We start from the raw sequence: 72,089 nt of genomic DNA, 5'->3' as shown, positions 1-72,089 counted from the left end.
ATCATCATAGTCCACCAAGTCCTTTTCTCTGGTTGATAACAGTGTCCAGGAGCTTGGCTGTGTTAGACCTTCAGCTCTGCTATTACCCCACACCCAACATTGCCGTGAGGCTGATTGTATGGAATATTCTAGATAGCCCATCACTTTGCTGTTGGCTGACTACTGAACTTGGGATGATAGAAATTGCATAAGGAACAGTGGTGAGCCCTTGACTCAGAAAAGTGGTGGAACAAGCCCAGTGTCTGTGGTTAGACTGGGACAGAGCTCCCAGATTCTATCAGCACCTTGAAGGTCAATCATGCTGTCTGTGGCAGGAGGAGCCCATGAGATTGACAATATGTAAACACCAGAAAAGCGAGTGGATTAATTTACAATGAACAATCATTGGCTGCTTTAGGGTCCAGAAATGGTTCAGGTTCAACACAATTGTTTCCTCTTCTTTCACACAAAAATGTCATGGAATTCTTACTCAATGCCCCCATGCATTGCAGAGCAATACTGCATGACCTTCATCCATCAGCACGAGAGTCCACTAAATCACCTTCTTCATATGGGAATACTTGGCCTCCACAGTTACTTCAGGTATCCTCTTGCACATAGACAGAAATAATAGAGATCCAAGTGGGAATAAGCTTGATCTAACAAGATCAAGTTAGACTAAGCATCTTCTTGACAAAGAATGACAAGGAACCCTCAAATTCTCTAGAACACAGCATATGGTTAAACTCAGCCCTGCAGGTTAAGAGCATATAAAATGAGATAAATCAGGATTTCTGATCTCTGGGCTTTTTGTTGTTGTTGCTGCTGCTGTTGAGACAAGAACAAGAGAGAAAACTGTAAAATGCTTAAAAGCATGCAAATAAACCATTGATATAAATGGTACAGGAGTTTAAAATAGATTCAATTAAGAAGGCAAGACATGGAGGTCAGAGGGTATGACCTAAGATGAACTTTAAAAAAATGAATAGTATTAAGTGGGGAGAGAGGGAATGAGCCAAAAAATAGCTCTCTAAGCAGAACTGATTAAAACAGAACATATGGAAGAAAAACCCATTGGTGGGGTCAATGGTGACATATTTAAGGAAGCATTGTCTAGGGTGAACTTATATACAGAAGCTTAGGGAAGACCAACCAAGGGGGATTGGGAGAAAACCTGCAGATGAGATAAGAGAATGTGAACTGTTTCTCTGGAGGGGAAGTAGGATTACCCTTTGAAGGCAGAAAAGGACAAAATTTGGTGCAAGTAAGATAAAGCATTACTTTACAAAGTAGTTGAAAACATTATAGGACTTCTTAATCTTAAAAGATAGACTATATTTTTGTTGTTGTTTCAAAAGGCATGAATATAAACTTGTAGTTTATACACACTTGATGGGTTACTAAGAGAAGCCAGGGGTGTGTGGGTCCCCTGACTGGTATTAGCATCTCAAAGGACAGCAACATCTTTTCTTAAATCATTCCTGAACTTTACTATCCAGTGACAAGACCCAATAAAGCCATTTTTCCAATTGCATGTCTTAAACAGGATTCTACAGATTGCATTTTCTGAACAGAAACGTTTTCTAACAGCTTGGTTTCCCCAGAAGAACACCTGATCCTTTAAAAGTGTCCAGTTTTCTCTGAAGCAATTTGTGTTAGGAACCTTGCTTTCTCTATTGCCTTGTATTCCCACGACACTTTCTGTGCTGTACATTTCTAGATATTCCACAGGCACTTGAAAAATATTAAACAACAGATTTTGAGGTAAGCCTAAAGAAGAGCCTTCTGGTTTATGATATGTTGGTTAAAAATAAGTGCACTATTAATATGCCGTTTGGATAGATGATTTATTTTGGTATCACGCACCCCATCCTGGTATTTCAATGTTAGTTACTTGCTTTCTCTTCCAGCACCACAGAGAGCCTAAGAGCTGTGTGTCACTGATAACAAGTTTCCCTATCACTCCCATGTTTCTATTCCACAGAAAGAGAAGTTTCTACTTTTTAAATTATTTATTTTATAAAGTTAGAGGACTTTCATGGGAGAGAGAATATGTCTCTTACCACTTTTATGTTAAAAATATTTAAATTACATTAGAATTGCAAAGCACAATTTTTATTCCTTTCTTGTAGTAGAGAAACAATGAAAACCCCGGGGTCCTTAATATTATATTTAACTGGCTCTGCATTTAAATTTTTTCAAAAGGGCAAAGAGATAGTTTGGTGCATATGACTGAGGTTGGCGGGGAAGCACATTGGCACAGTGTCTTTGGTCGCTGTGGCTTAGGGATTAAGGAAATGCCAAAGAGGTTTTCAGGGAAAGCACATTTGTCTTTATACCTGGAGTAGCCACAAGAAGGTATAGCACAGATAAAATAGCCTTGAGACCCGAATTTCAACTGGGTGGTTTAACTTGCTGTGTGTCCTTAATACATAGAAAATTGTTTCTCTGAAAGGTGTTGTTCCCTGTTTTTTTACCCATAGGTTCAAAATTATATTAGGGAAGAGGTTGAAGGAATAGAGCTCAGCAAAAGCCTCCAGCTTAGCTGCTTTGGGAGCTACAAGGGTGTTGGAGCTCGTGATTCAGAATGGTTCTGAAGTTTTGAACCCTCAAAGGGCCAATGTCTCTGTGGGCTGCCCTGCGCTTGGCACAGATAATTAAGCACTGGCTGAAATAACCCTAAGGTAATATGGTAGAGAAGCCCCTGCATCTCTCCTAGTAAGTGTCCCTTAAAGAGCAATGGAGACAGAATACTCAGTTGATGATGGCTCTGACATGGATTTTAATGTTCTAGAAAAAATTAAATTGAGCATATTATAAAGTCAAAGCTTACAGATAGAAATTAAGATTTTTTTCCTTGTATCTTTTTCTTTCCTTTATCTCTTACTTCATCTTATTTTTCTTTCTTTTTTTCTTTTTCTAGCATTGAGGAAACATGATGGGGATCTCAAATAAATTGTACTTTAGACCTATAGGAACCTTAGTAGATATTTTTTTTTTTTTTTCAAACCCTCCCATCATAGACCAGCCATGTGGTATAGTCAAAAAACCTGGAACTAAATTCCACCACAGCTAGGTGCATGCCCTGGGTGAATGCGCGACCTTTTGGAACTCCAGTGTTCTCCTGACCAGGGAGAGAATTCAGCTCCCCGGGATCCTTGTGTTTGCTGGAGTATCCTCCAGGCACCCTCCTGTTTGCATCCATAATCCTCCCCAGGTGTTTCTCTGCAGATCACCTGACCTTTTCTCTGGCATTGTATGTGCCCCTGTGATGCCAAAGGATAGCAAATCAAATCCTGGCAAGCGCCCTGAAATTTAGTTCTTCCCACTGCACACCAATAAATATTCTGATCCTCCAAGAGGATGAAATTAAATGACAACAGACCAGGTACCCTTTCTTGTATCCCATCCTCCAAGTAGCCAAACTGCATTTTTGCAATCTCAATCCAATATCGAGGAAGGCCTCCTTGACTCCCTGGACTACAGAGTTCCCTATCTCTACGGCCTTATAGAGGATGGTCCCTTCAGAGCTCCTGTCACAATTTGCCATCAAGAACTCATGATCCAGGGCTGTGGTTATAACTTAGTGGTAGAGAGTTTGCTTAGGCTGTGTGAGGCCCTGGGTTCGATCCTCAGCACCACATAAAAACAAATAAATAAAATAAAGGTATGTGTTCATCTACAAATAAAAAATAAAATCGTGATCCACTTGGCTCTGTCCTTCCTCCCACTATATTGTCCTCCTCATCACTGCACCACTCAGACTCCCCTTGGGTCCTGGCTCAGGGTAAGTCCTCAATAAAAGGGTGCTTTTGGGTGAAGGGACGGATTCCACCTTCTGATGAATGCTCAAAAACATCCAACGTTTACCAAGAGCATAGTATATGTCAGGTTCTGAACTAGGCACAGCACCTAACTTAGCTTATTTATCTCTTAAAACAATTCCCTGAAGAAGGTATAAATCTGATTTTATAGGCAAGGAAATGGAAGCTAATGAAAGCTCCAAGAAGGGACATCCAAGACGTCTCCAGGAGGCAGGGAAGGCTTTTCAAAGGGGCTGAGTATGATGGCAAATGCGCGCGCACACACACACACACACACACACTATATATATATATATTATATATATGTTATATCTTTACTGAGATTGACAAGTTGCCAGATAAGGTCCACAATTAAATTTGGTTTAAGCAGGACTTGGAAGGAATTAAGCAAGGTACCATCCTACTCAGCCTCTTTTAAATATATAATATAATATAATATAATATAATATAATATATATATATTATCCCCATATATTTGTGTATGTATTATATCCCTACATATATACAAATGCTTACTAAGACTTTATTAACTGCAGGAAATATCAACAAATGAGGTAGCCATCTGGGGTTAAATCTGGCTAAGATGATTACCCAAGGAAGGTTTGGTTTTTTTTGTTTTTTGAGTGTGTGTGTTGCTCTCCCACCTTCACCCCACCCAAGCGTAGCTCCTTGGAAACCAAGAACTGAGCCCCCCTGGTTCTCGTGAGATACTGATGCCAGCCTGCCAAAACACAGGTTTAGCTGTATTTCACCCCCGAAGCTGGTGGGTCTCCGGATGACCTCCGGCAATACAATAGCATTGTAATGCCCGTCCTTTCATTGGATGACAAACAAAGCAGCACTATGCTCTGATATGAAAGTCACATTTATTTTCTTGCTGGACACCAGCTCTGTGGGATCTCGCAAGTGAACGCTGCTGTCATCCCGACTCGGACTTAGTCAGCTGAGTTGGAAGAGATTTTCTGTTTGTTTTATTTATTTAATTTATTATTACTATTTTTTTTTTTTAAAGAATACATGTCTGTTTGAAAGTGAATTCCTTTTTTGATCAAAACACCAGCTCCCAGGCCCGGCTCTGAATCCTCTCTCATGCATCTTGGGATGCTGACCTCGGGGGTGAGAATATAGATAATGGAAGATTTATTTAAAGGAGAGTCAGAGATAAAACTCCACCATTCCCTCATCTCGCAAATGCACATTTTCCTTGTGCTTTTATATTCTTTGGCTACATCTTTTTGGAAGCTGTTTTCTCATTCAAACAACCCCCACTGGGCAAGCCTGTCTGGCAGCGCTGCAGGTGTCCCTCAGTCCCCGCTCACAAAGCCTACTTGTTAATCAGCCCCATCACGTGTCTTTTGACCCCCTTCCTACCCGGCTTTCTCCGCGTCTCTCCCAGCCAACCACCACTACCACTTCTAAAAGGGAAAAAAAAATTGAACAGCCAGTCAAAAGAGCTATTATCTTAAAGACTCCTTAACAAGGCCTGGGCTTTCCAGTAAATTAGTCCAATCTCTTGCTTCCCTCCTCCTTTCTAGACATCCCCCCTTAACCCCCATTCTTAGGTCACTGCAAAGCTTGCTATGTTCTGTGGCCGCTGGACATTCTACCCAGTGTCCCTCTGGAAGCCTCTCAGCCACCATTACTGTATGTCTTCCCCTTCAGAACCATTAGGAATGTAAATCCACAGGCATACCATACCCTCCTCTCCCTAACCCAAGTGTGGCAACCGTGACATTAGACAGATGCTATTGGGGAATTTAAACCGAGAACCTGGAAGACAAACTAAGCATCTCCTGTGCTTAATTACTCAATGGTCTGGCTATGTAAGTCCTCTCCCTCACTTTCCTGGGATGGAAAATGAGAATATTAATTCCATGCATGATGACTTAGGGAGAGGTTATTTGCTAATAAGAGCCAGTGTTTGTAGAAGGCTCTGGAGTTGGCGTAGCTAGGTTAGAGATGACCTGTGTCTGTTACGCGTACCGTGGACCTGAAAATGAAGGAAAGTTGCAGGGATACGTAGGTCCTGGGGCGGGGGAGGTTTTGTTTTTTTTCCTCATGTGTCACCAAGTCCCACTCCCACCCTACCCATGTCGACATCAGGTGACATCTTTCTCCTGAATGAATTCATGCCCTCAGAAACACAAAAGAAGAGAGCACATTCAAGTCTTTTTTGTTTTGCTTTGTTTGGGTGTGTCGTGTGCCCTGGACAGAAATTGGAAATTGCTGTATAAAAATGCGACTTCCTCAGTGCTAGTTCTTAGTAAAATGCTCTAAGAGTCCAAAGAATTATCTTAAAATTCTTTATGGGCATATTTACTGTGAAAATCAAAAGGAAAAATGGGAGGGAAAGAGAAAAGGTCATCCCACATCAAGGATGAATAAGTAAAGAAAACATTTGATTTTTTTAAACAGATTTATAAAACTTGTAACATATGCAAATAACATTCTTTTTGGATAAATAGGAATCTTTTTTTTTTTCTGCCACGGATCAACACTCAGGAAAATTTGATTGAGGGCATCAGCTTCCCTTTTGCGAACCTAAGATATGGTCCGTGTCACAACATCTTCACAACTAGGTTTTGGCTAACAATAAGGAGGGGTCAAAGACAACGTTACAAAGGAGCCTTGGGTAGAAGCCAGCCCAAGAGCCCAGAGGCCAGGACTTGCTGGAGTCTGCTGACCTAGTAAAACCCAGACTACAGCTATCTAGGGTGACAATTTTCAGGGGTGGGACTGTGGAGCCACAGCAGAGCATGTGCCGCTTTCTCAACTAGGGTTTACCAAGCAGCTGTAGACCTGGAATTTTTGTAGTTTTATAGAAAGATATGTTGATCTATTTCCTTCAGTTTAAAAACTGATGGCTTTTTAAATTAAACTGATTGAGATTTCTCAGACTTGTTTCAACTAAAAACCAGTTCACACAGGTGTTCTCTCTCTCTTAAACTGCGATGGAATATATACAACATAAGCAGGCGCAGTGGCACATGCCTGTAATCCCAGTGACTTGGGAGGCTGAGGCAGGAGGGGGATTGCCATTTCAAAGCCAGCCTCAGCAACTTAGCGAGGCCCTAAGCAACTCAGTGAGACCCTGTGTCTAAAGAAAATATTGAAAAAGGGCTAGGGATATATGGCTTAGTGGTTAAGCGCCTCTGGGTTCAATCTCCAGTATACATACACACACACACACACACACACACACACACACACACATACACACACACACACAAAAACCTTCTTAACACAACCATCTTAACCAATGGCATTTGGTATGTTCACACTGCTGTAAAACTATCATCACCAAAACTTTTCATCTTGCCAAACAACAGCTCTGTATTCATTAAACATGAATTTTCTTCTTACCCCTACCTACTTCAGCCCCCAGCAACCAATATTTGACTTTTTGGGAGGAGAGGGTGTACTGGGGACTGAACCCAGGGGGGCTTTACGACTGAGGCATATCCCCAGCCCATTTCATTTTTGATTTTGAGGCAGGGTCTCACTAAGTTGCTTAGGGCCTCACTTAAGTTGCTGAGGCTGGCTTTGAACTTGTGATCCTTCTGCCTCAGCCTCCCAAGTCGCTGGGAACGCAGGAGTATGCCACCCTGCCTGGATTCATTCCCTCCCTTTTTATAAACAACTTGTTCGAGGTATAATTTACATAAAGTTCAACCATTTAAATGTTCAATTCAACAATTTTTTATAAAGTTGTCAAGTGGTTCCACAATGGTCTCAGGGGGGGTTTAGAACATTTCCATTATCTCAACAAGATCCCTCAGGCCTATTTACAGTTGATCCTGGTGCCCTTACCTCTTTACCTCCCCAGCCTTATGCAACCACTAATCTACTTTTCTGTCTGCATGGATTTGTGTTTCTGGACATTTCATATAAATGGAATAATATCATAAGAAGTCTTTTATTTATTTATTTATTTTTATGTGGTGCTGAGGATCGAACCCAATGCCTCATATATGCAAGGCAAGCGCTCTGCCACTGAGTCACAATCCCAGCCCTTGTAAGTAGTCTTTTGTGTCTGGCTCCTTTTGTGTTGTAACATTCTTCATTACGGAATAGTATTCAATCGCATTAGGTATTTCACATTGTTGTTCATTTCATGAATTGAGGGACATTTGAGCTGCTTTCACTCTGCTGTTGCTAATGACACTATATGAGCATTTGTGTGCCTAACTATGTGCGCATATTTTCATTTCTCTTGGGTGATACCTAGTAGTAGGATTACTGGGTCATATAACAAAACTTACATTTAACTTTAAAAGAAATTGTCAAATTATTTTCCAAAGAGGCTTTATTGTTTGAAGATTCTCTTTAGGGCAAATGAACTGAAACTTCAAGTGGGTTATGTTTTCCTTTGATTCTGCCTCTTCCTGACTTTGACCCCAGCTCAGACAGAAAACTAAACTCAGGGAGTCATGAATTAATTCCTCAAATATTTCCCGTTTTCATATCCTTAGCTCACGGCTAAGTTCACATTTAATCCAAACAACTTCGAAGCCTCAGAAGAAGTCCTATGAGAACTTGGATGAGTTTTGATCGTTTAGAGCCTCAGAGTCCATATTTGTAGGGGAAGGATTAGACCCAGGTGATCTCTAATGTCCTCTTTAGCCACTGGCGTCTTTAGAAGGGTCTGTGGACCCAGAGTGGTCCTGTATGCCTTCCATATGCCTCATTCACAGTGTCAGTATCGCGGCAGAGTTTTTCACCTGTGCAGATGCCAATCCAGTAAACAAACCAGCCCTTTCTCCTAACCATACACCCTGAAATGGGAGAAAGCAGCTATAGGGAAAAGAATGACCATTCTCTTCATAGAACAAGCCAAAGCTCCCAATGAGAGAAGGAAGTGACACCTGACCTTCCCATTACAAAACAGTTCAGCAATTCATCCAGAGTGGGTGGGCATCAATTGACCTGGCTCCCATACATCACATTCTTATGAGTTGATCTTCTGAAAAAAATAGGAGCAATCATATATATCGCTTTTTGAGATGCTTTTTGTATTGATAACTAGGATTGGTTTCCCGGGGCTACCGTACCAAAGTACCCAAAACTGGATGACTTAAAACAACAGAAATTTATCATCTCATAGTTCTGAAGATTAGAAATCTGAAACCAAGGTGTCAGCAAGGCCAGGCTCTGTCCGATGGCCATAGGGAAGTCTTTCCTTTTACCTCCTTGCTTTTGGTGATCCTTGGCATTCAGCGCGTGTCTTATACGGGCATCACACCAGTCATGTGACTGTCTACTCTGTCAGTGTCTCTATGCTGTCTTCTCTCTGCATGTGTCTGTTTCTGTTCAAGTTCCTCTTTTTAGAAGGACATTGTTTATAAAGTTTTAGGGTCTACCCTAATGAGCTCATTTTAACTTGATTCAGTCTGTAAAGACCCTACTCCCAAATAAGATCACAAAATACTGGCCATTAGGATTTCAACATGTCTTTTTAGGGGGAAGGGTATACAATCCATAACAGTAAGATTTTGAAAAATGAAGTTTCTAAAAATTTAATAAACACTGAATGCACCTGTAATCATAATTATATCCAAAAAGGGAAAATGTGATTTCTTTCTTCAGCAATGACATGAGCTTTATAGTGCTTGAGCACAGAGACAGATCATAAGGACCTTGAATCTTTGGCTCTCAATCCCATGTGGTCTGAGACATGGACGTCCATGGTTATTTTTAAATAATACCTTCCCATCTGGGCCGGAAAACATAAATAAATAAATAAATAAATAAACGATTCAGTGCTTGGAATATAATACCATAAATTATTTATAATGTTTTATCCTCTAAGGGCTTCCTATGACTAAAATCAGGAAGGAAGAATAAGAAATTGGATAAGGTTTTAAAAAATTGGGACACAAATTTGTGATGCCATGATCACAGAACAGGATCAACTGACAAGATCACTTGAGTTTCTACACCTCAGAGAGGGAAGAGAGTGCTTGGGTTTTGCCACCCAATGAGCTGGTTGTCTCTCTGGGAGGAAAGACTTTGAGTGGGACCCTGTATGCTTGCTAGACCAACCTTTAATAGGCTTGCAGAGATACAACCATCTAGCAGATCAGAAGGAACCCAGAAGAGCTCCTCACAAACAAGGTTTCAGAAAACCTTTTTCCTTATTTCCAACCTCTTCCATGGTGATTTTGGGACCCCATATAGCATCAGGACAGGCCTGGCTCTAAGCCCAGTGTTTAGTGAGCACGTGTTAATGGTTTGCAGATGCACTAAACTCTCTCCTCTGCAGTTGCTCTCTCTGTTTATAAAATACTCCTTATCTCTACTTGCACCCCAATCAAGCCCTCTTTAGCCATCCCATTTGTCCTCCTTTCTTCCATGGGGTCCTTCACAACCTCCTGCTGCTATAAACAAAGTAACTAAGAGCCTAATCTTGTGTCACGCACTCTCAACCTGATGCCATTAACTAAAGCCTGGAATTCCTTTGGTAACACCTCTTCCTTGGAGACCTTGTTGCAGACTGCTCTGGAGTTTCAAAGGTCTGGAAGAAAAGGGGCCACCCTTCTTTTCTTCATGGCCTCTTTTAGATCACTGTGTTTTGGTTTAGATCACATTGTTTAGGTGAGGTTTAAATGGGAGAAACCATGTCAACTATTGAGTACACAGGGCTTGACATGGAGTAAGTAAGTGCTCCATTATGTAACCTAGTTACATTCTCCAAGTCTCCCTCTTTACATCTCTCCAAACCATACATACACCATCCATCTTGCTATATCCTTCACTATCTTTTTTTATCAAAGCCCACTGCCTCCCATCTGGACCAGGGATAGAAATTCTAAGCCAGTCTCCTTATCTCCAATCTCTTCTCCTACTCCCTGATTAATATGGATAATGTTACCCTGCTGCTCAGAAATGTCAATGCTTTCTTGTTGGCATGCTTTGAAACCAAGCCCTTCCTATCCAGTATTACCTCAAATTTTCCAGTGTGTCTCCCATAACCATGCTTCAACCAGATTATAGTGGGAACTCGGAAAATGTCTTCTACCTCTCCCATGTCTGTTCTATTGTGGGTAACCTTCTGTCAGTCTAGAAAGTCTCCATTATCCACAAGTAGCAATCTTATGGTGCAAAGCCCCCTTCTTCCATGAAACTACTTCTTGTGTTTCTGTTTTTTTCCTGTTTTGAATCTGCTCTGTCCCAACTCATCTTCCTCTCCTTCCTAGAGTTTATATTTTTTGTCTCTTACTCATTTTTCTTTAGTTTCCACATGGAACCTCATCTAGTGCTTCATAAAGAGAAAGCACTCAATAAATACCCACTGACTAAAATCAAACACCTTTCACACTTTAAGGTGAGAGATTCCTCTCTATTATTTGAGATCTATCCTCCAGCTGGGAAAATATCACTCACGGAAATTCTTTGGCCCAGTCTATATGCTGTGTAATCCTTCTCAAACATCCCAGATTGCATTTTTCCAGGATAATTGAATAGCGTGTTCTTTCTAATTCTGCCTTTTTGCTTTTCCAATTCCAAACTACCTTATCTTGCTCACCCAAAAGCCCTACCTGTCCCAACTCCTTATCTTAATCTCCTAAAATTTAACTTCCTTCTTGCACAGAATGGTGCCTGTAAACTAAAATACTGAAGAGAATCACTCTTCTTAAAGGTCTAATCTGTTTCAGGAAGCCTAAGCCCAGCAGTTAAAAGTGTAATGAAAATGGACTGATAAATAGCAGAATGCTGTGTCCACACAAATTGCACTGCATTGCAGGCAGGGTGCAGTTTGGAAGTTCAAGGAGAATTGTTCATGAGTTTACCATAGCTTGATGAAGGATACCTCATACCTAACAGTCACTAGCTGAGCACTGCATAAGAGGATGGGGATTTTATGTGCATCTAAGTGATTCTTTTGAAATGTCTTTTGATTCTTTTCATTAGGCAAGATGAATCCATCTTTATGGCCATGTTGCTGGCATAAAAAGATGCACATTATATGTCAGCAACTACAGTATAATGCATTTATTTTGTGTGAGCGGAGCAAACCACTTGAGAGTAGTTTATTTTGCAGAAACATGGGATTAACACTTCAATTGCTGTCCCAAGCCATAGGACCAGTGGTCTTGTCACACAAAGACTTTTACTTCTCTTATTATGTTCTTTAGTCTGTTCCTATATTAAGGATACACTTAGGTTAAAAAAAATTAAAGTATCTCTTATGTGTTTGGTATGACCTTTATTTATCCTATAAGATGGGTGTCCCCTTCTAGTGGATCTTACAAAGGAAGAAGTGAAATAGCTAAACTAAATCCTAGGAATCATGAACTTCTCACAAACCTTGATAGAGGTTCCAGTATAATTGAATTGCATGTACCTCCCAAGTGACTTTTGTATTTCTTTAGTGTAAATGACTTTGTACCTACCTGCTTATCAATACATTTCCCTCTTGGGTCTTGGTAGATGCATGGACTGGATCTTTCAGCTCATGTGGATGCTGATAGAGCCTAACCAAAGTTTTCCTTACATATTTGATAAAACGATTTCCCCTTGCACTGGGAAGAGAGATAGGGCTGGACTATCACTACTTGGGGAGGGTGTTGTGAACTCACCTGTCAGTGGAATCAGACAGCTCTTGATTCCAATTCCAGTTTTCAGCTGAGAAACCCTGGCAAATAATGTGGCCCTCTGAGCCTCAGTTTTCTTCTCTGTAAAATGGGGTGGAGGAGTTTTTTTTTTTTTTTTTTTAACCCTGCATGGGCTTGCTTGACACAGGATATCTACACAAATGTTAGTTCCTCTCCCCTCTCTCTATACCTTCCTTGAAATTCTATCCATACTCTTAGGAGAAATTGGTGACACTGGGGCAGGGAAGTATTCCCTATGTCCCCTTTTGCCATTTTTCTTTTCCCCCACAGAAGGCAAACATGTCTCAAACATGTCTTCTCCTTCTGTTCCTTCCACTTTCCCCTCCCCCTCACTCCTGCTATATGACTGCCACAAAGGGAGGACAGTAAAGGACTCTAAGGACCCAGCTTCCTCCTGTGGTTTCGGTGACTCATAGGCTCATTCTGGAAAAGGACCCTATTTGGAATTTCAAACACTGCCTCAGCGTTTTTTGTGGGGTCTTTTCCTGTTCCATTTCTCTCAGCCTAGAGCCCTGGGAGGTGACTTTGGCCTGGGCTTTCTGAGGAAACACCCAGGCCAAGGTGCAAGCCTGTCCTACCTAGGTGGCTGTAGGAAGGGAGGGACTCGGAGTTAAAAGACTTTTCGCCGCCGAGGAGGAATATCTCGAACTCTTTCTATCTCGGTGAATGACTCACTGGAACTCGTGTAAACACAGGTGTAATATGGGCCTGCCGAGGACTCATAAGTCCCAGCGCGATGGTAGGCCAGCGCTCTCTTCCAACCCTTGCATTCCACATGCAGAACACTAAAGTTCACAGAGGTTAAGCAATTTGCCAGAGGCACCCAGCAAGACCTGGAATCTGCAGCCGGGATTCCCAGCCTCGCTCCTCCAGCCGCACCACCACCCTCCTCCCAAGGTAAGAGGAACTGGCAGTGACTGTACCCACGCCGCTTTCAGAGCCTCAGACCCAAACCTGGTTATTCCTCTCCGGGCCCCTCACTTCCTGCTTTCTTCCTCCGTCTCCCTCCCTGACCAGGGTCTCGCCAGGCCAACTGGACGAATGGATGCAGAACACCTATTCCCATAACTATACCTGTGCAAGCTGTGGCTAAGAAAGCCTTCAAACACGGAAGCTTGCTTGCCCCTGCAGAACTGAGCAGAGTCATGGCTGAGGAGGGGGTGGCAAGAGGGGGTTAGCTGGGGGGTGGGGGGGCGGGGGTCAGCTGGCGCCGGGAGTCGGGGCGGAGCTTCGCTGTTGCAAGCTGTGGGCAGGGAGCGGGAGGGAGGGGCGGGGCGTGGAGTTTGGAAGGATCGGGGGCTGGAGAGCTGTGGCTGCTGGGGCGGGCTCGCTGGGCCGGGGGGACGCGGAGAGGCGGCGGGGACTGCGGAGGTGCGGCGCGAGCCGCGGAGGGCGGCGTAACCGGAGGCGGAGGGGGCGGAGCCGCGCTCACAGCTGCCACCCGGCCGCCGGGCCCAGGCAGAGGCCACCCGCCCGCCGCCGGGCACGCACCGCGCGCAGACACTCTCCAAACAATGCTCCGGGGCGCCCAGTCGGGCGGCGGACGGCGAGGCCACCGACGGCGAGGCCAGAGGAGCGCAGCCCCGAGGTGAGTCCATGCTGCTTTTTGCAAATTCGAGCTCTTTTTGTCTGGCAAACGTGGCCTCACGGGTGTTGGTGGTGGTGGTAGTGGGTTGCGAGAGCGCTGCAGTCTCCGAGCAGGGAAGCCCCTGTCGGTGTCGCCCTGGGTGACAGGCGGCGGATCCCGGCGAGTGGAGCGACTGAACCGCGTGCACCCGGGGTTGTGCTGGAGGTGGAGGCGCCCAACAGGGAGAACTGGGGAGCCGGAGTGGTTTTCGATTCATTCGAGTATCGCGCTCTTTAAAGGGGGAAACTTTGCTTCGAGTTCCGGGAGCGGGGAACCGACTGTTCTGAGGGTTTTACTGGTCTGGCTGCTGTGTGCGATGGGGGACTGAAACGCTTACCACCGCGAGCATTGTCAAAGGAGCAGAGAAGGAGAGATCGCCCGGGCTGCTCGGAACAGTTCCCTGGGACGATTTGGGAGTTAGGGTAGTTACCTCTTTTGCAGCAGCGGGCCTTGGGAAGCAACTAGGTGATACCTTTTTCCAAGCCCGAGCTGAGCTCCCTAAATGCAGTGAGCAGGTTCTTAACCTTTGCTTGTGCTGCCCCCTCCCTAACCGGCGAAACGCGCGCGCACACACACACACACACACACACACAACACACGGAAAATAGAACCTCTCTACTTTATGTCTTGTGAATGGGAATGGAGCCGCCGGAGTATTCGCAGCAAGCAGCGGCCACTGGCTCACTGTGTGTATTTCTCCCAGGTAAAGCTCAGCCAGCACATGGTTTGCAGAGCCGGTAGCAAAGCCCAAAAGGTCTAGGGGCCGGGAGTTTTGCAATGCATTTAGCCCTGAGTCGGGTTTGAAAGGCTTTATTGATCACTGGGCTGAACTTTCATTAACAACGCTTTCTCTTCCTTTTCTGAAAAGGAAATGTGACAGGAAACCCTAGGGAATTCTGCAGTTTGCTATCTTGGGGTCCTGTAGAACTCAGGTGTCCTTCTAATCAGTTTAGACTGTAGTGGGTGCAGAACCACATTCCTCCTGCCGAGATTAGATTACACAGCATTGGAGAAAGAAAAAAGAAAAGAGAAAGTTGTGTGAATATAACAACTTATCCTCTGTGTGTGTTGGTTGGGGGGGGTAGTTAACGATTGTCACTTTCTCTCTTCTGCCTGGTTAACCCTCGCCAGCAAGAGTGTGTTGAAATCCATATGTATTTACGTTTTCAGATGTTGCATTAATTTAATTGCAATATATAGATTTTTTTTTTTTTTTTTTGGTTAGAGTTTTCCGGAATTCTGTCACTTTAGAGTAAGGCGTAAGTAACTTGCTGTAAATATGAGGGGTATTTTGAGCCAAGATATTTAATTTTATGGATCTGACCACCCATTTTCTTCAGATTCTTCAAGAAATGGGATGGGAGTGTATCTGACAGCTTTGGTCTTATAAATTGTAACCACAAATCTAGCGCAGAAGTTTGCAGAGATGAAGCTATTTTGTCATGGCTTAGATCAGAAAGAATGTTGAAATCTTTTTCTAATCTTACACTGCTGCCTCCCACTGCAGTGGGGGAATTTGCATAATTCTGGGGGCGCCTCCCCTCAGAGGTAAGGAATGTGGGCTGAGAAGGTGCCATTCCCAGGCTGAGGAGCTGGCACCTGTGAGGTGTGTCAGCTCACTCCTGCATGGTGAGCGCCACTTGCTGCATGCTTCACCATTTTTTACTTAAAACAAATAGGAGGTACTTCCAGGCAAAGAAATGCAACATGAAAAGGGCCCTTTCTGGCCAGACAGATATGGTGATAAATTCTGTTTGCTTTGACTGAGAAACCAGTTTTAACAGGATATAGTTAGTGATGATGGCAAATCCATTGTCCCCTTATTCAATGGTGTCCCCTTTAAATACCCCTCCACTCCACCCTCCATCCTGGAAATTAAACTCAGGGGTGCTTTACCACTGAGTTACACCTTCAGCCTTTTTTGTTCTTTATTTCGAGACAGGATCTTGCTAAGTCAGTGAGCCTGGCCTTGGACTGTGATTGCAGGTGTGCACCAGGGCAACTGGCCCCTTTAAACACCTCTGTGTCTCTGGGAAGTTGTGTGGTGAAAGTTGAAACTGACCTGCAGAGAATTTCAGAGTTGATGCTGAGAGCAAAGACAACATCATAAACTTGGGAGGGGGCTCTCAAGGAAACCTGCAGGATAGTAATCCCGAGTCTACCTAACTCCCAGGGCTATTGCAGGCCGATGGCTATAAAGGAGGGTGAGTGGGGGGCTTAGAAAGTGGGGCATCTGGCCCCAAGCAACCTCCCCATTACAAATTTGGGTTCCTGCTGAGGAGGAAATGAGATGTGGCCTTGCAAAACTGCTTCTTTGTGAATCTGTGGTAGCCGCTGAGGAAGTGGTTAGATGCCAACCTCCTCAGATAGCCCAGCTTGACCAAGAGCTGGCAGGAAGCTGATGAGCCCACACAGAGCTGGTTTCCAAGCTCTCTTCCTCCATCCCACAGAGTGGGCGTGGGAGCCTCTGCCTGTAATAGATGTGAGCCTGGCAGGGTCTTTCGTGACTGGGAAGGTCTAGTCAGCCTTGGCTCATCAGCTTCCCAGGAAGAACCCACTCCCCTCCCCTGAAGACCAAAACACTCCCTCCACTTTCCAGCTAGCCTGCATCTCTGAGACTGTAAGGGAAAGAGAAGCCCTGGGCTATGCCTCCTCTGCTTGTTGAAGCCGATGACTTGTCCTAGAGAACTTGGCAGGGAATGAACCTACTACTTGGGTGTAGTTGGAGAAGAAGAATTGAAATAGCAATCATTAAAGAAAAGGATCAAAGGCTCTAGGTGGTCACTGACAGTCTGTTCTTCTGGCTGTTCCTTTAGCTTAAAGATGGAGTTGGTTTCATTGTTAGCTTCGGAGGAAAAAGTGTTCCATTTAGCTTCAGCACTCCTTGAGTATAAGCACCTCCGGCTGTGAGTGTGGGAGACAAGAAAGAGGGCGCTTCCCACAAAGGCTCTGGAATTTTCTTTGGAGCTCGTGGCACATTCCACCTGGTTAGTCCTGTTGATTGTTTAGAGAACATCAACCTCAAGCAGATTCTCACGGAGCAAAGTGGAGTAAAACCCTCAGGTGAAACCCTCTCTGTGCAGTGAGAAACTGTTCACCTCCAGGACTCAAGGAAGAACAGGAATGAGGAACAGGGAGCAGCAAGCTCCTCAGTATTTCCTCAGTATCTGGAACCATGAGGTGAGGTGAAGGACTGCCAGCAAAGTTGCCTTCTCTTGCCAGAAGCACCAACCCCGTGTCCTTGGACGAGTGTCAGATTTTGTCCTTGCTGAAGTTTCCCCACCTGTAGGATGGGGATCACAGCTGCCGATGGGATGTTATTCAGATTAATTGGCTAATGTTTGCAGCCCTTTGATCTCCTCCGGGGTGAATTTACAGGGGGCATGGTGCAAACTGGGCTTCCAGCTTTACTCTCAGAAGAACTGATCTCTTTCAATAAGCTGATCTTCACCCCTGAGCTTCGATAGGGAAAGTAACTATCCGATAATCGCTTCTCTTATATTCTGTCCAGTCACTTTCAGGCCAGGACTGTGATGACCATGCATTTCTCTCTCTTCTGTCTTCCTCCTTGGCTTGCAGCGCCCAGCTTTGATGACCTCACTCAGCTTAGGCAGGGTTGAACCCAAGGAAGAGGAGGGGCCAGAATTCCCAGATGTCAAATCTCCTGACAAGGTGCCCCTGGAGGATGGACCAGCACCACACCTCTTCCTCAACCATTCCCACCTCCACCTGTCCGGCATACGGATGACAATGCCCATTTCAGCCCTTCTTCTATTTTTTTTTTTTTTTTGGATGGAGGGTGGTGCCAGGAATTGAACTTGGTCACTTGGTCACTGAGCCAAATTCCCAGCCCTATTTTTGAATTAGATTTAGAGACAGGGTCTCACTGAGTTGCTTAGCGCCTCACTTTTTGCTGAGTCTGGCTTTGAACTCAAGATCCTCCTGCCTCAGCCTCTGGAGCCACTGGGATTACAGGCGTGTGCCATCGTGCCTGGCCCTGCTTTTATTTTAATAGAGTTCTTGATGAAAAATTGTGAGTTATCTAAATGAAACATGTAATCCTGGCTTGGGTCCTGGAGGCCACCTGTCTGCCCTTAAATTGCTATAAGAGACATTACTAGGATCATCAACATCTTAAAACTACGTAAAGGTATTGAATCAATATTACTTTCTGGTTGTGAATTGTGTATTGTGGTTAGACGTGCAAATTATTAAATGGTTCAGGGGGAAAAGTATGTGTATGTGAAAAGATAAAGTAAAGAAAATCAATGTAATAGAATATTAGAAAATCTGGAAAAAAAATTGTGAGTTATCATCTGGAAGCCATTGTTTTTATTTGTTGTGCTACTTTGAGGTTCTTCTTTCTTTAGGGGCAGCGCCTTATGCTCTGGACTCCCTCTGCAGTATCTTAAGAATATATCCAGGATGTACAGGCTTCCCTTCTCAGACTCCATGATTCCCTCTTATAACTGTCCCACACCCTCAAGTACTCAGTGTTTTAAGGACCTGAAATGCCTTTTATTTTGTGTCTAGTTTTTGCAGCTCCTGATAAGGTCACTCCACCAGAGAGCGTCCAAGAACATTGTGACAAGGGCCCCAGAATAAATGGAATACTCATCTTTACCTTGTTGCTCCTCCTTACCCCACTGTGTCCTCTGTTCTCTTCCCTAATCAGATAATTAGACTCTAATTGCTAATACACCCATCTTCTAATCAGGCCAGTGATTTGCCTTTCCAGGAGACTGCTCCAGGACCTACCTCTGTCTGCCACAAGACTACGCCAGAGGGCTGGGCACAAGATGAACCAGCACACCACTGGCCCACGATGCTCCAGACCATCCGACTGAACCCTGAGAGCCCCAAAATGTCTGCGTGCAGTGACTTTGTGGAGCACATCTGGAAGCCCGGGTCCTGCAAGAACTGCTTCTGCCTACGGAGCGACCACCAGTTGGCAGCTGGCTGTCCCCAGCCCAGAGCAGGCAGCCTGCCCCCTCCACCACGCCTGCCCCCCAGGCCTGAGAATTGCCGCCTGGACGATGAAGGTGTGAACAGCTCACCCTACTCCAAGCCCACGATTGCTGTGAAACCCACCATGATGAGCTCAGAGACTTCCGACGTGTGGACAGAGGCCAACCTGAGTGCTGACGTCCAGCAGGTGAGGCTGACTAACCCCTGTGGTATTTTAATAGGGGCTGCTTCTTTTCTAACACTTGGTGACTGGCTGGCAGCCAGGGAGGGCTGTTGGAGCAAGAATCCAGTAGGATGGCTGCCCGTTGGCTTGCCCAGAGATTGCTTTGCCCTGACTGCTGCTATTTGGCGATCGCCACCCTGCTTTGTATCTGTCCCTTTAGGCTAATTATTGTCTCCAGTCCCTCAGATTTCCTCCTGTGATACGGAGACTTGTGTCAGGGCAGACCAAAAATGAAAAACCTCTTTTAAAAATTTCAACTGATTATTTAGCAAGGCCCTAAGCAACTTAGTGAAACCCTGTTTCAAAATACAAAATTAAGGGCTGGGGCTGTAGCTCAGTGGTAAAGCACTTGCCTTGCATGTGTGAGGCACTGGGTTCAATCCTTAGCACCCCATGAAATAAATAAAGATACTATGTGTTCATCTACAACTAAATAAATATTTAAAAAAAATACAAAATTAAAAAAAAGGGCTGGGGATGTGGCTCAGTGTTAAAGCACCCCTGGGTTCAATTCCCCATACCAAAAAATAAAAATAAAAAATTCAACTGAAAAATTTAAATTCATACACAATTAGCAGTCATTACATAATGAATCTCATGCATACAACACTCATCAACATAAGCTTCAAAATCCATCAGCTCATGACCAATCTTGTTTCATCTCTGACCTTATGCACCAATTGCATATCATTTTAGTAATGTTAAAATATAAAGGTTTTTATTTTTAAAAAAATGCCATTACCACACTTAAAATATTAACACTAATTATTTATTATCTTCTAATACTCAGGGAGGGTTCATAATCCCCCCTCTTTTTTTTTTTTTTTGTACCAGGGATTGAATTCAGGGGTGCTTAAATACTTACTAAGCCTCATCCCCAGCCCTTATTTATTTATTTATTTATTTATTTAGAGACAGAGTTTTATTAAGTTGTTTAGGCCCTCAGCCTTCCAGGCTGCTGGACTTACAGGCATATACCACCACTACACTCGGCTTATAATTTTGAAGCTTGGATTTAACAGTTTTGATCTAGAATCTATTGAAACAGTTACATCCCTAAAGGTTAGACCTTTCTGCTTATCTCACAGATAACCCATAGAAAGGTATAATAATTGAGATGACACATAGCCCAGCTCTACTGGAATCTGCTGACTTGGGACACATCTTGGAGGCTTTATGTCTAAGACATTCCTAAGAACTGCTTGCTCCATGTTGACCTCTTTACATGTTCTAGTTTTTCTCAGCCAATGTGGTGGGTGAGTGGATCAGGAAGGGTGTGTGAGCTTTATGTGAAAACAAAGGTCAGTTTTAAATCGGAGGAGGCTTAATTGAAGAGAGGCATTTCCTGTGGTTGCTATGAGTTCCATGTCCCTCACAGGGCTGTTCCATTTTCCCTAAACTGGTTACACCCATTCCCCAGGCCATTCCCTACACCTTCAACCTTCACCTACATAAGCCAGGGACTCTCTAAGTTCTGAATCCTTTGGGAAAGGAGCAAATGCAGGCCCTACTTTGAAACTGTTTTTAAAAGGGGTGGTGATAGGGACTTTAGAAGGGAAGGAAAAAGGAACAGGGATGGGAATGGCTAGTCCACATCTCTTTCATAGCCCAACTGGTCCAGTCACTTAGGCAGCTCTGGCTGAGGTAACCATTGTTAACTGGGAAAAAGAGCAGCTTTTTAGCTTTGCCTGAGGCAGAACCCAGTTAGTAGAGAAGAAGCCTGGACCCAGCTAAGAATGATCCCTCACTTCCTGCCCTGCCCGGCCACACACCCCAGGTGTTTAAAAATCATATGACTTCTGTTTCTTCTGGAATGCACCGTGCACCGTGACAGGGTTATCAAAAAGCCAACGAACAGAAAGCAAAAACGTAAAACCAAACCCTCTATTTTCCAAGCCTGTAAGAGACCTATTTCACCCAACACTTGTGACAAAGGCAAAACGTTCTCTTTGAGGGTTTGTGTTTTTGTTTTTTTTTTTTCCTATCTCACAGACTTAAGCCAAAAGCATTACAGACCCTGGGAGGGAAGCTGGGCTCAGTGGGTGCCCCAGCAATGCTCCCAAGCATGGGGAGATCAGAAGGGGGGTGTGCCCCAGAGTCCCTGCTCCCATGTGCTGGCACTGCACTATAAAAGGCAGTTGACAATGTCATGGCACTTGGCTGTCGCTTTTTCTCTCTTTTTCCTCTGACAAGGTCTAATATAAGTCTTTTCACCTTGGACTGTGTAGGCACTCTGGAGACGAGCCCCGGGCAAGCTCCCCCTCCCAAAGCAGGAAAACATGCCCATAGTTTACCTGGGCAGCTTCCGTGGCATACAGAAGCCTGCTGCTCCCCCTGCCTGCTCGGATGGTGGCCCTCGCTGCCCCCCAGCCTACGCCATGGTTGGCCTGCACAACCTGGAGGCCCGCGGGGAAAGGAACATCACCATCCTCCCTGGGAGCTTCCCCGACGAGAAGGCTGGACGGGAAGAGAAACCCTCCTTTCCTCACCAAGAGCTGCCCACGGCTCAGGAGAGCTTCCGCCAGAAACTGGCAGCGTTTGCCGGGATGACATCTGGCTGTCCCAAGAGCCCCAGGCCCTGCCCCTCTCCTCAGCCCCTGCGGGAGTCCCTGCCCTCTGAGGATGACAGCGATCAAAGGTGCTCACCCTCTGGGGACAGTGAAGGCGGAGAATACTGCTCCATTGTGGACTGTTGCCCTGGGAGCCCTGTCTCTAAGGATGCTGCTCCTAGGGGCAGACCTGGCGCTGGGACCTGCTCGCCCACCTGCTGGGAGCGGGGAACTTGTGCTGGGCCTAAGGACGAGGGGGTTCTGAGCTTCCCCGGTGAGTGCTGTGGCCAGGGCCCCACAGCCAACAGGCCCCACCTGGGGCCCAAGAAGCTGTCCCTTGCTTCAGACGCCGCCAGTTCTTCTGATGGCCTGTCCTGCGGCAGCACCAACAGTGGCGCCAGCAGCCCCTTCGCTGCCCACCTTGAGAGCGATTACTGCTCCCTGGTGAAGGAACCAGAGTCTGGGAAGCAACAGGACTCGGGCTGCCACTTGGTGACCTCTAGCAGATGCCCAGGGCTGGCTGCAGAGCCCCAGGCCCCACCCCACCCCAGGGAGGCTGTACAGCCAGAGCCCATCTATGCCGAGAGCACCAAGAGGAAGAAACCAGTGCCGGTGCCTTCCAGGCCACAGGCCAAGGCAGAACAGGCAGCAGCTACTCAGGGCCAAGGCCAGGGCCAGGGATGGACAGGTGATGTCTGGACTCAGAAAACAGTGTCTGGCTGGAGTCAGGACAGGGAAGGCTCAGACAGGACTCCCCAGGTGTCAGCTACCATTACAGTTATGGCGGCCCACCCAGAAGAGGACCATCGGACCATCTACCTGAGTAGCCCTGACTCTGCAGTGGGGGTGCAGTGGCCACGTGGGCCTGTGAGCCAGAACTCAGAGGCTGGTGAAGAGCAGATCTCAGATGGGCAGGGACCAAGCTCTAGTGAGAGTCATCCTCATGATGCGACTGAGAGCGCACCCAAAGGAAGGCCTGCCATCCCCCCGAAGCTGTCTAAGAGTAGCCCTGGTGCATCACCGTCTTCTTCCCCACTGGCTGACCCCAGTGAGGGGAGCCACAGTGGCAGTGGCGTTGGACCCCAGCCTCCATCCCAAGGCCCCACTGACCCCACTTCTTCCTGTCGGATCAGTGGCATTGTCAGCAATGAGCCTGCCAGATGTCCTCCACCTGCGACCTCTTCAGCCTTGGACCAGAGGCGGCCCAGGTTCCAGACTGGTGCCTGGAGTCGTCAGTGCCGGATAGAGGAAGAGGAGGAAGTGGAGCAGGAATTGTTGAGTCAAAGCTGGGGCAGAGAGACAGAAAATGGCATCATGGACCATTCAAATTCCTCTACCTGGCACCGTCTCCACAGCATGGATGGCTCCTCTGGACAGAATAGCAAAGCTGGGACTGGGATGAGCAAATCAGCTTCTTTTGCCTTTGAGTTTCCCAAGGACAGAAGCAGGATGGAGGCATTCTCACCTCCTCCCCCACCTCCCAAGTCCAGGTGAGTAACAGTGTCCTGTGGGAAAACAACTTGGCTCTAAAGGAAAAGTACCTGCTTGCAGGTCCAGGGCCTCTCTCCAGAAAGTTTGGCCTTTGCTGCCTTGCTGGAGGGCCTTTAGGCCCAACCTCCAGGCCTCCCCTCTGGGCACCAGTGTCTGCCCAGAGGCCATTGTGCCTTTATGTAAATTTTGAAGAGGCCCAGTGCAGCCTTCAGAGAAAAAGAATTATTGTTTGTGCTGGAGCTTTGCAAACAAACTTACAAGCAGAGCCCTGCAGGGTTTGGCTATTTGCAATGAATCTTTAAGGAGCTGGGGTTGTGGCTTAGTGGTAGAGCACTTGCCTAGCGAATGTGAGGCACTGGGTTCGATTCTCTGCACATAGGTAAATGAGTAAATCAATAAACGTCTAAGGAATGAATCTTTTAAAGCTAGAGGTATAGCTCAGGGTGGAATGCATGCTTGTGGGGGACTCTGGGTTCCATCCTCAGCATCACAAAAAGTAAAAATGGTGTTGGGGGGGTGAGAAACCCTGTCAGGCTGTCATCCCTATGGTATCCATATTTTTATACCTGGTACTCTTTTATTCCACCTCTCTCTCTCTCTCTCTCTCTCTCTCTCTCTCTCTCTCTCTGGTACTAGGAACTGAACCCAAGGTTGCTTTATCTCAGCCTTTTTTTTGCCTTTTTAAAAATTTTCAGACAGGGGCTTGCTAAAGCTAGCCTCAAACTTGCTATCCTCCTGCCTCAGCCTCCCAAGTTACTGGGCCTGGGTTTTTGTTCTTTTATAAGTGTCTTCTGCAGGATTTTTAAAGGAACTCTGAAGCTTTTTATTTGTATAAGTATGCAAAAGAGGGCTGAAGAAAGCAAAACAGGCAAAGCCAAGTGTGTGCTTAATAAACTATTACCCGGATGGTGATTAGGTACTGGGGCTAAAGTTAGAAAAGAGGAAGCTTTGCACTTGGTTAGTAACTCTCAGATGTTTATTTTTTTATTTTATTTTTTCAGTTCTGGGGATTGAACCCAGGGCTTTGTACATGCTAGACAAGCGCTCTACCACTGAGCTACACCCCAGTCCTCAGATGTGGTTTTTAAAGGAAAAAAAAAAATGTAGTTTCATGTTAGCACGTTGAATCTCACAGCTTTTCTCACAGCCTCGCTGCTATCCTGCCAGTTTAAAGTACCTTTCAAAGGCTCCAGAAAAATAAATGCCTTTTTAAAGGTATTGAGCTGTGCATGGGATTTAAATTGTGAGGGGGGAAAAATCCCTCAGTGAAAGCAAAACTGATTTTATCAGGGAAAAAAAGAAACCTGCTGTTTTTTTCTTTCTTTCTTTCTTTTTTTTTTAAAGACAGATTTCTCTAGTCCTGTCATTGCCAGTATTCTGTTTCAGTGTGCCCTAGGTTGATGTCAGAAACAAGGGAATTGACCACAGAGAGAAGCAGCTGTGACGCTTGACTTTGAACGTCAAGGCTCTCAGGATGTGATGTGATCTAACATGGGTTTATTCTCATGACCATCATCCCTTTGTTCTGGTAATGCACAGGCTGCCTACCATGCAGAATAGACACCTTTCAGATCTTCAGGTGATTGCAGACTCTTTGGCTACAATTTTAACTCCCTGAATGAATGAACAATTCACCAGCCAAAAATGAACTCCCATCTATATAATACTTCTTAAGGGCCAGGTACAGATTCAGGTATGTTAGACATGATAACTCTCTTCAGTCCTAAAGGGGAAGAATTACCATCCCCAATCCCTAGGTGACAAGACAGATATAGAGAGCTGAAGTAAACTGTCCAAGGCCACAACGGTACCTAGCAGTCCAGCCCCAGGTCTGTGCTCCTAAACATACAGTACACATCATCAGGCATAGGAGCATCAGCCCATTGTATTTGTGTGCCTCTGTTTCTGGTAGGTTGGTGGACAGCACCATTGTCAGTGTCAGAAAACCAAGTTTATACTCCATCTCTTTTATTGAGTGGCCTTGCACAAGCTGTTTACAGTGATTTGAGTTTTCAGGTTCCTCTTTTTCTAAAATGGGATGATAATACTTTCATAACATCCTATTATTGAAATAAGACGAACAACAGAATCTAATGGGGGAGGTAAGTTGTAATGTAGTCAGAAGCCACCCAGAGCTGTTAAGTGTGGCAGCAACCACCCATACCCTATAATAGAAACCAGCCTGGTCCGGTCCCGGAAATGCCACCTGAGCCTGGGGAAATAACCAAAACTTTCTCACTTGAGAATCACAGTGCTTGGAGAAATCCCAGTAACCATAGCAGCATGACTCAGGAAGGGTTTTAATTAGCATCTGGATTGAGATCAGAGTTTTTCAATCCAATATGTTTTGATAAAACCCTTGGAGTAAATTTAGCTCAAATCAGGTAGGAATCTCAGAGGTTCCAGCTCGTAAAGAACAAAACAAAAAGATTAAAAAAGTTCTTACTTTGGGAGAAAAATGTGGGAAGTAAAATTAACTTAAGGGAACACAGAAAAAAAGAAAAGAGCATCTTGTATTATTTAAAATAAGCCAAACTAGTCCATTTGAAAAGCATTTTCATTTAAGCATTGCTGACATAATCCTTTGAATCTTCATGTCTCCCCTGTGAAGAGATAAGAGGCAAGGCTTGGGACCATAAGCTGACTTTAAGGAATCTGGAATTCCTCTGGGGAGAGAGGGTATCATGAAGCCTAAAGCCTTCAAACCTAGCAGATTAAGGTGTAGGCAAATCAAGAGTGTTAGTGAGAATTCAGCCCACAGCTGATTCAGTACCAACACCAGTGTGCACCAGTTATTATGGCAGGCTGATGTCTATTTTCCAAAATGGAAGTTATGGAACATCTTCAAGGAATATGGGAAGTTAAGCTGATTTCTTGCATGGACCCATCTGTTAAATGGTTTCTATATCTAATGATTAGATATATGTATGCTTTATGCGCTCTAAACTCTAGAAAAAGAATTACTTCAAGCAGGGCTATGTTACTTTCCACTTACATGGTATGGAGAGATGGACAGATTTGTCTGCTTTCTTGGGCCACCATGGAAGAACAGAGAATGAATTTCTGGGTTGTCTATCATCCCCCTCCAACCTGGAGGGGGAAAAAATAGATGTCAAGAATGACTTGGTTTTCCTATGGTCCTGTTTCGAATGTCTGATAGTAGCCTGTCTGTCTTTGAGATACTGTCTTCTGTAAGCTCCCATTTGCATTCCTGAGAAACCTCTTGCTGTAATGTCCTGCAGAATAAAGATCCTCCAGGCACATTTAACGTACTGAAGGGTCTTGCTCTGGATGTGTTTAGAAGAGTGCACCCTCTTCCTGAGCAGGGAAGGAACAGTTTGGGCCTTTCCTGACCCTCTGCTGCTAAGACAACCTCCTATACCCGAACACTCACATGTACTTAGAATGATGGACCACACCAATCTCTGGGTCATTCTGCAGGTTATAAGGTGAGGATTGACAAGTACCGTTGGTTAAGAGATGAAATCCTGCAGGCAAGAGGCATGGCCTGTTAAACATCACCTTCAAGACTTAGGGCAGTTTAATGAGCTGCAGTACCTATGGAAACAATTAAGATGCAAAATAATGACATTTCTTTCTGCCCTTTGTTTCTTTGCAGATGCAAACCTAGTTTGAAATGACTTATGACTTTAACAAGTCAGTTAAAGGAGAGTCATCTAGTTAATGCAGACAAGTGTTTCACAAGGAAACCCCAAATTAGGATGATAGACCTGAGCATGGAGGTGAAATTGAGGAGGACTGGTGAATCAGAAATGAGACAGGTTTATATAGTTTTAGATCCTAAATAGCCTGGTCCCAGGGAGATAAGACTAATCAATAGTTTCCTCCAAGAAAGTGAGAGATGTGTTTGTTTTAAAATTATCACTCAGGACCGTTTTAATTTTAACTCACAGCCTGGTCAGTTCTTCCTTTCCTCTCAAGAATGCTGGGAGCAGAGGCTGAGTATGTCCTTGGGCTTTTTCTCCCCAGTTGTTCCTGCATTGCTTCTTGGCAGACAGGCAGACACAGTGTCATAAATAGAGCTCTTTTCTGTTCACAGAAGTGGACGTTTTGCTAACCCAAGGAACCAAAATGACTTTGTTGGTGGTCTCTCTTGTAACCTGGTCACTCAGCACCAGGCCCGAGGATGACAATAGAGTGAGTGAGGTGGCTGTTTGTCTCCAAACTCCATATCCAATCTGATTAAAGCTCCAGGTGCTTTGTTCTGAACACTCCCTGTACTGAAGTGAGTTTCAGGGGGTGGTACCCGTTTACTAGGAAATCCAATAGTTTCGGTGCTTCTTGAGCTTATCTGTGTGGCATTTGAAAATCACCGTTTATATAAGGAAGCTCTGTATTTTGATAATCTTCTTTAACTGTGTTTAGCCTTCTTGACCAAATTTAAATAATGAATTGGTCAGAGAGAAATGAATCCTGGGCCTACTCCAGTGGGAGAAATTGCCCCCCTCCCTACTATCCCTCGCCAGTTGTACACGAGATTGGCGAAGGAAACAGCCCCGTGTATCAACAGTGCAAGTTCATATTCTGTGCTAGGCCAGAGGCAAATTAAAAGTTAGCCTCTCCTATGAGTTTGTAGATAGAATCTGGAAGCATGGGGGACAGTCCATGTGCCATACGCATTGAAATTGATTCCCATCTTCCTGTTCTGTAATATTTAAGAAAAAAAAAATCACTGACCTGACAGTAATTTATATAAACTCGTAAGACATTCTAATTTTGAGCATACATCCTTGTCTAAGGCGAGGAATTAGAGATTCTTTAATTCATCAAATATCTACCAATTGCCTGCTTTTTGTTGGGCTCGGTGCAAGGCGTTTAAAACGCCAGTTACTGGGGTTCTGTCTTAAGGATTCTGAGGGTGGGGTTGATATGAATTAAATCAGCAGATGTGCAGCACAACTGCCAAAGGCTCGCTGCTGCTTTGATTTTCTTTGATGAGTTCTGTTCTCAGAGGATCTGGATTCTTTCTCTATAAAATAGGCCAGGTGCTCCTTGACAATAAAGAGCATGCTTAGCCATTCTGGGAGGTCTAGACTGGTTCCTGGCATAGAGTAGATGCTCAAGAAATGTGTTTTAAATGGGACAGTTGTAGGCAGAGACCATGCCCTGTTTATTTCATTTTACAGAAAAGCATCTGCCTTCAGGCTTGGCACATAATAGGTTGCTCAAGACTTATTGGGAGAAGCAGCTCAGTTTGGCTTTGAATCTGAAGGATCCATCCTGCTTGCCTTGACACTGTGTTCATGCCTGTTTTTGCATGGAACACAGAATGTCTTCTGTTGCGTTAAAATGGGTCCATGTTTGCTTCTCTTGAAGAAATTGTAAACTTCTGGGTGTGCAGGGGCCACAGCTCTTCTTAGACTTCTCTATAAAGTACCTTTCACAGAAATTGACACCCAACAGGTGTTCAATGCAGAATTGAATTTTAAAGTCCATTGGGCACTATAGATGAAATATTTCTGGATTTGATTTTTCACTGGATGTGGTTTATAATTCTTGGCTGTCCATGCTCAATAAAACATTGTCACCATAGTTGAAGAAGTTGAGGTTAATAATTGTTCATGCTTCAAGGTGGGCAAACACCACATGGGCACAATACATACTTTCATGGATTAATTACTCTCTAGTGATTATACATTTCACTTTTGCAAGGGGGTTTTATTACACTGCCCCCCCTCCCTTTTTTAAAAAAGCTGAGCAGGTGTGTAGAGCCAGCCCTCTCTGTCACAAGAATGTTCTTTCAGGGAGCAATCATCTAAGAACTTTTTTTTTTTCTTTCACCCAGTAAGTTACCAAGTAATTCTAGGGTGTGGTTTTGCTTCTCTGAGAACAGAGTTTTTTCATAGTCTCTGAGGAGGGTTGGAAAACACAAACTTGGACTATATGATTGCGCCTCCTCTGTCTATCATGCAGACAGAGGGACTTTGTTCCTAGAACGGCTGGCCTACTTTTTTGGGCACAAAGGTCATCAATTGGTGAGAAATATTCTCTACTAGTGGCCCAAGGAATGTTTTGTCGTTGGATTGTTGTTTTGATTGAATTTGTCCTTCTTTTATCAGGGTTGATTAATCAACTATAAAGAATCATTTGTGCCCTTTTCTGCAGCTAATACATTTGGAAGGTCTATAAAATAGGCCAGGTGCTCCTTGAAGATAAAGTCTTCATTCTCTATGTTTAAATTGCTCATTATTTCTTCTATTGACTTTTGGGCAGATCCCTAAAGATGCTGGGTGTTACGAGTGTTTGTGCTATTCCCATAAAACTTTGGAAAATTTCTTGCTTTGATTAGCTTGTGTCCTGTACCCTGGATGGCTTATTCTCTGTGCTTCTCTGTCAGGCAGACTAATAGAAACAATTCTTCTTTGTTCAGTGATAAGGGGAACTTTCAGGTTGAAGACTACCTTAAAACAAAACAAAACAAAACAAAACCTTCCCTTTTACTCAGATATTTTTCTGTTGAGTTAATTTTAGTATCTGTCACTATCAAATGATCTTGAGTCCTCGGTAATTTGTTTTTTACCCATTTCATACCCATTTATACATGTGCTATAAAAATTTCTCTGACATGTACTTGTAGATCACTAAGAAAAGGGAAGGAAAGTCTGGAATTTGCATCATTTAATATGATTCTTAATATGTACTGATCAAAAGAAAAATAAGATTTTGTGACTGTATATTCTTGAACCATGAAGGCAGTTGGGTTGCATCCTCTATGCCAATCCTGATCAGTTGGAGGACTACTCTGGAGCTCCCTGTGGGAACCCACCCAAAGCAAAATTTGCCACCACCAATTGGTACTGTCTAAAGGTCATGCAGAGGTAAGGGTACAGGCACAGGTGCCAGCTACTTGCAATCCAGTCTTAAAATCTAAAATTTACCATTTAAAATATGAAATATCTGATAGTCAATAACCATTCTCTGTGTTAGCTTAAGAATTCAAGAATTCCCTTACTTTGTGGATGGGGTCTGTGGTCTGTCTAGCCCCATGGCCCTAAGCTCAATATTTGACAGAAGATGTCTCTTTGATCACAGCCTCATATTCCAGACAAGATGCCAAAATGTTTTGTTTCCTCCCAGGGAAATTATTATAACTACTCTATGAATTTTAACCTTTTGAGAACTCAGTATTGAAATAAAAAGCAACTACCCTTAAGTGTATTACCCATTATTTAAAGTATTGTTTTCCTTTACAAACTTAAATTTACTTTTTCAGTCCTTAATTTTTGAGCAATGTCTGGTCACTTAGCCTTTCCTCTTTGGCTTGTCCCTCTGACTTCCTATGTTCAAAATTAAGGGTGAGTTCAGGAGATGGTAGATGCAGAAGGTGTGTCAGAATCCTCTAGAAGGCTAGTTTAAGCATGAAAATTAGGTATTATCAATTGGGGAAATAGAACAAAACTATTGTTTTCATAATACATAGTACACAGAGTTTTCTAACACTTCTTGACTGTTAATAAGTAGACCTTTTTTTTTTTTTTGGTTCTAGGTACTGAACCGAGGGTCTTGTGCATGTATGTTAGGCAAGTGCTGTACCACTGAGCTACATCCCCAGCCTCTAGACCCATCTTTCTTTTAGAGATGCTCAATTGGGGACAGACATGTTCCTAGGAGATTAATAGAAGAAAACCAGGACAGATATTTGCTGATGTGTCATATTTACTTGGTAACCCTCCTTCACATCTCACATAATGTCTTTTCCCTATTCATGTCCTCTCCAAAACTTAAAATAGAGCAATTGTCTATCAGTGAATGCTAAACTCAGACCTTTGACCCCACAGCTTATCCTCCTCAGTGCTTCTCCATTTTTCCTACAAACCATAAAGAAAGATCTGAGAGCCTTGCATCCCAAGTGGGCCAGACCTTGCAGGTCAGGGGCTGAGACTTTTTTTTTTTTTTTTTTTTTTTAAATCTTGGCATTCATTGATTCAGTAAATATTCAATTGAAACCCAGGGCCTCACTGGGTATAGATGAGCCCTTACCATTCACAGGTGGGTAAAGTACAGATGACTCATTAGATGATCTTAGCACACTGGTTTACTGTATGTAAAAAAACAAACACAAAACCACATTGAAACTCCGCTTTATATCATATGTGAAGGTGGACTGCAGATAGTCTAATGACCCAATGTGTAAGATAAAACCAAAAATCTAGTTTAAAAACGTGCACAGGAGTTTAAAGTCCCTAAAAGTATAAACCATAACATGATTTATGGATTTGAACCCATCCAATTAAAGATTTCTGTAAATTGGAAGGTGCCATAGGCAAATAAGAGATGAGAGATTGAAAAAGGTATATAAAAACCTGAACGGGATTAATGTAGAGACTATTTCAGGGCTCTTATAAATCAACTAGAGAAATCTAGAGAAACCAAGAGCAAAGTGGGTAAGAGACAGAGTGAACCAAAGGAGAAACCAAAACGTATGACAGAATAAGAGCTACTTAACCTCATCAATAATCAGAGATGTGACATTAAGGAATAGGAAGTGTTATGTCTACCAGATTGATGAAAATTACAGTCATATGATACCAATTTGGGCAAAGATCAAGGAAAATAGCTGTATGTGCCCTGCTGGTGAGGGTGGAGGCTGGGCCAGTCGTTCCAGAGAATAATAGGACAGTTCTCAGGAAAATTAGGTATGAGAAAGAGCCATGTCCCCACAGTTCTCATTCCTGAGTGTGTGCCTCAGAGACACCCACACAGAGGTCCACAAGGAGGCAGCTACAGGAAAGATGACAACATTGTTTATAGTAGCAAGGAGTTAGAGCAAACCCAGGTATTCATCTCTAGAGAAACAGATAAATAAAATGTCATGAGTACAAAATGAATTGCTTAGTAGAAGTCAGAAGCAGTGAACCGAAAGTATGCGCAAAAACATGGATGGACCTTAAATTGGTATTGAGTGAAATAAAGGAACAGAAGATGGAGGATCCTCGCAGAGCGTATTTAATGTAAATTAAACACACAGTAGCACTGTATTTTTTTTTTTTCTTCTGGGGATTAAACCCAGAGCCTCACCCATGCTAGGCAAGCACTCTACCTCTGAGCCATATCCCCAGCCTAACACTTTCTCTTTTTAAAAGAAAGCTGCTTTGTCGATATTTTTAAAAATACACAATTTTTTAAAAAGCTGTAGTAAATTGCATAAAATATAAAAATTTACTATCTTAACTATTTTTTTCCAGTACTGAGGATTGTACCCAGGGGCTCACAAATTCTAAGCAAGTACTCTACCCCTACGTTAGATTCTCGGTCCTTTTTTTTTTCAGTTTTTTTATTTTGAAACAGGATCTCACTAATTTGCTGAAGCTGGCCTCGAACTTGTAATTCTCTTGCACTAGCCTTCCAAGCAGCAGGAATTATAAGTATGTGCCACTATGCCTGGATTTAATAATTTTTAAGTGTACAGCTTAATAGTATCCACAGGGCATTGATTCCACAGGGGATTGATTCCAGAACAAACCAAGGATACCAAAATCCATGGAACTCAAATCCCATGCATAAAATGACACGTTATTCATGTGTAACCTACACACATCATTTCAGAATTTTGAGTCATCTCCAGATAACTTTAATACCTAATAAAATGTAAATGCTATGTAAATAGTTGTTATGCTGGATCATTTAAGGGGTAAAGACAAGAAAAAGTGTCTACATAGATATTCAGTACAGATGCGATTTCTGTTTTCAAATGTTTTCTATTTATGGTTGTTTGAATCTGCAGATTCAGACCCATGGAGAGGGAGGGCTGACTGTACACTCATGTTGTACAGCAAATCTCCAGAGTTCTTTTCATTTTGCAAAACTGCAACTCTACTACACTAGGGCTGAGACTATAGTTCAGTTGGTAGAGTGCTTGCCTTCATGCACAAGGCCCTGGATTTGATCTCCAGTGCCAAAAAACCCTACAACTCTATACAACTCCCCGTTTTTTTTCTCCTGGTTGTAGACAACCACCAATTTCCTGTGTAAATTTCATTATTCTGGATACCTTACATAAGTGCAGTTATATAGTATATGTCTTTTTGTAAATGGCTGTTTCATTGTACCTAATACTTTCACCTTTCATCCATGTTGTATCATGTTTCAGAATTTCCTTCCTTGGGTTTGCTTGCCCATTCATCTTTCAATGAGCATGTGAGTTGCTTCCATTTTTTTGGCTGTTGTGAATAATGCTGCTATGAACATGGATGTACAAAAGTCTCTTCAAGACTTTGCCTAAGAGTAAAATTGGTGGATCATTTTGTAACTTTATTTTTCATTGTTTGAGGCTCTTCCCTGCTCTTATCCATAGCTACTGCACCATGGTGCACAGCGGATCCAGTTTCTCTACTTCCTCTCCAACACTTACCGTTTTAGGTTTTTTGATAGTTGGCCATCCTAATGGTTCTGAAGGAGAATCTCGTCATGATTTTGATTTGCATTTCCTTAATAGTTAGTGATGTCAAGAATCTTTTCATTTGCTTATCGACAGTTTCTTATAGAGAAATGTCTATTTTAAGTTCTTTGCCCATTTTTTGGTTCCTTATTGTTATTTTATTGCCATTGTTGTTGAGTTGTAGAAGTTCTTTAGATAGTCTGTGTATTAACCCTTTATCCGATAGTAGAATTTGTAAATATAAACTCCCATTCCATGGGTTGCCTTTCACTCTGTTGATTATGTCCATTGATGCACAAAAGATTTTAATTTTCATTCTGCCCTGTTTATCTATTTTTCTTTTGTTATTTGTGCTTTTGGTACAATACCCTAGATACCATGGCCACATCCTGTGTCATGACGCTTTTCTTTGTTTTATTCTGACAAGTTATAGTTGTAGGTCTTCCATTTAGATCTTTGATCCATTTGGGTCTAATTTCTGTATATGATATTAGGTAAGGGTCCAACTTCATTCTTTTGCGTGTGGGTACCCAGTTTTCTCAGCACCAAAAGAATGGTCTTTGCACCTTTGTTGAAAATGATCTGACCACATATGAAAGGTTGACTGCTGAGCTTTCCTGTCTTTTCTACTGGTCCATATGCCCATTTTTATGTCAGTGTCACATTATGTGATTAGCTTTGTGACAAGTTTTCAAATCGGGCAGTGTGAGACGTATACCTGTTCTTCTTCATCAGGATTGTTTTGACTGTTTGTGGTTCTTTGGGATTCCATATGAATCTTAGGATTTTGATATGACTTCATTGAATCTATAAATCACTTTGGGTAGTGTTGGCATCTTAACAATATTAAGTCTTCCAGTCTATGCGAATGGGATGCCTTTCCATTTATTTGTATCTTCTTTAACACTGTATCTTTAAAAAATAAATAAATAAATCCAAAATATAAACCAAAGAGCAAAAAGTAGATATGAGATATTTGGGGAAGTAGGGAATTAGAGATGGGATGAAAGGTAAACTAAAATACAGAGCAACGTGAAAATGTATCATTAAATGAGACTTATGGTTATCTCTGCCCTTGACAGAAGCACAAACAGGAAAAGAGATCATGACTCATGGAGAGATTGAAAGAGGACTTACTTGAGGGAGATGAGTATGGCAATTAAGAAAATGAATAAAAGTGATGAATGGTTGGAACAGCTTCTCTGGGTTAAGTCCAGCATTTCCTGGGAGCCCAGAGAGGTAGGACAAATGATTAGCCTGCATGGCTGTGCACCTTTATGGAGAAATCCTGGGCTTGCTTGACAATGTGCAAGAGTGGCAGGTTTGGGGAGGTTACGCAGAGTGGGGTGATTTCAGCAAATGTTGGAAACAGGGAAATGGAACTATTGAGGCAAGATGGTGTTAAACCTCCTAGGTTTCCTCCTAGGTCTGATCCATAATTGGACAACAGGCTGAACCAGCATGAGGAGTGGGGAAGTAGCTTATTCTAGCAACTTTGTTCCCATTAGTCTCCCAAGCTAGCAGAGTGGGAATGAAGGGTGGTAACCTAAATAGTTGGACTCACATGCTGGACTTTCAAGTCTAGCAAAGTGGACTTGAAATATTAGTAATCAAGAGAAGGAGCAGGTGGTCCAAGAATTTTGAAAGCAGGGTTACCAAAACCAATAGCCCAGAAACGAAGATTCCCGTCGGGCACAGGTGATCTTGGTGGATAAATTCTTACAGGAACAGATCAGGAAAAGAACCACAGTGACTCTCAAGTTCATAAGAGCTCACTAGTGGTTTGATTTATTCTATCAGCAGAGGTATATGCTGGCGGTGAGTAGGTGGGGTGAAGGGAGAAGGGATCCTACAAGGCTGGAGGTACTCAAGGAAGATTGTTTATTTTGCAGGGGGATAGCAAGTTAATACAATTAAAGGACTGTTCCTTTTCTAGACCTTCCTATAATGGAAGCAGGGTGACAGGGCTGAGCAACCTGATGAGCTGAGGATTGTGTTGGCCTCTGAATCTGAGGCTACACTCAGCTGTCAAGCTCATGAACACATAGATTCAAAATGAGGTCTGGTTGATGGATACATCAACTCTTTCTGTTTATTTTATTTTCTTAAATCATCTTCTTGGTTGTCTTTCTTCCTTCAGGCTCCCTAAAATGCCATAACAGAATTGCCTCATGAGGCAATTTTGGGTGAATTTACAATAACTCTGGGCATGGTGCTGCATGCCTGTAATCCCAGAGGGTCAGGAGGCTGAGGCAGGAGGACTGAGTAGGCCAGTCTCAGCAACTTAGTGAGGCCTTAAACAACTTTGCAAGAGCCTGTCTCAAAATAAAATATTTAAAAAGGGCTGGTGATGTAGCTCAGTGGTTGAGTGCCCCTGGGTTCAATTCCTAGTACCAAAGAAAGAAAAATTAGAGGTCTTAAGATGAAGTCTCTAGCCCATCTAATTCTGCTTCCATCCAGGAAGCAAAAGGAATCACTCATTTACTGTAGGCTACTGAAGTCGTCTCTCTGTTTATCCATCCATCTCTCTATTCATCCATCCATCCCTCTGCTTGACTAGTACTTTCCATACACATAGTGCAGTTTTTAGCAGTTTATAAATATTAACCCACTGAATCTTCCTAACATCCCTAAGAGATAAGCATTCTTGTTATCTTCATGTTATAAATGGGAAGCTATAACACAGAGAGATTAAGCGCTTTCTTCCACAGCCAGTAAACAGGGAGCCCTAATGTTCATGCTCTTAACCACATCAGTGGCCTTCCTAGGCCTTCTGAAATCCATTTAAGAAGTTCTCAGTTGCTTGAATAGCTCTTCTCTCCAAAGGCTCCTGGGCCCCTGCCCACACGGTGCCCACCCATAGCCAAGGCAGCTGGCGGGAGACGTTCTTCAGTGCTTTGCAGTTGTTCGGTCTTTAGTTTCCATTTGTTACCCTCTTTTCATCTCCTCTGCCCGTCTGCCCCTCTCTCATGGACAGGTGTAGACTTCCTCTTCGACTTTTCCATGCTCCAGATGGAGAGACGTTGTTCTTAGGTGATTGTGATATAGATGAAAAGTGTAGTGGATTGGGCAACAGGTCCGTTTCTGAGTTCTTCAATTCCATTTCTTTCTTTCTTTCTTTTTTATTTTCTTTTTTTTTTTTGAGTCACAGATTTATTTAGGAAAGCAGGTAGACATTTAAGGAAGAATGTGAACTCTCTCAGGGGGGTAAACTAAGAATTGCACATTCAAACGAGATCGTGGACCATCTCCAGAGGAAGAGACGGGCTTCAACACTCCTCTTTGCACCTTAGCTGTGCTTGCTCCCATGCACGCACGCAATCTCCCCCACTCCCTTTCTCTTTTGCCTCAACTGAAACCTGCCTGCCCTAGGAAGCTCCAGGCATTTGCCATCCCCACCCTTGCAGCAGGCAGTCCAGAGCTTCTCTGGGAAAGTACACAACCATGCAGTCTGGGACCATGAATAAAAGATTGGTTTTCTGAGAAATGAATGGCCAGTCTTTAACAAATATTTATAGCTCTCAATGTCAAAGTGTATTTGTCTGCAAATTTGACCAACTTAAACGTTTTGATTCCTGATTAAAACCAACTAATAACCTACAAGTTGTGTCTCTATGTGTGTGTACACACGTGCACATGTTTCTCTAGAAATATAGGGAAAGGCACATTCAGTTTCTCTGTTATTCTCACTCACCAAACTGTCATTGTAAAAGGGTTCAGGGGGTCCAAAGAAGTCTCTCTACTCAGATCTTCCTGGTTCTGGACCTGCCTAGCTCTTGACACATCACTGACAAGAATTTAAGGACGCTTCAGGTTTTGACAAAGAATGAATTTCATTAGAAAGTGAAATCAGGAGGCTGAGGCAGGAGGATCATCAGTTCAAAGCCAGCCTCAGCAAAAGCAAGGCTCTAAGCAACTCAGCCAGACCCTGTCTCTAAATAAAATACAAAATAGGACTGGGGATGTGACTCCATGGTTGAGTGCTCCTGAGTTCAATTCCAGTACCAAAAAAAAAAAAAGTGAAAGGTGAAGACAAGACAGGAATTCTCAAAGCTGAATTTGGGCTACCTTGAGAGTGAGAAGCATTTTGAGGAGTCTCCTGCTCCCTGCCTTTCACCCTTTGGCATTGGAAATTTAACCTTGAGCCTCACTGGCAAGTGCTATACCATGAACCCCATCCCCAGCGCTTTTTATTTTGAGACAAGATCTTCCTGAATTTTCCAGGCTGACTTTGAACTTGCAATCCTCCTGCGCCTCAGCCTCCAGAGACCCTAGAATCATAGACCACCTGACTTGGCTGTTGTTTTGAAGGAAACTGGAGGGGGCACGTGGGAGGGACGTGGGAAGATGTCAGTCTGGTGAATGCAGTTCTTTGATCCTGGGTCACAAGTGTCTGGTGCTCTCCAGAAACCTCAGGTTGGCATTGTCTCCTCTGTCTAGATAATGTTTGGAATGTGCCTGTATTATAGGTTTCTTAAAACATGTCATCTAACCTGAAATTATTAGATAGGCTAACATGCATGTTCATTTTAATTAAAACGAGGCAATTTGGGGTGGATTTACAATAACTCTAAGATTTGTAAATATCTCATAAATTTGGGAATGTCAGCCCTGGAGGAGAAACAGGTTTGGGGAGTAAGTCTGATCATGGGCCTTTTAGATTTACAGGTCCGGTCTACGTTTCCTCTGCTTTTGTCTCCTTTCTAGCTATATTTGTTCTTTCTATTTTGAAATGACACAGAAGACTTCTGTGACCAAATATGGGTGGGGTTTACCCCACACACCGAGCAAGCAATTCATTCTGCAGAGTACATGAGCCCATAGGTGTCCTCTAACTCAATTCTGTTCTGTCACTATGCCTGGAGATGGCATCGGACCTTGCAGATCGAGGGCTCAGCCTCAAAAACTGCCATTCCCCCCAACTTCCGAGGCCAGTTGCAAGGCCCAGGTTGTGCCAGTTCTGATTGATAAGCTATAAATCTGGGTTCCCACAACCCCCTCTTTGGGCTTAGTTAATGTGCTGGAGCAGCTCACAGAATTGGAGGAAATGCTTAACTCATGTACAGGTTTATCATAAACAATATTTCAGAGAATAGTGACGAACCCCAGATGGAGAGGGGAATAGGACAAGACACATGGGACCATGATGTTTCTGGTGCACCACCCTCCAGGAACCTCCAAGTGTTCAGAAACTCTCCAAACCCAGTCCTTTGGGGTTTTTTGGAGGCTTCATGAATAGGTATTAAATCCTTCACCGTTGATGATCAAGTTAACCTTGAGCTCCTCTCCTTCCCTGGAGGTGGTAGTCCCAACCCTCTAATCCTGACTGGTCTTTCCTGTGACCCCCATCTAGAAGCTTCGGAGGGGTTTTCAGCCCTCAGTCAACTCATTAGCACATGAAAAGACACTATCACTTTGGCGATTTCTAGGATTTCAGAAGCTGTGTGCTGAAGAAACTGGGTGAAGACAAATATATATTTCATGGTGTCATAGTTTCCCTGTCTTTTAAAATAATTATGGCTATGCTGGGCATGGTAGCACATGCCTGTAATCCCAGTGGTTGGAGAGGCTGAGGCAGGAGGATCACAAGTTCAAAGCCAGTCTCAGCAACAGCAAGGTGCTAAGCAACTCAGTGAGACCCTGTCTCTAAATAAAATACAAAATAGGGCTGGAGATGTGGCTCAGTGGTTGAATGCACCTGAGTTTAATCCCTGGTATCAAAAAAAAAAAAAAAAAATATATATATATATATATATATATATATATATGACTTTGATCCCATTTTTATTTCATTGATTTTTTTTTAATTCCATTTTTAAATGTTTCCACTGAATGCACAATTGAACCACAGCTTGGGAGCCCCAGCAGAATTGGTGGGGCATTCACTGTAAATGCAAATTAACTGGCTTGCCTCATGGGGACCATACGGGTCACCTGACCAAAGATGAAACAGATTTTCTATTTTTATACATGCAAATAATTCAGTGGGGAAAACATGGCCCCAGAGCAGACTAGTCCCATGAATCCTTTCAGGTGGCACTTAGGCATTTGCAAAATAATTCTCTCAGCATCTTCCATCAAGATGCATAAAGACAAAAATAATAAAAGCCTTTCCAGTTTCGTTACTTGCCTTTTTCACCCCTTCTTCTGAAAAGAAATTTCTTTAAACAATAAGATTTGTTCAAATTCCAAGTATTTTAAGACTTGTATTTTGTAGAGATGAAAATGGTTCCGCTGTTGAATCAGGATTCCTGATGTTGTCAGTTGCTCCTTGTTCCTGCCATTTGCAAGTTTTGCTCGGCAAGTGTAATTCTTTCTTAAAGAAAGTATTTATTCTCCCAGATGCCACTGGGGTATTGAAACAGAGGCAGATAAACTTAATCAAGAAGTATTTAATAATTACTCTGTGTTCCAGCACATTCTGACTGTAACACAGCTCCTCAGACTGTTTATAATTTTGGTGTGGTCATAAGCCTGTTTTACACAAAACGATTAGAATAATTGAACCAGGATTATAACCAAATGCTCAGTGAAGTGATTCAGTTCAGTGTGAGTTAGAGAGGGGAGGGACCTGTCAGAGAAGACTGAAATAGGTTAGGAGGAATTTGTCGGTAAGTGAAACTGATGCTGGGTCTCAAGGATGGAAAATTTGAAGGGGGAGAGGGAAGAGAGAGGGAATATTGGGTGCTTTGGGGACAATCGGATGAACCTGACTGGAACAAAGGATTTGTGAGAAGTGGTAGTATATTAACCAAAATGGTGCTACTGCTGCTTTGTCTTTTTTTTTTTAATAAATCAGAAAAAAATATTATAATGCATAGACAGTTTTTATAATGTATAGAGTGTGGGGAGGAATTTTTGAAAATGATACTGTCAAAAAAAAAAAAAAATCTGAGCGGCTCAGGAGGCTGAGACAGGAGAATCACAAAGTTCAAAGCCAGCCTCAGCAAAAAGTAAGCCACTAAGCAACTCAGTGAGACTCTGTCTCTAAATAAAATACAAAATAGGGCTGGGGATGTATGTGGCTCAGTGGTCAAGTGCCCCTGAGTTCAGTCCCTGGTACCAAAAAAGAAAATCTGAGATGAGTCTTTCTGTCACAAGGAAGTTGTACGTTGATCCAAAGTAGTATATCTTTACAGGAGCTTTAGGTAGGACTCTGCCATCGTGGTGAGAGTCATATTTTAGGAAAATTTTTGAGTCAGGATACTCTTCCCCAAGGTTGCAAAGCTTTTCTGAAGATGTAGCTTGAACTCTTTTTAGAGGAGCTTGATAAATATTTCTGTATCTGTTGCAGACTGTTGCAGCACAGGGATTGTGCCAGCTCCGTGCACTGTCATCCCTAAGTGCTAACACAGCACTTGGCACCGAGCGGGCAGGCAGGCAGTATTTAATGTTGAAAAACCCAGGAATGGTATTCAGGATAAAGAGGAAGGAAGACGCATTGCAGTTAATACAGGCAGAAGAGATATTAAAAACGGTGTTCTTATTCACCCAGCAAACTGTGGCTAAATAGTAGAAAATAAATGAGGAGAAACAATGTATCTTAGAACGTTCTAATTTCTTCTAGTCTTGGAGCCAAATAAGACAATTGGAGATTAAAAGCTGCAGGTCAGAGAGGCAGAGCCGTCCCTATTTTCCTGTGCTTTTGCAGGAAGTGCATTTTATAGAAAAGTCAGAGAGGAACTGAGGGGAAACAGAGAGCTCTGAGCTGGGGAATTCATAGCAGCCTGACAAACACCCAGGGCTGCCTCTCAAGCTGGCCCTTCACCCTCATGGGCTGCTCCACGGGACCCTGAAGTCACTGGCCAGCCTGTCACAGGGTTTGGGAGGTCACGCTGGTGAGGACAGCACATCGAGCTGGAGTCTATGATGGTAAGACTTTCCCATTCTTTGACTGAAGCATTCATTGTTTGAGTCTAAAGCCAACTTTTTACTTCCTCTTGGTGATTTTAAATGATGTATAGAATTTTTAAAATTTCATTTATGCTTTCAGAGCATTAATGTTATTCTTTAAAACTCTCTTTTAGGTCTTCTCCATATCCTTATTAAATTTCGTAGTGAATCTGCCCCATCCCCAGACTTGATGGTGGGAGTGTTTGCTGGGATTTAAAGAGCTAGTCTCAAACTGCATGCTGGTATCATTTGTGTTTCCAGATCTTTAGCTCCAGAGGCAGAAAGCTCTCTGCCTAGTGTAGGTTAACTAAACCAAAATCAGGCGGTGAGAATGAAAATTTGCCTCAGCCACACTGTAAACTGTGCTGTCATCTGAGGGTTCTAGAAACCACGTGAAGTTGGAGATACCCGTCTCTGCCACACGCTGGGGCATGGCCTCCATTAAGGATTGCGGACATTCTGGAAGCTCTGCGGGTATTTTTAGATGAGGCTTGTTCCTATGAATGAGGAAGTCTGGCAGATGGCTCTTCCGGCTGGATTATTTTTTTCCAGCTCTCTACCAAAGTTGTATGGAGACCACTCTCAAAAAGCTTTGCTCTCTAAGGACAATGGGGGGAAAAGCCATTCTAAAAGCCCCTGGGCTGCAGCTGCAGGGCTGAATCTGGCAGGACGCTGTGCCACTGACTCGTGTGGTTCACACAGCTCCTGTGACCAACAGTGGGAGGCGGGAAAGGAAGTCCGAGCAAGAAGTCGTTTATCACAGGGTGTGAGCAGAGACATCTGTGGAGGCCATACTCTTGCTGTAGCTGATAAGAATGTTATTCCCCAGTTGAAGAGGAAAGAGTAGAGCATGTGGTTTACATCCATTGAAGCCATGACATCAGATTTCATTGCATGACAATCAGATTTCATTTTATAGAGGGTTTGCCCGGGTTTTATGAGGGACCAATCAAATTAACGTGGATGAGGGAAACATGCCATTTAAAAAAATAAGTATATTTTTACTATACATTTTTAAGTGCACACATATTGTTAGTTGGCCTCACATCTGACGGAACCCTCCATGAGAGCTCAGAAAGTTCACCTTTGGGAGATTAAGCCTTTTCCAGGGATTCTTAAGTCTATTGTACACACAGGCTGAAGAATCAAAAACATCTTGATTGCAAGTCTCTGCTTTGATGGCAATCTCTCATTTTAAAATTTAATGTGGTTTTGCTCATTCCCTAATTAAAGTGGCAATATTCAAAGAGTGCAGATTGCACAGATTTCCAGGGTGAAAGGTTGGTATTTTTTTTGAAGGGAGGATAACCAAAGATTGAACTCAGGGCCACTCGACCACTGAGTACAACCCCAGCCCTATTTTTTTTTTTTTTTTTTTTTTTTTAATTTAGAGGCAGGGTCTCACTGATTTGCTTATTAGCACCTCACTTTTACTGAGGCTGGCTTTGAACTCGAGATCCTCCTGCCTCAGCCTCCTGAGTCGCTGGGATTACAGCCCTGCACCACTGTGCCCAGCTGGGTGGAAAGTTTTTGATGCAGTTCATGCAAGTGTTATTTCTCCTAAGATTTTGTTGCTTGAGCTCTGTTTGGCTTTTGTCTTGATTCTGTTTGCAGTGTTGGGGATTGAACCTAGGGCCTCCAGCATGCTCGGCAATCCTCTTCTGCATTTGAGCTACACCCCTAGCCCTTCCTAAGATTTTACTGTTAAGGAAAAGTGTCACCCAGTGTGTATTAGAAAGCATGTTCCCTCCCCGTTGCACACCTGAGCATTCTCAGTGCCTGTTCAATTTCAGTTGCCTGGTGGGAATCTGAGCTTCATGAATTTTTCCAGTAGGGAAGCAGCGGTCATATCCCCAGAATTCTACTCTAGGCCAGGATACTAAGATTTACCAAACTATACAGGGTAGGATCTCTGCCGTCCCAACACATGTGCACACGTGTGTATACCCTGTAATGGAGACTGCTTTTGTCTGTGTTCATGTAGTGAGCATCTTCAGGGCTGTGACTTCTCCCTTATGAAGACCAGATTCAGGATCAGACCCAAAGTCCCAGACAAGTTCATCTCTTCCCATTCGCGAGGCCATCCTGAGGCAGAGCTCTCACCGAGTGTGTGGTGTGGGAGGAGATTCCTCCAAGTTATTCTGTGCCTTTCAGAAGCCCAATGAAGGATTAATCAGCATAGCCATCTCCGGACTCACTCAGACTCTGGTGAAGTCATTCCTACTACACACGTTCATTTATCAAGTACTTCGATCATCCAATGAAGTTCTAAAAATAATTCAACTGTCACTCAGATGTCTCAGAATTTTTCCAATACTAACATTTTGCATTTGTGTGTGTGTGTGTGTGTGTGTGTGTGAGCGCGCGCGCATGCGCGTGCGCTGGGAATTAAACCTAGGACCTTTACATGGTAAAGCACACACTTCCTCCACTAAGCTAACACCCCCAGCCCTAGCTTTTTAAAAAAAAAAAAAATATATTGCTGATAAAATGAAAGATTCCTTTATACCCAATTCTCATTAATTTCTCACTGCTCCCTGGAGCAATTACTGACTTAAAGTTGATGAGCATCTTTTACATTTTGTTATGTGGATCTACAAAAATATTTATTACTGTGTGTTTTGAAAATGTATAAAAGGGGCTGGGGATGTGGCTCAAGCAGTAGCGCGCTTGCCTGGCGTGCGGCCCGGGTTCCATCCTCAGCACCACATACAAACAAAGATGTTGTGTCCCCCGAGAACTAAAAAATAAATATTAAAAAATTCTCTCTCTCTCTCTCTCTCTCTCTCTCTCTCTCTCTCTCTCTCTCTCCCCCACTAAAAAAAAAAAAAAGAAAATGTATATAAATGGTATCACATTATATACATGAGTCTTTTGTAAACTACTTTTGATTTTTAACATGTTAAGATTTTTGTTCCATATTGACACATAATCCATTCTATTTATTTTTGACTGTTATGTAATATTACACTATGAGACTGTACCATAATTTGTTTATTCCTGTTTTGATGGACAGTTAGATTGTTTATGATCTCAATTTTAGTATTTGTAACACTAAACACATCCTTGTCCATGTATTTGAAAATTTCTCTAGCTTTGCACTGTGTAGTATGGTAGCCACAAGTTAAAAATGTGATTAGTCCAATTTTCAATGTGCTGCCAATGAAAAATATATACCAGATTTTGAAGACTTAAAATGAAGAAAAGAATATTAAAAATCTTATAAAAATTTTATATTGATTATGTGCTGAAATAACTATTTTTGAATGTTGTATTAAATAAAACCCATTTTATGTTGACCATTTTAACAAAGAATTAATATCACCTTTTTTTTTTTTTTTTTTTTTTTTTTTGTGGCTGAGAATTGAACCAGGCCTTGTGCTTGCGAGGCAAACACTCTACCAACTGAGCTATATCCCCAGCCCTCACCTATTTTTTAAAATATATTTAGATATAACTAAGATGTTTTAATTACTTAAATTATTTGCATTATATATCTACTGTACAAGGTCATTCTAGACCAGGAGTCAGTAACTCAGAGCCTATGGGCCAGCCATCTGTTTTTGTAAATAAAGTTTTATTGGAATGCATACACATTCATTTAGATAATGCTGTAGCTGCTTTCCTGCTACAGCAGCAGGTCAGGTAGTCACAGTCTATATGGTTCATGAGCCTCAAATACTTACCTTTTGCCTATTTAAGGGGAAGTCTTGATCCTCATTCTAGAGTAATGATTTTTAAACTTTCTTTAAAAACATGACCCACGAGATCTATATTTAATATAATTAATATCAATTAATTATATTTATTTATAAATAATAAATATTAATTATAATTTTTGCATTTATTTATAGATATATTATAGCAATTAAATTAATAAACATTTTTAATATTAATATATTTTCTACAGGAAACATATTTAATATTATGGTCCCACACAAATACAGCTGAAACAAAAGTTTCACAAATCCTTACTTTATTTATTTTTGTATTTTCAAGGATATATATACTTCAGAATGGAGTCACTGAGTAACAGGAATGTGCACATTTAACTTTCAGAATTCATTCAAGTGTTTGCCTCTGTGAGAATGTGTATGAATGAGAATGTATCAGTCATGTGGATTGCAAAAATGTAGGTTGCCCACTCCGAGCATTATTTTTTTCACCTTCTTTATAAAGCTTTACATTTTTTCAGACAGGAGTTTTATATTTTAAAGTAGTGAAATTTTTCCTTTATGATTCTATTTATAGATCTTATTTGAGAGATCCTTTTTTCTACTCAAAGGTTGTAAAGATCATCTCTCATATTTTTAACTAACAAATTAAAAATTTTATATATATATATATATATATATATACACGTATATATATATATGTATTTTTTCCCCCAATCAAAATTCACACTCGTGAATGGTATAGGATGTGGCACTGCTCTCTTTTCCATTTCTGTCTTAAATAGCTGGTATGAGATCCAGGAACTGACCTGTCTCTATTCCCAGCAGTGTGGTGGTACTGTTTCTCACACAGGTTCCTACACATGGGGTCTGTTTCTTGGCTCTCCACCAAAGCATTATCAGTTCTAGATGGATCAGAACCAAATCTTTAGTGATGTCACTTACACTCTGGGTGAGCCTTGGGCCTCAATGGCTTTATAGTAAGTTTAAATGACCTTTTAGGGATCACATAATCCTTATCTTGTAATAATTACACCAGATAATTTAAAAGTAGAAAAAGGTACTCAATTCATTTTGCAATTCTGATTTAACCAATGTACCAAAACTGGACAAAGAAACAACAGGAAAGGAAAATTACGGACTAGTCTCTATTTGAATGGAAATGTAAAAATCCTAAACTACTAGTAAAACTAAGTCCAGCAATGGAGAGTAAAAGAAGTTTATGCAAAATGTGCAACCATAGTTTTATTTCAGAAAAGTTATTAATAACGTCACATGGCTCCCAGTTTTTACATTTTTATGTGTCAGTTAAAGATAACCACTGAGCCACATCCCTAGTCCTTTTTAGTTTTTATTTGGGACAGTCTTGTTGATTAGGGCCTCACTAACTTGCTGAGGCTGGCTTTGAACTCACTGAACTCACGATCCACCTGCCTCAGCCTCCTGAGTCACTGGGATTGAGAACAAAGTGATAACTGCTTCATATAGCTTTCTGGAGTGCGTCTCAATAATAGTATATTCCAGCTTAGAAGCCAGGGTTGGGAGTTTCTCCCTTGGTAACTTTCTGGATCTGGAGATAAGACCCTACAGATGATTTGGAGAGGCAAAGTATTTGGTTTCCCCTAGGGCCAGCTTCTATCCTAGACTTAGGAATTGTCGTTATCAGCTTCATATCCTGGCTTCATCTGAGAAAGCCATTATTGATGGATTGATAAGCATAAAAATATTGTAAGAAACTTTCTATGACTGTATGTTGCCAAGGGTTAAATGAAAATCATCTACTACCATAGCATTTTCTAAACTGTATTTCCAAGATCCCAACAGTGATACTGAAATATAAAGAATATGTTCATATAATATTTGACAGCTTTAAAAGCATTTTTTTAGTGTAGTTTTAAGGGTTGGGAATTAGAGAAAAGACATGTTTTCTGAAGAGCACTTTTCATGGTAGCAAACAAACTTTCTCCAAACTTTTCTGTTAAGAACAAGGGATTCCAATGACTGTGAAAACTAACCTAGAGCCAGCAATATTGAACTCAAAAGAACAATCAATGCATTTTTGCCAGTAAGGTCATACGTATTAAATCAGGCAGTTCTGATACCAAATCAATACTGCATTATGTATTTGCTATGTCAGATATTGAGGTATAGATCTGCTGTACTAGGAACAGGAATGTCATCAGGAAATATCAGTTCAGACAAATGTACGTTACCACCTATGGGGAAAGTGCTGGATTGATTACAGTCTGTCTCATTTCTTGGTGAAAATGTCAAATCAGAAGTGAATATTCATGTTCTTGGAAAGTGGGGGAGGAGAAATCAATAAGCTAAACATTCTACCTAGTAATGGAACTGTTTTCTCCAAGTAGAATTGTCTTGTGTTTGTTTGTTTGTTTTTTCTTAAAATTGGTCTTCCCATCTCTGGAATGTTAATAATGCTGTTTTAGAGATAAAACAAAAGATTTTACAAAAAGCCAAAGGGTAGATTCCGTAGTTCTAGAATAGGGGTTATAGCCAGGCCTGGTGGTGCCCGCCTGTAATCCCAGCGGCTCAGGAGGCTGAAGCAGGAGGATCACAAGTTGGAAGCCATCCTCAGCAACTTAGCAAGGCCCTAATCAACTCAACAAGACCCCGTCCCAAAATAAAAAATAAAAGGGCTGGGAATATGGGTCAGGGGTTAAATGCCCCTGAGTTCAATCTCTGGTATAGGAAAAAAAAAAAAATAGAAATAGGGGTTATGGTAACTATTTAAGCATTTCATTGGAAATCTGGTTAAAATTTAAGTAATGTTTTCCTTAATTCCAAGGAACAACCTAGACTTTTCAATGCCATGGTTACAGAGTACCAGGCAAATGAAGAAATCCCATATTTCGAAACCTAGTTTGCAATTCACATGTCTCAGGTTTCAAAAACTACCCAGTCTCATATTTCTCTGTACCTTTATTTATATGATAAAATTTTGATTTTTCTTTGTAGGAATGTAACACATGATATAAGAGATGACATAAATGTTTTGGTAGATGGGGTCAGAATGTGAAGTTCCTCCCAAGTCAGGATTTTGGTGCTTGTTTTTATAAACTGTCTCTAATCCCACTCAGGAAATCCGCCATCCATGTTCATAAGATTTCGGACGAATCCCTGTTCTCTCTCCCCCAAATGTATATACGTGTGTGTGTGTGTGTGTGTGTGTGTGTGTGTGTGTGTGTGTGTGTTTTAACTTGCAGGCATTGGCCAGGTTTCAAGAGCATAGGAGGTTCATGACCATCAGCCTAGTCTCTGAATGGAAACCAAGGGAGTTATTTTTATTGTTTGTTCTTACCTTTTCCAGGCACCTTTTAAAAATGAACAAGAGCAGCTCTGATTTGGAAAAAGTGAGCCAGAGCTCTGCAGAGAGCCTCAGCCCGTCCTTCAGGGGTGTCCCCATCAGCTTCACCACCGGCTCCACAGACAGCCTGGCCTCAGACTCAAGGACCTGCAGTGATGGAGGTAATAGACTGGCCTTCGGTGAAGAGGTTCAGATTCTCCTGGATCTACAAGGCGGGTCTGAGTTGACTGCTGGGATTTGAAAGGGTTAAGCAAGACCTACTGCCTTGATCTGCTTCCTCCTCCAAGGAGTAGTTAGTTCCTCATTGAATACAGGACAGCCGCCTCATCCCTATTGCCCTCTCTTGGCAACAGGGTGGGAGGGGGTTGGAGTTGGGAGCATGCAGAAAGGCTCCTGATTCCTTGGGTAACCAGCCAGCTGTGTTTGCAGGTGTACTTCCTCCCCTGAGGGTTAGCTCTAAGGGGACTAGATGCACACCAACCACTGGTCTCATCCTCTGTATTTCTCTCTGTCTCATTTGCATGTACGCGTGCACAAGCTTACATGGGCACAGCAGGTGTTTACATAAATGTTTGCTGAATTAAAGCATGAAGGTTTCATTAGGTCCATGCCACTTTTGTGGATTAGACTGTAAAGTATAATAAATGGGTCTTGATGGGGCACCTTCCTAAAAAAGGAACTGCTGATTCTCTGTGCCTGTGGCCTGGATGGGTAGTATTTAAAACCTCTCACCCTTTCAGCCTTCTTTGTGTGTGCCCTCTCCTGTGTTTCTGTTGGAATGCATTAGCATGTTAGTTTTAAACATGTGCTAGTATGGCTTTTTTTCTCATTCCTATTTCAGTACTTCTTCCCGGTAGGCAATTCTGGAGTAGAGGGTTCCATTGTAATTCTACTGTCGGGAACATTTTTCTATCCAAAAGATGAGCACTGGCTAAGATAGAAGCATGTGTTATAAGTCAAACTATGGTGTGTTCTGATGGGAAACCTCTAATAGCTCTCACTTAAAAACAGGAAATATTTTAGTCTTGATTTTGAGGGAAGGTAGCAAAATGCAGATTTTTCCGGGCTCCTATCTTCTTCCTTTTCCCATCCCATTGTGCAAACATTCAGTGAGGCAGATTACTCGCTGAAATGTTGGACATCTGAACCATGATTCCCTGTGATAGTCAGCTCTGATCCACTTGTTGGAGGACAGTGACCAATTCCAAGAGTGCGATCCACAATGGGCCCCTCTGTGGTGGCCATGAGAACTGGCGTTCACTGCCTCACCACTTTGCTTCTCAGTAAGTCACGATGTCTGTTCTTAGGGCTCTTAAGGACTAGCCAGGAAAGATAAGATTAAAACACATGACACATGGGTGCATCGGACAACATGGGAAACTGGGCTGCCCACAGCATGAAGGCTTTTGCAGGCTTCCAGAGTATAGAGATCTGCTGAGCACCAAGGGAGGGTTTGGGAAAGGGTTTTTGAGAAAATGGGACTTCAGCTCCTGTCTGCAGTATGGTTGGAATTGAAGAGGTGGGGGTCAAGAAGCAGAGGACTTTTCAGGTTAAAGAAAGAATAAAGGAACCCAAAGCACAGGATGGCAGCGCAGAGTGGGAAGGGAAAATCAACTAAGGTGCAGAGGTGAAGGTAGGCGCAGGGAACATGGGAACATGGGACGTGAGGTTGGACAGAAGCCAGGACTGGATTGTTCGAGGTTTTCAAAGCTAGTTTGTGGGGTAGGACATAGGGAGCTGCTAGAGACTTCAAGCCACAATGGGGTCACCCAATTAAGAGAGTTTTTCTTGTTAGTTTCTGAATAACATGAACTAAAAGGAATGTATCTTCCTGGTTCTTTCTTTATCACAAGTTATTCAGTGGAAAAGCACTTCAAAATGTAGGTTCCTACATGAACAAGAGATGTATACCTTGTCACCAGACGCTGAGCCTTAGGGGCCAACCATTTCTCCCTCTGCTCTTTCATGTAGCTCTGTACCAGAAACAGAGTGGGGAACTGGCAGGAGACCAAAGGTGTTCTTTCTCCCTTCATTCAGGCTTGCACCATGAACCAAGGCAGCTTGCTTTAGGTCTGAATTAAACAATTATCTGTCAGTCCCTTGAATCGTTACTTACTTTTCCTTTGTAGCTGAAATATTTACCCAAGAATGTTTATTCTTGACTTGTATTACAACTTGATATCTGGTAGTGAAGCTGAGACCATGGATCAGAATAAAAGTAGAGTCAGTTCCAGTAAAATTGCTCGAAACTAAAATGTAACGTCTACCTCCCTAGCGGTATATGTAAAGTGAAAAGATACCCTTAGCACGTACCTTTATTTGTCAGTAAGAATTCATTAATGAGAACTGGATTTTGTTGACTTTTTATATCCACGGTATGGGCTGGACTAGGTGAGCTGAGAGAGTCATTCCGGGGCATATCATCATAGTGGTTTTATAAACTTCTTGGAAAATGATCAGGGTTAGTGTTGAAAGCGTGTGATCTGCTACTCAGGTTTTGTGGCTAAAAAAGTGAAATGTATAAGAAAAACAACCAAAATCTTTAACTTTGTTATATTTCTAAATCAGGAGCTTACCCAATTTTTTTATGGTAGGGAAGATGGACAAATGAACATCAGAAATGGTCCTCAGAAGACTCTTGTGCTTTTAATTAGTCATTTTTACTTATTTATTCATTTATTTTGGTACTGGGAATTTAACGCAGGGGCGCTTCACCACTGAGCCACATCCCCAGCCCTTTTTATATTTTATTTAGAGACAGGGCCTTGCTAACTTGCTGAGGCTGTCTTAGAACTTGCAATCCTCCTGCCTCAGCCTTCAGAACCATGAGGTTGTAGGCATGCACCACCGCGCCTGGCCTCAAGTTGTTTCTTTTAAGTACACAAGCCTAATGTCACATTAAGATAATTCCCCTCTTTGATTTAGGATGACATTAAAATTTAGTTAACATGTATTTGTGGATACCAGGAGATAAGATTAATTACAGTTGTCTATTTAACTGAAATGATTGGTACTCACAATAGAGAAGAAAGAGGTCTGACTCAGTGAGCAAGCAGGTATAAACCATGAAAAGCCAAGTGCCAGGGCACTCCTGCTGTTCTTATTTTTAGAGAAAGCAAACCAGAGCTAGAGAAAGTTAATTATATATTGTAGCAGTCATCAGCTCGTTTTTCCTCAACAATAATGCCAAACAGAATTTTTATACATACATTAATCATCTGATAGATATGTGTTGAACGCAGACTATATGCTGGGTATAGTTCAGCCTGCTGATGATCCAACAGTGGAAAGAACTCTCCCGTCCCTTCTGACTTGGGGCAAGTAGCTGGTAAGTCAGGTGGCAGTAAATTCTGTGGAGGAGAAATCCAGCCAGGAAGGAGGTAGGCAGGGGGGGACGGGAAGTCCACAAAGATCAGACCTCAGTTAGAATGAGTGTCAGCTTGACCTTCACCAAGCACTGGCTCCCCTTCTCTGATTCTCATCTGTGACTTGGTAAGAAAAAATTCTATTTTTAAAAAGAAGATTCTGGAAAAGGCATCTAAAACTCTCTATTTAGACTCAGTGTATTTTCTAACTAGCGAACAGGCTTATTAGAGCCCTTAATATTAAATTCACTGTTTGAGTCTAATATAGTACACTGGTGTTTAGCTTAATACAGAAGGTATACCTTATCCAAGAAGGTAAACTGAATCATGGATTCTCTCTGGTAAATCTATTAACTGAAGGATAAAGGTTATATTCCAGAGAAAGGGGTTTATGTCAGATTTTTGGTGTCCTGAGCTGCAATATCAGCAAAGTGATGCTTCATCTTAAACTATTCTCATCTGAAGCTATTATCTTTAAACTGAGTTTTAAACTACATTGCATCAATCAGGTTCATATGAATATGATAAAAATTCAAACAATACAGAAAAATACGAAATGAAATGTGAATCATGGGAACCCTCATCCCACCTCTTTCTATCACTTTGAACATTTTTTATATTTTCCCAGAGTTTTTTTTTGGAGGGGCGGAGGCGCATACCAGGGATTGAACCTAGGGGCACTCAACCACTAAACCACATCCCCAGCCCTATTTTGTGTTTTATTTAGAGACAGGGTCTCACTGAGTTGCTGAGTGCCTCACCATTGCTGAGGCTGGCTTGGAACTCACAGTCCTCCTGCTTCAGCCTCCTGAGCCACTGGGATTACCTCTCCCCACCAGAAGTTTTTAATCTATATTTGGGGATGTCATAAAATTCAGCTCTACTCATTTTTATACTTAATGTACTTTGAAGTCTTTCAGAAAGGAGATCTACCTTATTTTTTAAAATCACTGTGTATATTTTTATTGGATGAATTGGTGAGACCCTTCTATTCCAAAGCATAGATTTTCATTACAAGACTGTAATAAGATCCTGCAATGTCGGTTGGCTGAATTTGGCAAGCACATCTGTAAGACAAATTCTTAAAAGACATTGAACTGATCACAATGGATATGTATTTCAAATTGATATTACCAAATTAACCTCTAAAACGTCAGTTTGTCTCTCTGTCAACAGTATATGAAAAGTGCTTCGAATGAACTTTTAACTCTTTTGGAAGACACTGCTTAATGATCAAGTCAAAAAACAAGACATTGAAAGATCACAATTCAGAACCACAGTTGAAGAAGATTCTGGAAAAGGCATCTAAAACTCTCTATTTAGACTCAGTGTATTTTCTAACTAGCGAACAGGCTTATTAGAGCCCTTAATATTAAATTCACTGTCTGAGTCTAATATAGTACACTATATTAGGTAGGGCCTGTTTTCCTGGCTTTCCATCTCTTGCATGTAAATCACATTCTCCTCTTGATTATTGTTTCCTGGGATGATTAAGTGGTCTGGAGAGATTCCTCACAAATGCCACATTTCCATCTAGTTGTAAAATGTTAATAACATGCTTCCAATTTCAGACCACGTTTACCTTCTTGAAAAAGCAAAGCATTCTTTTAAAAGGAATGCTGAGCCTGTTCCGACTGTAGACCCAAACAAAAGGTTGCACAATTTTCCTTTGGAGGAAAAAGTTACAAGTGGAGCTCCAGCACCCCTCACCCTCACCCTTCACGTCCCCTGAGGGGAAACCCAGGGAACTGGCAGAAACCTGTATGACTGCCACTTCATGTTGACAGTAGCAGGTTGCCTATAAGGATGGCTCTTGTTTCCTCACCTCTAATGTGAGGGGACTGAACCAGGCCACAGGGCTAAGAAAGTTTTCCTCCATCCACTATGTTCCCAGTGCCTTGCATTTAGTGTGTGCTCAAGAAACACAGACTGATAGGTGGATGAATTCATATAGCCGTTTGCTGCTATACAATCTGGTATCCTCATTAAAAAAAAATGGATCCATACAATATTCCAATAATTCGGTTTGCTTTATCTTAGTCAAAGTTGGAGAAGAGTCAAACCAAAAGCGAAGAATTTGGGGAAACTATAGGGATTGTGTCTTTTGCCTCCATCTTTGCTCTGTCCTAGCTGCCATGAGTCAGCAGAACCCTGCACAGAGGGAACCCAGCACTCATGCATGTGGCTCAGAAGCTCAAAACACAGCGACCACTTCCTCTGTAAGCCCAGTCCTCATTTGGCTGTAGAAGCAATGTAAGTGCCCATCAAAACCTGAAAAGGAGGACTCTGCCCTAAAGTAAACCACACGGTACCACGTTTGAACTTGTGCTCTGCGTTTAAACTGTTCTTCCCAACCACTGAAATCCTGATTAGTCAGTCTTCTTTGCCTTCTAAACATAAGAACACAAAACGAGTACACATTTCCCTCAGCCCTTTTAAGATTCTACACTGAGCGCTGTAGGTGGTGGGTGGTTTCCCACTAGAAACGCTGTCTCTTCTCCAAAGCACATGCACTAAGGAGATGCCGGTGCTTTTCTCTCTAGGTCCTTCCTATAGATGTAGAATTGGAATTGAAACGAAAACTTAGGAACTGGTGTTTGGAACCTCTGACCCAATTAGTACGCAAAATCATTAAAAACTTCCCAAAGAGATGACCAAGACATAGTTATAGTTACCAGGAAGGTTTCTCACCCCCCTGATCCTTAATTGTAAGCCAGAATTTGGGGACAGTGATCTGATAGCAGCACATAACCAGGATATAGTTATATAGTTGAATTAGTTTTATGTCCCTTTTGGCTGCTGGCCAAAGTTGGTGGGTTTTTTTTTTTTTTTTTTTTTTTTTGTAGATTTTTTTTGAACCAGTGGTTTGCCTATGAATTTCAAACTATTTCGGTGTTGGGGCATGTTTATTCTCTCTTCCTGGCTTTTCTAAATTCAGAGTGTAGCAGCTGCTGCATATAGTAAGAATTCATCCCCTGCCTCGCCCATGGCTATGTTTATGAAGGGATAGTTCCCCAGTCAGAGTCAAGAACAGTGCCCTCTGATCCTGGAGAAGACAGCCACTTGCTGGTCACTGGTGGAGAAATCACTTTCCATCAGAAGGGCCACATGTTAGCATCTGTTTCAAAAATATTAACACCTGAGAAGTTACAGGATCCTGAGGTCCCTGGTGGGGAAGGAGGCTCTCAGTGAATTGCAGCCTTCTGACCAGTTGAGCTTCCAGAAGTTCAGAAGCCTGCGTCAGGCCGGAAGACAGGTGTGCTTGTAACAGACTAGGGTTTCCTCGCTTCCTTCCCTCCTTCATTTCTTCCTTCCTTTCAGTACAGAAATCCTGATGTAATATGTAATATAAAATTCCCTGTAATACGGAATATGTACACATAATTCCCAGTTACATGTGTGAAGTCCACATGTCCCTTGAGACTCAGGGCGCTAATAAGTTTTGTAGAACTTCCGGCTTTCCCCTCTGTTGAGCAAGGGTGTGATCTCGGAGTATTTCTTACGTGGGGCCGTCCTCTGATTAGTAGTACGTGCATCATGGAGTTATTGTTGGAAGATGCTCATAGTATATATCTAAGAAATAAAGAAAAATTAATGGTATGAATTAACTATGTAAATGAACGCCGTTAATTCATGAAGCCATGCCTCCCTCCTGACACCTACAGCTCCTTGCCAGATTGACCCCAGAAGCTCCCAGGTTTAGATCTGATTGCAGCCACTGGCCAGCAGAGTTCCCACGGGAAGGCAAGAGAACACTGCGTAGGGTAAGGGAGACAGACTCTCCTCCCGCTGCCTGAGCACATAGCTACTGCTCTGGGCTCTACTGTAAAGTCTGTAGCAGAAGTTCTTGATTCTCTTGGGTGATATAAGAAATAAGAAACATTAAAGATTATTTTTTAAAGATGCCTGCTATTCATAAAGATTAAAAAGTGTTCCAGCAGCAAGCTGTGGGAACTAGAGATAGAGGGAGGAACTGTGGAGACATGATAACCATCTGCCTACAGGTATTTTTATTTTGGGCCAGCTTTTCAGACAAAATGCATGTTGGGAGAGACTGAAAATGGAGAGTGGCTATAATTATAGACTATTAGTGCTGTGGGGGGGGCCTTTCTACTGATGCAACCTGGTCCTTTTTTTAATGAGGAAACAAAGCCAGGTAAGGCCACCAAGTTAGGTTAGGGTTCATTCCGCCACTTGCCCGCAAATCAGGGCAGATGCAGAAAGGGGCATGTTGGAGGCATCCAGAAAGCTGACCTTAAAGACAGGACCCACCAGTAAAGATGGGGAAATAAACACAAAGCTTAAAGAAGGGAGCAGTCAAGAAACTGGTATGTTTGAAAGCCTCTTCCAGACCAGGAGTCCTGTCCCCGGGCAGACTACCCTGTTACTGAAGGCTCTGATTAAAGCACCCACTGGGTGCTGGGCTCCTACTCCAGTCCCAGCCTCTTCTGGTTTCTGCCATGATGGTAATTGAGAATCAGGCGTCTCCATGGGAATAGTGTCTACTGCCCAGAAGGCTGAAGACTTGGGAAATGGTGTACTTTTGCCTCCTCCCACCCTCTTGCTTATCAGAGCTGGGAGAACACATTGGGTGGAGAGGATTTCTGTGCTTGGGTGTCTTCTTCCTGGTCTCTTTAGCCTAGGAGAGCTAGTGAATGGGCCTCCTTTCTCAGCCTCTTCTGCAGATGGGGGAGGGAGAGGAAGTGAATCATCTGTTCACCCTGCTGACCAAGCTCTTGGAGCAGAGGCGCTTTCCTGGGAAGCCTGGGACAGGAGACCTGTGAACTTCCGGGTCTCGGAGCCCACTGAGACCAGCAGCGAGTAGCATCTCCACTCTTCCTCGGGCTGTTCCTTGAACACACTCTTTTCTGACTATTAGGGAGAAATTCCTGGGCATGTCAAGCTGCTGGTTAGAGTACGCCTGTGCTGCCTGATTTATTATTAACCTGAGTCCTCCTGGAAGGGACATAAATCACTCACTCAGCCTTGCTGGCAGGAGCTCTGCCCGCCCTTAGCAAAGCAGGGAGAAATGGGAAAGCGACTGCTATGGTCATGGTAAGCCACTAGCAAGCCAGAGTGGCTACCTACCGGGATGGGGAGTGGGTGAGGAGGAGAGGAGATGGAGCCAGGGAGGGTGGTGTTGTGCAGCTGGCCTGACAGTCTTGCTTGACTGCTGGGGTTCTCCGCCTGAATCCACAGGCTGCGTGCACCAGCTCTGTCCTCCTGTGAACTTTGCATTCAGGGCTATACTAGGCAGGCGGTGCTGGTGCCGGCTGTCACACACTGATGCTGCATCTGAGAGGCTGGGGCAGGAATGTCAGCATTCTTTGCCCTGAGCCCAGAGGACATGCACATCTGACATGTTCCCAGGGGGCCCCTTCCCTCCATGGAGTGTCCCAAGGAAGGAAACCCAGTCTTGATCTGAGGGGCTTCAGTGAGGCCCCCAATGTCCCTATTTGGGTTGGAGAAAACCAAAAAGGTTCAATGAAGCCCTAGAAAAGTCAGGGGCTTCCTTTCCCAGTATTTCTCCCCGTGTTAGTCCTGTGATTTGTGTTTTTTTTAATTGTTGTTGTCTGTATTTTCTTTGTTTTTTTTTCCTGATCTCACTGCTAGGACTGCAGAGGTAAAGAGAGGTACTAAATGTCCTGCCCTTTAGGTGACCTGTCACAGTAGACTAAATATGAGGTATACATCCTAAGTACTCATTCCTTTGAATCTAAGACCCATGTTTTTATTCACAGTTTAAGATTCAGGATAATAGGATGCATTTTACAACATATGAATAATGTTAACATTTCTTTTATTCCCCCTCAAAGCTGTTATTAAAATGGTGGAGACGTCTTATAGCCAGTTCTTTGAAGGAAATGAGTATTTTGGGTACTTGGGATTGAACCCAGGGGCACTAAACCACTGAACCACATCCTCAGCCCTTTTTATTTTTTATTTTGAGACAGATTCTGATTTGTTGAGGCTGGTTTTGATGTTATGATCCTCCTGCCTCAGCCTCCCAAACTACTGGGATTACAAGTGTGCATTTGTGCCCAGTTTATATATATTTTTAATTTTGATTCTTGTTTCATTGTGAAATATGTATTTCATATGTTGATATAAAAAATATGGTTCAGCAGTCCATTTTGCTATCAGTGTGATGGCTAGACAGGTTGTCTGTATGTCCCCACACTCTTCAGAGATTTGTGGCCCTGACTAAACCTCCTCCCAGTCAGATTCAGTGTGACTCATGTTAGGCACCTTGGGACCCAACCTGGGACCTTGGAAAGACTTGCTTTCCTTTGATTCGTTTCCTTATAAAATCTTCTTACTAAGATGTCTATGAACCAATTCTGTCCCCTAAACCAGCAAGATGTTTGTGAAAACTCAAAGAACTACACAATAAAAAGGGAGAAATTTTGCTTTAGGTAAACTGCACCTTCGATACACCTAACTTAAAAAAAAAATGTACTTAAACCATACATGTTCAGGTTTGCAAAATATTAGAAACAACCAAAGGGCTTATCAAGAGGGCACGAATTAGGGGTTGGGGTTGTGACTCAGTGGTAGAGTGCTCGCCTAGCATGCATGAGGCACTGGGTTCAATCCTCAGCACCACATAAAAATAAAATAAGCATACTGCATCCACCTAAAACTAAAAAATTAAATATTAAAAAAACAGGGACTAATTAAATTATGATACTTGCATGTGATGATTATGGTATGGTATTCTGAACAGTGGGCACTATTTGCTCTCATTTTGTGTAAATGTGTGTGCTCACACTCACACAGACACACTTCTATTTGGATTGTAAGAAGGATACATGAGAAACTGCGGAAATAGTCTGGCCAGAGGGACTGAGTACCAAGGGATAGAGTAAAGACTTAATGATCAATGTGTACCTTTTTTGCATTTTGAATTCTGTCGAGTGTGCATATATTGCCTATTCAAGAAATAGAAAAGAAGTAAAATAAACTGAATTACTTTGGTGGGGAGAAAACAAAAGCTGGCAAGACCTGGTACCGAGTGGCATTGGCCTCTACCCTGATGTTCCTGCTTCTCTCTTTCAGGTCCATCCTATGAGCCGACCCACTCGCCCACCATCAGTGGGAAGAAGCTTTTTGCTCCTGTCCCATTCCCTTCGGGCTCCACTGAGGATGTGTCCCACAGTGGCCCTGCTCAGCCCCCTCCACTGCCCCAGAAAAAGTTAGTGAGCCGGGCAGCCTCTTCTCCTGATGGCTTCTTCTGGACCCAAGGCTCCCCCAAGACGCGAACCACAAGCCCTAAGCTAAACCTTAGCCACTCGGAAACCAATGTCTGCGTCCATGATGAGACTCACTTTAGCTATTCCCTGAGCCCTGGGAACCGCCATCACCATGTTTTCTCCTCTTCTGAGCCTCTGGAGAAAGCTTTCAAAGGCAATGGCCACTGGGTCCCCGTCCCAGGGCTGGCGGGCAGCAAAGGCAGCTGCGGGAGCCCCAGCCTCCAGTGCAAAGCCGCCACCTCCACCTCGTCCTCCCAGCTCAGCGTGTGCAGCCAGGCCTCCTCCAGCAGCACCCAGCTGCAGCTCCACAGTCTCCTGAGCAGCATCAGCAGCAAGGAAGGCACCTACGCCAAGCTGGGGGGGCTCTACACGCAGTCCCTGGCCCGTCTCGTGGCCAAGTGTGAGGACCTCTTCATGGGCGGCCAGAAAAAGGAGCTTCACTTCAATGAGAACAACTGGTCCCTCTTCAAGCTGACTTGTAACAAGCCCTGTTGTGACTCGGGGGACGCTATTTATTACTGTGCTACCTGCTCCGAGGACCCTGGCAGCACCTATGCTGTGAAAGTAGGTACCACCCCCTCCTTCCGTTCTGTGCCAGGACGACTACTGGTCCTGGCTTGAGCGAATCTTCTCAACTCTCCATGCTTTAGGAGTGTTGGTTCTCGAGCGTCCTTTTAACACTTAGCGCTCGATGACTCCACTCTCTGCCTGGCCTGGAACATGGTGCAATGAGATCTATAGTACAAAATGCATTCTGTGCTTTCAGGAATGAACCTACCTGGTCTCATTGGAAAGGAAATAGTTAATCTTTTAATGCAACAGATTTCATTCATTTATTCAAACTTTCACTAAGCTCATACTCTACACCAGGTATTTTGCAAAGATCTCAGTAGGTAGGGGTGAATGTGAGATTCCTTACAGAGTTAAAATCTAGTGGATGAAATGGAAAATTAAGATATTGTTCTTCAAATGTTAGAGTCTGAGGGAACTCTAGTGGAGTTTCAGCCCCTTAGATCTAGACGTCATCTTGAATAACACAAGGGATATCTAGTGATATGACATTTATTGAACATTCACTATACGTACACTCTCGACTCGTGGCCAAGTGTGAGGACCTCATAGTTCCCACAGTAATTTTGCAGGGTAGGTAGGTTTTACAGATGGGCAATCTGAGGCTCAACATGATTAAGTAATTTGCTCATAACTACTTAGTAGCTGAAATGGATTTTAATCCTGGTTTATTTATGTCCACTTAAGAAAACTAAAGTTCAGAGAAGTCAAGTGATTCGCCCAGGGTAACACAAATCTTCAATCTTTGATGCTGGACTCTGGGTATTGGTACCACACCTGATTGCTTTCTCAGAGTGAGGCAGCTCTGAGCAAGCTAGTAGAATCACCCACACTCATTTGCAACACTGTGATCTTTACCAGGGGCTCCAGTCCGTCCTGGTGGGTTCCTGGTCCTTCTGTAGGGAGTGTGGAGAGGGCCTGAACTCTTTTTCTGCCGTTATCTTTGTCCCAAGACATATTATTTTTTCCAGTTAGAAAAATGCAAAGAGTGAAGTAACTTGAAATGGCCTTGGTGATATAGCTTGCTCATCAGCAAAGTTTTTAAAAATAGGATGATTAGCCAAGGAAATTGCAGGGAATTTGTTTTGAGATTTTGCTTTTCAGAAATTTGAGATTGAGAATCCTGATTAGTATATTCAAGGGGCGGTCTGTAGTTACTGGCTGCCTACCATGGAAAAAACAAGAGGGGAAGCTACTGGGAAGATCCAGTCTATTGTGCAGAAATCAAGGCTTTATAATCAAGTTTATGGCCAAGGTGGCGGGCACTGGAAGGAAGAGCGCACACAGATCCTGAGATTCTAGGCTGCTATTTCTCAAACTCCGTTGCCTCTTTATTATCTAAACCCAGCAGCTACCTTCTTGGTAAGCTATACTTCCCTGTCACTCCCACAGTCCAAGTTAAGAGAAAAGAAATCTGAGTTTCCCTTCCTATTATGACTGCTGTATCAAGTATGGCTACTCTTCAGCTTAACAATAGTGTTATGTCCCCCCAAATCCTCTTGCTCTATTCTCCTGAACCACTGGGATTACAGGCATGCGCCACTGCACCCGGCTATAGTCCCTCTATTTTGTGGAAGGAAAAGTCTGGTGAAAGAGACTTAATCCCTCTTTCCCTTGGTATAGGAATTGATGGGACCACAGCAGAGAAGCCTGGCCGTCTGGTGCAGGACACGAGACTCTGCCATCGATCTGAACCTTACAAAGGAAAGGGTTGTTTTATATATCTGTGATTGTCCTGTGCCATTTGAATTCTAGGGCCTTTATAATAATGTAGACTTAACCGTATTCTCCAATACATCATGCAAAGAAATGCACTTTCTGAGAGGATGGTAAAAACAAGCATCGCTCCTTACTTCATCTGAAGTCTAAGCCGTAAGGAAACCAGAAGATAAGCCGCAGTCTCCAAAGAAGAGAGTCCCAGGGGTTTTTTAATGGACTTTCCCAGAGACTTGATAGCTCAAGGACCACCTCTACCATGTGAAAAAGTGAAAAGTGGAGTTTGGAGAACAGCGTAAAATATTCAGAGAATAGGAACCTTGGAACCAGATGACCAGGAATGACAATATCAATTTGCACATGTGCCTCATCTGGTAATTGGGGGGTGGGGGTTGTGAGCATCATTTCACACGTGCAGCTGTTCCACTTCATTAGCACTCCAGTCTAGACGGAATATAGTCATCTGGGAGCCCAAGGGAGGGGGAGCCGGGCTCCTTCCCAACCAGCCTCTTGTGAGTCACCCGAGCTCATTTCGCCTGCGCATGTTAAGCAGGGAGCCCACACTGAAGTGTGAGGCAGCTTTGGTTGCACAGCCCCAGTGAACAATAGCAGACTTGCACCTGTTCTTCCCCGATGTCTGATCCCCCATCCATGGGCTGAGGAACCTGCAGCAGTCAGGAGATAAAACCAGCTCTTGAAGACTGACTCCTCGAACATGTGGCTGGAGGAAAATCTTTAGCTTGTGGGTGTTTTCCAAGCTGTTTCATTTCTCAACCAGAACTCCAACTCCAGTTCGTAATTAGGAGTCTGTTAGACCTCTGGGCCTTTTTTATTTAACAGACGTGACTTAGCCCAGATTTTCACCCATCAGTGAGACCCTGGCTCCAGAGTTTAAAATGAGACTTGGCTCAGCAAAAAGTTGGAAATTTGAGCTAAACCAAAGGTCTGTGTAAAGTTCACGAGCCAAAACCCAGGGCAGGACCCTGTGAAAGTGAAACTGGTGGAGGAGGAGAGGATGGGGTGGAGAAGAAGCTGTTCTCCTTTGTCCATCCCCCCATCCCCCATCCGGCACAGTAGAATGATCTCAGGGGATGCCCTGCCTAGGGCTCCCAGGACTGGTTAACATGCCCTGCACAGCCCTCTCTAGTGCAGGCTGTGAAGAAGTTGGAGGTCTTGCCAGAGGCCCTGCTCACTGATTTTGAAATGCATCCAGCCCAATTGCCATTTACCCTACTCCTTCATTTACATCTCTGTGCAATTGTCAGTTGCTCAACTGGAGCTCTTGGTCCAGGTTTGCTGGGCCTAAGCTTTTCAAACCCTGGAGGAAAGGGGGCCTTGGAAACACCTCCCAGCTCCTGGCAGCTGCCTTCTCAGAGTTGCACAATACCTGCAAGCCAGCTCCGGATTGCAGGGCACCACCACGTGGCTTCAGCGAAATGGCAAGGGCAGTCACCATAGCAACCTTTCACATGGAGTGCTCACCGTGGGCCAGGCCTGGTGCTGAAAGCCACATACCTGTATTATTTCACTTAATCTGCACAATGGCCCTGTCCCGATGAAACTGTCACTGCAGTTAAATCAAGGAGAAAGTGAGCTTTGAGATAAATACCACTGATCCTCATTATTCGTGGATTCCACATTTGCAAAATTTCCTACCCACTCAAAGTTATTTGTAATCCAAAAAATAATATACTCAGAGCACTTTCCAGTCATTTGTGGACATGTGCAGGACAGGCAAAAATGGGAGTCCTCCCATGTATCTGTTCCCAGCTGAGGTGGAATAGAGTCACTCTGCCATCTCGTTCCACACTAAAGGAAGCAAGTGCACTTTTTGCAGTGTATGTTAGTACACCCCCCTGTTTTTTTTACTCTTTTGTGCTTTGTGTGAGTGAGTTTGCTATTTAAAATGGCCCCCACATCTAGTACTAAATGCTGTTAGTGGTTGCAAGCACATGATGCGGAGGCTTCCTTCAGGCCACAAGGACAATGTTAATGATCAGCACTATATACTAAATAAGTTGTCTCCAAACTGAAGCACACATAAAGTAAGGTTATGCAGTGATCGGTTGATACAAATATTGTGACTAGAGGTCCACAGAAACCTCAGCCTCTTACTTCCCCTAGGAGCCCTGCTTTGGTATTTGTTAATTTGATGTTTGCATCTACTTAATAGAACATAACTGCTTCCAACAACTTGCCAGTTTATGGAGTTGACATTTAAGCCCAAGAGATTTTTATTCCAAAGCCCGTGCTTTTAACAACCAAAATGCTGCCCAGTTGTCTAATCTTAGGCAAATAGTTTCACCTCCTAAAACCTTAGTTCCTCTTCTGTTTTTAGCATCCTCCACTTTGGGTGAATGAGATTTGATGAGACACTGAGGGAAAAGTGCATGGTGTTGACACAGGGCCTCACTTGTGCAGGGGTCCAGTGTGTGTCTGCTGAGGTGAGAAGGTAGTAGGGTGCTCTTGCCTCATGTGCAGTGAGCGTACTACAGACAGTGGTTGCACAATCACTGAGTGTTTATATGTAAGATTTTTTCGTTGAAGATCCCCTCCCCCCACAAGTTTTCTTTAGTCTTCTTTCAGAAGACTGCCATTTAAAACCAGAGGACAGCTAGGTGGGCTAGAATAAGAAAGAGCCAGAAATAATGCCCTTTGAGCATGTATTCCAAAATCATTTTTGTTAGTGCAATAGAAAGCAATGCCTGGGGTAAAGATACTTCCCTTTTATTTCTGTTCTGCTTCCATAATAGAGAGATTACTAAATTAATGTGCTACCTTCTCCCTCCCCCAATTAGTTTAGGGGAAAAGAAAAAAAAAAAAAGAACTTTCCTTGGAGGCTCAATTCTTTTCTGTGAGGTTTCATGCTGAAAGGTTTGTATAGCTACAATATAAATAAATCTCCTTGAAAAGGTGCTTGCAGTAGAACTTCTGAAAACATCAGCCATAAGCATTGTGGCGCTTCCAAAACACTGCCATAATCATTTTTGTGCAGCAGCCCAAAGCAAGGGCTATTTGAGGATTATTGGCCGGATGGTATTTTATAGGTAGATGTGAGGTGCTTTTCTTCTCTGGATTACCCACTGATCCTTGCTTTTACAAAGCCTTGGTGAGATTGCACAGTCTCTGACGGAGAGAGACCACTGGCCCATCTGCAGTCCCTTTCAGTGTAATTCCAGGGAAATTGAGGCCTGAGAGAGGACTGTTAGGGCTGCCTCAAGACTCTCCAGTTGAGTGGCAGCTCGATGAAGATTAGTGTTGCTCAAGTGGCTGATGCTGTCCTTGATACAGCAGAAGAGATGGAAGAGGCGAGAAAGACACAGTTGTACAGATCCCCCAGGCACTCTTTCCACGGAGGAGCTGGAGATCACCCATCTTGTTTACTCCTACCTTCAGTTCAGAGGATGCCCTTGGGCACTGGGGGTTCCCGTTCCCTGGAGAACTTACTGTTTTCTCTCAGTTGCTGTGATTCATCCTTGGAGGAAAAGCCTGAGGCTTCCACCTAGCAGTTCCACTGGATCTGGACCCACAGGTCAGGTCAGCTAGGCATTGCATATTTACCTGGATCTAAAAACTAGGGCAACCTAAGAGAACTTGGTCAAATCCCAAAGGTTTAAAGCCTGCATCTGCATCTGCCCCTAAAATTCCCCACAGACAACACACCAGCTGTCAGGTAGCTGCCATGTCAGATGAGAGGTTTGTGGAGTGAGGCTGAGTCCTGTGCAAACTCTATCTGGCTTTAGGAGGATTCATCCAGCCCCCAGGGCAGTGTCCTCCTGCCACCCCACAATGCCACACTGTTGGCTGCTCTGCAGGGGCCCCACTTACACTGGGTCCCATGTGGTTGTATTATGTTGAAGTTTTAAGAAGTTGGCAAACCTTGTTCTAAAGTGGCTGCACTGTTTTATATTCCCACCAGTAATTATGAAATTCTCCTTTTTGGGGGAACTCAGGGGTCAAGCTTTAGGATTTGGCCAAATTCTCTTATGTTGCCCTAGTTTCTAGATCTAGGTAAATATGCATTGCCTCCTAGGTGGCATGACCTGCAGGTCAGCCTTAACAGAGCTGCTATATGTGAATGATGCACACTTTCCTCCAAGGGTAGGCCCATTCTCCACATCCTCAGACACTTGTTAGAGTCTTTTGTTTGTTTTATTTGAGACAGCATCTCACTAAGTTGCTTAGGGCCTCACTAAATTGCTAAGGCTGGCCTTAAACTTGCAATCCTCCTGCCTCAGCCTCCTGAGTCACTGGGATGACAGGTTTTTACTGCTATCTCTCAAAGCACAAAAGTTTAGAATTATGAAGTCAAGTTTATGAATTATTTTCTTTTGTGGACCATGCTTTTGGTGTGGTATCTAAGAAATTAGCATTCAACCCAAGGTCTTAAAGATTCTCTTTCATATATCTTTAGCTCTTACCCTTAAATGTATAAAATCCACTTTTGAATCAATTTTATGTATGGTATGAGGTTAAGTGGTTAACTTTAGCTTTTTGCATGTAGATACCCAAATGTCTTAATGCCTGTTGATCAGAACCATGGATCACACTCCTGAACTCACTTCTCCTTCTCCCCACAGATCTGCAAAACCCCTGAGCCCAAAACAGCCTCCTACTGCAGCCCCTCTGTGCCCGTGCACTTCAACATTCAGCAGGATTGCGGCCACTTTGTGGCCTCAGTGCCCTCCAGCATGCTCACCTCTCCGGACGCACCCAAGGACCCTCTGCCTGCTCCACCTTTACAGCCCCCTGCGCAGGAGCAGGACTGTGTGGTGGTCATCACCCGAGAGGTGCCTCACCAGACGGCCTCTGACTTTGTGCGGGACTCTGCTGCCAGCCATCGGGCTGAGCCTGAGGCTTATGAGCGGCGCGTGTGCTTCCTGCTTCTGCAGCTGTGCAACGGGCTGGAGCACCTGAAGGAACACAGGATCATCCATCGGGACCTGTGCCTGGAGAACCTGCTGCTGGTGCACTGCAGTCCCCAGGCCTCCCCGGGGCCCTCCCCTAATGTCCCCGCCCCTCCCACCACCACATCCCCTAGCCCTGCTGCCCCCCAAGCCAGTGTCACTCCCAGTCCCCCTACTGTTCCCACCTGTCAGGGTGTGCCTAGTGAGAAGCAGTTGCCCAGGCTCATCATTAGCAACTTCCTGAAGGCCAAGCAGAAGCCAGGAAGCACTACCAACCTGCAGCAGAAAAAGAGCCAGGCCCGGCTGGCCCCCGAGATCGTGTCTGCCTCCCAGTACAGCAAGTTTGATGAGTTCCAGACCGGCATTCTCATCTATGAGCTGCTGCACCAGCCCAACCCCTTTGAGGTGCGGACCCAGCTGCGGGAACAGGACTACCGGAGGGAAGACCTGCCTCCACTACCCACCCTGTCCCTCTACTCGCCTGGCCTGCAGCAGCTGGCCCACTTGCTGCTTGAGGCTGACCCCATCAAGCGCATCCGCATAGGTGAGGCCAAGAGGGTGCTGCAATGCCTGCTGTGGGGGCCCCGACGGGAGCTGGTGGAGCAACCAGGCACCTCTGAGGAGGTGCTGTGCAGCACCCTGCATAACTGGATCGACATGAAGAGGGCCCTGATGATGATGAAGTTTGCAGAGAAGGCGGTGGACCGCCGGCGAGGGGTGGAGCTGGAGGACTGGCTTTGCTGCCAGTACCTGGCGTCCGCTGAGCCCGGAGCCCTCTTGCAATCACTGAAGCTCCTGCAGCTTCTATGAGCAAAGCCCCCACCTTGCACTTTTACTGCCCCCTTCTATGCCTTCCCCTGCGCCCTTGCCTTGCCTTGGAAACATCCATGTCTCCCCGGGAAATGGTACAAACGACTGTCATACCTGGATGTAAAATATATGTACAAATAATATATAAATTTGAAAGACTAAGGACATCATTGCCCATTCTAGCCTCCCCTCCTCGCCACCCCCCCCAACATCTGCCATTTTCTCCTATAATTATGTAAATTTCTAGATCAGTGCAAGGAATTAGGTTCTGCCAACAGCCTAAAGCCAAGATTCTGGCCTGACTACCCCATTATGGAATCTCTTCACCCTCTTGTCAAACTGTTATTTAAACAACAACAATAATAATAATAATAATAAAGTTTTAAAAAGCAACACTAGCATTGGACCAAAGCTTTAGGTTGGGTCACAAGCCAAGGCTGTTTTATCCTCATGAGCCTGGATGCACTAAGATCTCTGGGCAGCATTGAACCTAAACCTCTACAATCATAGCAGTGCTCTCTTGAAATGCTTGGTCTTATACTTCTCATGAAATGGCAGCAGTCAATGGAGGCCTGAATGTGTTGATACCAATTAATCCTCCCACCTAGCAGCCTCCTAGAAAGAATCCAAACACGGCTGGTGTGATCCCAGTCCTTTGGAGTTCAACCCACTACTTCAAACACATTTCCAGTTTGCTAAAACTGATCATCTTTCAAAGGCCTGGCTGAAAACACAGTTCACCCCCAGATGGTTCAGATGAAAAGATCTTAACAGGGAATCACTTAGGAAGTCCTAGACAAGGCTAAGGAACAATCAAAAAAGGATGAAGGGCGGGCCGGGAGTACAGCTTAGTTGGTAGAGTGTTTGCATTGCATGCATAAGCCCTGGAGTTCAATCCCCAGCACACCACACACACACACACACACACACACACACACACACACACACACACACACACACCCAAAGGATGATGGGGCAAAAGCAAGAACTGGAACTACTACAGAACAGGCGCCACCTGCAGGAGGAGTTTGCACTGTGGTCCAGAGGTGGAAGAGGGAAGAATTTATGTATTTTGTAACCCTCTTTCCCCTCTGTCAGGCTCAGACCAATTGGGACACCACACAGCAAGGACGTTTGGATGTGCTGTTTGCAGGATCAGCTTCCTGGGCAGGGAGAAGGTAGAGAATGATTAGGGTGTTATGTGACAAACAGCCCATTGTTCTGACTGTGCCAATGCAAGAGTGGAACTCAGGAGATTCAATTCCCAGACCAGTATTTTCTTTGCTGTTCTAAGTTCCTTCTGGTCTCCTTTTCTTAAATTATTTAATGTATGCTTTGAGCCAGGGATGAAGGCTCACACCTGTAATTCCACCAACTTGGGAAGCTGAGGCAGGAAGATGGCAAGCTCTAGACCAGCCTGGGCAAAAAAAATAAAAAGGGATGTAACTCAGTGGTAGAGCACCCCTGGTAAATTATCAGTATCATAAAAGTTTCTTGAATAAATGTTTCTTGGCACCTGCTACCCACCAAGGTCAGTGTTTGTTCCCATGAGTTTAAAAATGCACCAAATCATGCCTGTAATCCTAGCTGCTCAAGAGGCTTAGGCAGGAAGATTGCAAGTTCAACACCAGCCTCAGCAACTTAGCAAGGCCATAGACACTTGATGAGACCCTATCTCTAAATAAAAAATTTTTTAAAAGTTTGGGATGTGGTTCAGTGGTTAAGCGCCCTGAGTTCAAGTCCAGATACCCCAAAAAATAAAAAGAGTAAAAGTGCTCCAAGTGGATTAGGAGACAGCAGATCTTTCCTTCTCGAAACCAGACACAAAAAAAAGTAAAAAATAATTAATTTGGAAGGAAACAGCCCCAAGACCCTTGTATTTTTACCTAAAAGATAATCTTCTAACTAGTGAACTAATTAATTTCTAAGACCTTGTTAATGACCTATGGACAATTTAAAACAAATGCATAGATGTCCTGTGTGGTTAGCAACCAGGATGGGGAACTCTCTCAGGTCTCTTCCAGCATATGAATGTCACCTCTTCGGCAAGCTCCACCTTCTGCATCTGGTTACACATAAACACATCTACATTTTCATGCATCAGTGGTTAAGACCTCACCTGGGGGTACAATTGTAATTTTCATCGTTGCCTGAGCTTTTGAGGAAAAGAGCTGGCTAAAGTTAGCTCCCAGCTATGTACAAGAGGGAAAAAAAATCTTTTGAGCATGGAACTCATAATCCTCTGCAAGATCTATCTGTTTCAGGGGGTATTATTTTGTCAGTTGTTTTTTCTTGGGAATTTTCTAGGCAAAACCCTCCTCCTTCGATTTTGCTTTTGTTTTCTTGTCCTTTCTCATTTCAAACAAACAATGGAGAGGGAGGAAACAAACATGTTGCCAGGGGTATACGTGGTGCCATTTGGAAACACATGTCCCAGGAGGCATCTTTTTAATCCCTGAATTAATTGCACCTCTTTAATATGCCACCTACTTTGGGGGAAAAATTAGGTTGCACAAATGGCTTTAAAAACCAAAATGAAGCGAAAAATTAAGGTGATTAAGAAAAGAAACTATAGCAATAAATTCTGAGAAGAACAAGAGCAATTAAACTTAACTTCTGAGCTGCCCACCAACCTGGAAAAAGAAAACAGGGGTGACAGAATTCCTTTTGTGTGATTTTAGGGAACTGCTCCTCAGGAGGAACAAACCTTTGGCCAGCACTTGATTCTAAAGGAAATTTGTCAAGGAGTCTTTGTTTGAAGACATTGGGAAATCGATCAAAAACAATTTTTAAAAGCAAGAAGAAAGCATTTTTCTATAACAGGGCAATTTCTTGTATCCACCATTGGTAAAATCCAAGTGTGTAGGGTTTATTCCCAGTTCTGTCAAGGTGACTCTCTGGAGTCATTGCCTCCTATTGGTACCCATGGGTTGGCTTTTGCCATGAATGGTAAGTCATGTAGTTATAAAGGACAGGTTTGGCGAATAGCTTCATTCACAGTAAACTCACGGGCTCAATATAACTGGTCTTTTGTTAACTTCATACATCTGGGATGCACAGCTTTATCTCACAGAAAACTCCAGCACTAAAATGATCAAGTCCAGAAGCAACAATTTCATGTAGAACTGAGGATCAGAAGTAATCAGGAACCTTTGCATGGGGACTGTCACATGGCACCTACTATTTAATACTTTTGCTGAGGTTGAGTGTGGCTTTGTTTAGAATGTGAGCTTAGCATGCACAGGCCCTTGGTTCAGACTTCAGCACCCACCACCAACAACAATAAAATCCAATGAATATAATAAAAGAGTTTTTTAAAAATATTTCTGCTGTGAGTTAATCTCCCCTTTTTCTTGGCTTTAAACCTAACTACTGGTATTTAAATCTCCAATTTTTCTTCTCTTTGGTCTGAGGCACAAGTCGCCCCCACATCCTTTCACATATGTGGCTTTTGTTAATGGGCCTTTCCCATTTTCATGCCAAGAGGTGGAATCTTCTTTTCTGTAGGAGTTAAGATGCCTCCCATCTAAATTGTTGATAGCCGTGCCAAAAGAAAGATAGGCTCTTCAGGGAATATGTATTTATCACAATACACGGTTTAGCTCTGAAAAGACTGGGCTCTGGGGAGATGTAGTTATCACTTTATATAACACTCCTTGTTTTTCAAGTGCTTAGGACTAGAGGAAACTCTTTAGTGATGCACACATGTACACAAAACATGGTGAAGGAGAAAGTTACTTGAATGACTTCTCTGAAATTTGCTCTTGAAGTTCATAACCAATAAGTGAAGCAGGCCCTTCCCATTCCACTCTGCTGAATATCTAAGCATCTTTGAAGAGCTAAAGATAAGCTTACTAAATCTTACTAAAAGGAGTAGATTTGTAATGTAAATTCACTTGCTATTTTTAATAAAGTATGATATGAATGGAATTGATTCATTAGAAACCAAAATTTTAACCCAGCTGATGTCATTGCTAAAAATAGAAAAAAAAAAAGGAATAAAATGTTTGGAGCATGGGTCATGGAGTGAATGTTCTGACAAATTACTCTTTCTCTTTTCTAGTACTAATTAATGTGGGCAAAGGGGCAGCTTGTGTGTAAGAGATGTCCCGGGAGAAGACATGCACCCTGGAAAAGTAATTAAGAGGTACCCTGTTGGGTTTTAGGGCCCAGGAAAAGAGTCCAGAGTAACCCAAAAATGATAAGATCAATCAGGGGAAACTGGGGCCGGATCAGAATGTCAATGACCAATTTGGAGCCTTACTGGATCCAGGGTACTCCATCTTCTCTGATCTAGATCTTTCCTCCCAAGACTTCACTGCATCCATTTACAACTTTACAGGGTGGAGTAGCAAAGTCAAGTTGACTCAGGATTTCTCTGCATGCTAACAGGCTCACTTGGACTATCCCAGTGGAGATTTGAACATATATAGTGTCATATATTCTAAAAGCTGCATTCAAATCTTTCCAACTCTTTACCAGGGGAGCTTACAGTTATTTCCTTAGAGAACACTGTCCTGGACACTGGATTGTCTAAACTGTCAGGACTTTTATGCACTCTCATAGACTGCAGGGTATTTTTTGACTCCTGCCTTAAAGCCTTATTACTTCCGATAAGGCATGGAGACAGGTTGAAGAAATTGAGTGGACCACTAAAGAGCAAAGAAAAGGCAGGAAATGAGAACATAAGATTTGGAGATAAAAACCTGCTGTTACTCAGAGCCTGGATCCAGCCTTGATGACATCCCACATCCCGGAAAGGCCATTCATGTCAGCCTGCCCTTTACTGGGATGATACTCCTGAATGTCTATTCTCTTCTCAAAGATCTCCAGAGATGAGGAAGCTATGCCTGTTTCCCTTTTTTAGATTACAGAGTTCAATTTTAGAGTTGGTGGCAGAT

General features: G+C 43.2%; 1 protein-coding gene across 1 annotated transcript; it reads left to right on the top strand.

Moving 5' to 3' along the window:
• The first annotated feature begins 13,854 nt into the window (after positions 1 to 13,854).
• Positions 13,855 to 67,581, top strand: Prag1 (PEAK1 related, kinase-activating pseudokinase 1). Its single transcript, XM_076853771.1, has 6 exons — positions 13,855 to 14,006; positions 18,784 to 19,200; positions 21,465 to 23,275; positions 48,571 to 48,728; positions 58,992 to 59,749; positions 66,052 to 67,581. The coding sequence occupies exons 2-6, from the start codon at positions 18,871 to 18,873 to the stop codon at positions 67,186 to 67,188; spliced, it is 4,194 nt and encodes a 1,397-aa protein (XP_076709886.1). The 5' UTR covers positions 13,855 to 14,006; positions 18,784 to 18,870; the 3' UTR covers positions 67,189 to 67,581.
• Positions 67,582 to 72,089: the final 4,508 nt, after the last annotated feature.

Source organism: Callospermophilus lateralis, chromosome 4 (genome assembly GCF_048772815.1).
Source record: "Callospermophilus lateralis isolate mCalLat2 chromosome 4, mCalLat2.hap1, whole genome shotgun sequence".
In the NCBI taxonomy this organism is placed as follows: Eukaryota; Metazoa; Chordata; class Mammalia; order Rodentia; family Sciuridae; genus Callospermophilus; species Callospermophilus lateralis.
Note: the sequence above shows the minus strand (reverse complement) of the source record. Positions and strands in the feature narration are given on the sequence as shown.

What these genes read in the sequence shown, in the direction of transcription:
- Prag1 (XM_076853771.1), top strand. Translation starts at nt 18,871, where the DNA reads ATGCTCCAGACCATCCGACTGAACCCTGAGAGCCCCAAAATGTCTGCG. An exon ending in CCCCCACCTCCCAAGTCCAG is followed by an intron (nt 23,276 to 48,570) that starts GTGAGTAACAGT and finishes TACCTTTTCCAG; the next exon opens with GCACCTTTTAAAAATGAACA. An exon ending in GCAGCACCTATGCTGTGAAA is followed by an intron (nt 59,750 to 66,051) that starts GTAGGTACCACC and finishes TTCTCCCCACAG; the next exon opens with ATCTGCAAAACCCCTGAGCC.